We start from the raw sequence: 72,089 nt of genomic DNA on the forward strand, positions 1-72,089 counted from the left end.
TTCAATTTAATATTTTAAAAATAAGAAAATTATTTAAAAGAAAAATTAGAAATCCAGATGAATCGGTTTTGACCGTTGAAACGTTGTTGAGAGTTTTTTTATTGCAAATTGGTGATCGGTTTCCGATCGAACTGATCAGTCCGATACGGTTTTGAAAACATTAATACTAATAACAACATGAAAAGCCGTTGCGAGTGTAATATAGTACATAAATATTATTTATGTATCACATGTGCAATAATTTTTTCATTTTTAGGTAATTGGTGTAGCAGCCAATGAATTAATATTCAAATATCATATCACATGTTTTAGGGAAAATTATATTCTGATCTTATATATTTGTTTTTTGTGATTTTTGATCCTCTAAATTATATATTGAATTAAAGTCTTAGTCCATTAACTTTATTTTATCGATGATTTTAATTAAAAAATAGGTTATGGAAATCATAATTATTTATTTTTTCCGAATAAAAGTAGTGGGATTGGGTGGTTGGATTAAAAGTAAATTTGGGCAGACAGATATCCAAACAATAAAGGCTCATTGATATATACCACCAACGTGAACATGAAATTTAGGTGGAAACTGTTTTTTTCCCCATTCTTGTGATTGTGCATGTGAGTATGTGAGAAAGAGACATCACACCACAATTTCCGAAAAATATTTTTCTTATCAATTATTTTTAAATTTTCTTGCTTCATAAAATAATATTCAAACAATGTTTTATCTGTTCATCATTTACAAAAATCCAAGATGTCGAAAAATCTCATGGAAAAATCTGGAAAAATTAGAATCTAGTAATTTATTTCAGTGGCTACTTGGTTGATAAAAATTTTCTAAAGTTGCCCTTCAAAAATAATTCAAAACTTATGGACACAAGTTGTAGGTAGGGAAGGAAGAAACTACTTTACAAGCCCTATCAAAGGGGCTAATTAGAGCCACTTGAGTATAAAGTTTCATTCAAATGCAATAATGCTAAAATGACTCACACTTTTCAGGCAAATTAGCTGCTCTAGATAGTACGTACCAGTATCAGATCATGTGTCGTAACTAGTTGGATGGAAGAGATTTTGAAGGATTGTGTGTTGGACATCTTGAGGTGCTTCAAACACAATATTCTCTAAGAGCTGCAATAGCTCGTGTTCTAAGAATGTATACACTGATAAATTTTATATCCTATGTAACTGAATAACTGAAAAGTAAAAGGAATCAGTTGTGACATATATCAGTTCAGTTATGATAAAAACTGAACTGACGGATGCTCTAACTGATCAAATCAGTTTGAGAACAGTAGTCTAACAATTAAATACACAAGATATGTTTATGGATGTTCGGAAACTTCAACTGCTCCTAAGTCACCACTTCTACCACCTCGGGTAAAATCCACTAGAAGACTTTGATTTATACAACACCTTGTACAAACCCACCAGCTTAGGACTTACCCACTGCCTAACTGAAATCATAGACTAGACTGAAGGCATTACCTTCCATCCAACACTTGTTTAACGTCTGTGTGTCAAAGACTACATACACAAGTTTATTATCTTTGTGAAAGACTATATTTCAGTGGTGGTGTGTGTGTGTATGTGAGAACTGATATCTCAGTACAACATGAAAGTGTTCTCACACTCTGAGGGAATTTTGTTTTTAATCTAAACTGGTAACACGATAAAGTGTTCTCTCTGGGTTGATTGCTTCTTGTAAGCCGATATGCAATATGCGTGTCATTTTTCTCTGTATCTTCACACACTGGTTCTATATTTGTCTTCACTGATTTTCTATTTATATGCGAGAAAACTAATCGTACAATGAGAATCAATAATTATATATATTGCAGATTGAATGTGTTTTTTGAGATTCGTGTCTCGACTTTCCAACATCTATGCTAGAACATTTTGTATTTAAACTTTGCTGCAATGTCCATTATTTCGAAAACTTTAAATCGAGTCATCAAAAATCTATTTATTGCTCACTTAATGTAAGACATTTTCTGACAGGTTCATGACATTCAATGGTTTTGCACCGCTACAAGTCAACCATGTCATATATCAGTCTTGATATTGATCTGTATTTATTTCACTATCCCCAAAAAAAAAAAGATTGCTTATATCCTACAAATTCTGATGGTAAAAACAGTTGCCATAAAATAATACTCAGCAACAACTCTTCAAGGAACAAGATTCAAATCTATGCTAGCAAAGAAAACATTAAATGTTTTGCTGAAGAATATTTAATGTATTTGCAGCTGATAGTGACACATCATTCTAAGGTTACAAGTTAACGTTACTCATCTCTTTCCGACTGTTGGAATGAAAGCTTACATAAGAAGAGCTGGAAGTATGCGAGAAACACACAATCGTCAAGCTTTCAACGGTGCGATTACTACAAGCATGCATACTTAAAGAATCTGAGCACAATCAAAGATCATATAGCTAATCGCTCATCAAGCACGCACTTAACAGAAAGATATTTGATCATTCAACTATCATATTCTTGCTACTAAAACAGATTGTTTTACTTACATCAGTAACTGTTGGTTATTTGATAAATAGTGGTGTCTGGTGAATCGAGAGTTCTTAAAATATAGAAGTGTAAAATGATCACTAAGAGTTCCAAAACAGGAAGTGTGATAAGTCCTGATTGGAGTGGGTTGTTGCAAAGAGTTTTGTAAAGCCAAAGTATTTTAGTGAAATCCTTCCTGCAAATGAAGAAAGGGTGACGTAAGAGTCTTATCTCCGAACATCTATAAAAATCTTGTGTCTTTACTTTTCGCAAGCTTTTACATTTCAAACCATGTCTTGTTGATTAGGTTGCCAACCGGTCTAAACTATCATTAAAAATATTGAACTGAACTGTTTTCCGTACTTTTCAAGTGGCTCATATTTCTAAATATTTGAGAAAAACTTTCAGCCGCCTAAAAACGGTTGAAAACAAATTCTAAAAGCAAATATTTTCAAAGAGTTTATTACCTCTCCATCTAAACTCTTTTTTGATCCTAACATATAGTATTTAGGGAAATTCCTGAATTACATATACCATATCAGACCATTTATAATTAATTATAAGATGTTGTTTATTAGCAGCTGTTATAAATTGAGTAGTTTTTTAAATAATATTTAGATAGGACCAATTCTTTCACTAATACAATTTACATCAGCTCATATATCAAGGAGTCCTTCTATAGTAATTGTAAATTTTTTATTAATTATAAGTGTTACTTGGAGTATCACTTTTGATAAATAATTTGATCAATTTTATTAATCAATATCATTTAATTTATTCAAAGAAGTATAGAATTTGGATCAAAATTTCCTGACATAATAACTGATAAAACTCAGTTGCAAAGATTTTTAGGGAGTTTAAATTATATTTCTCCTTATATTCAAAATCTTACTAAAGATTCTGCTATTTTATATGATAGACTTAAGAAAAATCCTTTACCTTGGACAGATAAGCATACTAAAGCTGTTCAGATTATTAAAGATAAAGTTAAGAATCTTCCTTGTCTTATGCTGGCAAATCCCTTATGGGATAAAATTGTAGAAACAGATGCCTCAGATATAGGTTTTGGTGGAATTTTGAAACAAAAAGATCCTCAAACTAAACAAAAATATCTTATAAGATTTTATTCTGGGAAATGGAATAATGCCCAGAAAAATTACTCTACAGTGGCAAAAGAAATTTTAGCAATTGTGAGATGTATTTTAAAATTTCAAGATGACTTATATAATCAAAAGTTTATTATAAAAACTGACTGCAAATCTGCAAAATTTATGTTTAATAAAGATTTTAAACATGATGTGTCTAAGCAAATGTTTGCTAGATGGCAGACTCATTTAGCCCCTTTTGACTTTGAAATCATTTATAAAAAAGGTGAAGATAATCACTTACCAGATTTTTTAACTCGAGAATATTTATCTTAATGTTTTCATTTACAGATATGTACTCTCAAGGCAGAGGAGAGTCCTCTTATAGAGGGCGAGGTGGTAGGGGAAAACCCCCTAATATTATAGCACAACATGGCAAACAGAGGCTAATAGCCCAGAACTTATCTAGTTCATCAGCCAGTAATACTGAGCAGAATACTGAATTATATAATGAGTTTCAAGAATTCTTGAAACAAAAGCAGAAGAATAATACAGATTCTCAGTCTTCAGTATCATATGCTAATATCATCAAAGAAGATGATAATGATTCAGCTCTTTATACAGAGACAAAACATCGTGAATTAATTCTTCTTATAGAAGAAAAAGATCTTCAATGGGAGAAAACTCCATGGACTATCATGGACAGATATTTAACCAATACATCATATGTATATGGTGCTTATAAGCAAAGATGATTTTATGAAAATCTTCTCATATCTACAAAAATTGTTGATATAACTCACTTTTTTAGTAATACTCAGCAGAAAGGAAGTTATAACTTCTCAAAATTCATTATCAAAAAGATTATATCTATTGAGGAATGGGGTATATCTCCATTAGTTGAAAAAGAATTTTATTCTGAACCTCATAAAATGAGCTTCAAATTCAATTTTTGGGATTATGTTGAAAGTTTTAATAAAACTTTATTTTATGAGAATGAAAAGAAGAAACACACTTGGTTTCTGAAGATATGTTAAAATATTTTTCATCATACTATTCCAAATTGGTTTTATATATGGTGGAAAATATTTGGTCCATCTGCAAAGATTTTGCCAGAGGTTTTTATAAAACCTATGAATACATGGTTAAATGTGGCCCCATGCATAAAGAAATCATTTTCTGAATATTGGATTGACGGCAAGACTTTATGTCTATTCTTCATGGAATTTGGAATTCCATGGATCTGGAGATGGCAACCAGAATGTGATTATACTGAGGAAGGAATCCCTTGTTTAAAAAGAGTCAGTTATACTAAATTCTGGGATAAAATGTTACGAGAAGATCCAGTAACTGGAAAACTTCATGGTCATGAAACTCTTCTAAATATGGAAGAAAAGATTTCTTTATATCAGAAAGAATTCCAGAATCAACAGGAAAAAGAGAAAGACTCCATCAGTCCTTTTAAGATTCTGACTCAGAAATACTCTGAGATTTATTCTAAAGAGATAATGATTGAAATTTATATTGAGGAAATGAAAAAAGATCTTTTCCAGAATATTGGATGCTCAGATTCAAAATCAGATAAATCAATGGCTTCAGAATCAAGTGATAATCAATTCATACATCTAATGAAGATGCATGATGCACAGGATCCAGATGAGGATATTCCTCAATTATCTCAAATTGATGATATATTTGAAAATTTGAAGAAATCTCTAAAAGATAATATCAAAGATGACTAGAGTCGTTGATAGTGGAATCTCACTATTCAAGAGATTGGTGGAATAACACATCATGGAATATCGTGACAAAAAGTGGGTGGCATATCACTATTTACTTTTTGAATTTTGTAACAAAAGTTACTTTTGCTTTAATAAAGCATGTACTATTTTTATTTTAAGATGGAATCCAGGGTTTGATGTCCGGCTCTTCTATCTATATATAGGTTACTTCTGTGTTCTTAGAAGGACACGGTCGAGTTTGCTCCCCTCTCTCTACTCTCTCTTGTATACAACCCTTCTGAAGTAAATCAATAAAAGTTTGAAGTTCTGCTTACAACTTTGTAAGTTTACTGTTTTTTTTTTATTTACTGTTTTAATTTTATATTTCAGAGATTAGCCTGAATGACAGGCTAAAGCATTCGTGCTAAATTATTTTCCTTACTATGACATGATCTATATTTATTTGTAACTTGGAATCAGATTGATAATTTAGCACTTTATATTCAAATGAATATTTTCAATTTAAAAGAAACTGTTCATAACAGTTTAAAAGAAGAATATGATTTACCTGAAAATTTAGATTTATTGAATAAATGGACTATTCCTAAGATAGAATCTAAAATGATCTATAAGTTAGGAACTTTTGAAAGAATTGATTTTAAACAAGTAGTTAAAACTACAGAATCATCTGTACATCTTCATAATGAAGAAATGATTATTAGATTATTAAATAATAAAGATAGTATGCCTTATATGAAAAATTATAAATTCATTCATATAGGTTTAATTCAAATTGCTTTTAGACCTTTAACTTTAGAAGGTTTACCAGAAAGCTTCATAGCAGCTTTAAGAGATGGTAGAAATTTGAATTGGAAACAATCCCTTATGAGAATAATTCAATCTAGTCTGGCACATGGTCCAGTATATTTTGATGTTTATCCAAATTTATCTTTATCTTTGTCTGATATTAATATATTAGATTCTTTAACATTAAATGTTAAAACCCATGGTTATAATTATACTCCTGGAACAGAAGTAATATGTATCTGTTATCGTATTTATTATAAACCATTATTCACACTGAATCCTCTGTGTAAAAGAATAGATAAAAAATTAAATGATACTATTCTAATAGAAACTAATTATAATAGATCTAATATCACAACCCGTAGATCTATAAAATGGGAAGAAATTGAATTTCCAGAAAACTGGATAATTGAACAAGCTGTTCCCAGAAATCCTATAATAAATAGAGATTTACAACAAGTTATTCAAAATAATGAAGGATCTGTTCAACTACAGTTTAATAATGAACAAAGAAGATTATTACCATATTCTATCTATGCTAGATCAAGATCTAGTCATTCTTTTATTTCTCCTCTAGATTATATAGTAGATATACCACAAACTTCTAGAACATCTACTTCTCAAGTTAGAGAAGATTTAGAATCTATTAATACAGTAGATGATTTAATTATAAATCAAAATAATATTGTTCATAAAAGTAACTTTCAAAAAGTTAGAGAAACTGATACAGTTTCAGAAATGAATTTTAGTATTTAATGGATAATAAACCTAAAATTGATTTTACTAAAGGATCTTCTGCTAGAGCAAAGATTAATGCAGAATTTTATTTACCCAAATGGGAATCTTTCAGAGATTGGTACTTTAAAAGTTTTTCTGAAGAAGAGTTTGAATATATTGTTTCAACATTTTATAAATATTGTGAAAACCAGAATAAATTAATACATTTTGTTCCTTGGTTTTTTAAAACATTTATTATAGATTATATTTCTATTCTTGAAAGAAATTATAAACTTTCTTCAGGACAGATTCAAAAATCTGTTTATCCTCCTCAACAATCTTTTATAATAGAAAAGAATAATAAAATTTTAAATTTTACTGCTTTTTCAAAATTATTTGAAAATGATATGTTACAAATTACTGTTAAACATATAAATCAGATAATTGAAAAACAGAATTATACAAATTTATATCTTACGATTATAGGAGAAGAGATTAATTCTCTTAAATATCGTATTGATAAAATTATTTTAGCTATCAATAAAATAAATCAGATGTTCATATAGAAGAACCAAAAAATAATATTGTTTCTGTTGCTACTTCATCTATACAATCCCCTCCTGATATTAAGGATTTTAAATTTAAATCTTCTATTTGTGATATAGAAAAATTATTAGAAGAAAAATTTAGAAATGTTAATTTAAATACTCTTAATGAAGAGTTTGAGGAATTAGAAAAAATAAATAATTCTGATGAAGAAATTAATAAAATTAAATGGGCTGATAGACCTACTACATCTAAATATTATTATAATAAACCTACTCCCATGGATGTTCTTATTGAAGAAAATGAATATATTTTCGCTAATAGCTATAATGGGAAAAACATTTATGAATGGAATATTGATGGTTATAGTGATAGACAAATTTATAATACTGCTCACAGAATGCTTATGTATAGTACTGTGTGTAAATCATCAGGTAATACTGATAAAAATATTGCTAAAATGATAACAGCAGGATTCACTGGCCAACTTAAAGGTTTGTGGGATAATTATTTACATTATTCTCAAAAAGATGAAATCTTTAATTCTATAAAAATGGAAAATAATATTCAATCAGAAAATGTAGTTTATACATTAATATTGACTATGATTGAACATTTTACTGGAAAATTCACTGATAATAGTGAACAAATTAGAACTTTATTAAGTAATCTAAAATGTAAAACACTTACTGATTTTATATGGTATAAAGATACTTTCTTATCTCGAATTTATGAGATTCCAGACTGTAATAATAGTCTGTGAAAAGCTAAATTCATAGATGGCTTACCTTTCTTATTTGCTGAAAGGGTTAGAAAAGTATTAAGAAAAGAAGATATAAATATCTCTTATGATAATTACACTTATGGTAATTTAATTAATACTTGTATTCAAGAGGGTTTAGCTCTCTGTAATGAATTAAAATTAAATAATCAAATTAAAAGACAGAATTTACTAGAGGAAAAACAACTAGGTAAATTTTGTGATCAATTTGGTATGGACTTACCTAATAAAGGTAAGAAGAAAATTAAAGATAATAATGAAAAAATTTATAAGAAAAGACATTTGTCTGATAGACAAAAAGATAGAAAAAGAAAAAGAAAAGAAATTCGGGAATCAGGAAAAGCTGATAGGAAAAAAGAAAAATACAAAAACAAACTAATAATTTGTAGAAAATGTAAAAAGCCAAGACATTATGCTAATCAATGTTGGGCTAAAAACAAAATTAATAATTTAGATATAGATGATAATCTAAAAGAGACATTATTTAAAATAATAATGGATTCTAATAATAATTCTGACAGTGAAACTGAAAATTTTTCAGAATCTTATAATTCAGAAGAAATTGTTGATAATGAATCAGATATTTCTGATTTAGAAGAATGCAATAATTGTATTCTAGGAAAATCTTGTATTAATCCTATAGAGGATAATAATAAAAATGATGAGTTTTATAAACTTATGTCTCAATTTCAAAATTTAAATATTAATGTTTTGACTAACAATAATATTTTAGAATTCCTTAAAATGATTAAGGATCCAATATTAAAATCTACTATTATTGATCAAATGGAAAATACTGCTTCAACCAGTAACAATGATAATAACATTCTTGTTAAACAATAACAAGCTTATTCTATGAAAGAAGTAAAAAATCTTTTACAGAAAAAATATAGTCAACAAAATCCAGTTACTATACATGATTTAGTTAAAGAGATTGATAATCTTAAAGAACAAGTAAAAATTTTATATAATAACAATAATATTTTAAATTATCGTATTTCATTCATTGAAAATAATAATAATTTAATTTCTGAAAGTTTTGAGAATATTCAAGATATTTCATTTCTTGATAATAATCAGAAACATTTATCTGTTTTGAGTATGATAATATCTCAAAAATGGTATACTAATATTACTTTTTTAATTGATAATTCTTATAAAAAGAATTTCATTGCTATGATAGATAGTTGTGCAGATTTAAATGTTATACAAGAAGGATTAATTCCTACAAAATATTTTCATAAAACTACTCATTCTCTTTCTCATGCAGGAGGAGAACCTTTAGAAATAAATTATAAATTACCTAAAGCTTATATTTGCAAAGATAAAAACTGTATTCAAACCAGTTTTTTACTAGCGAAAGATATTTCTAGCCAACTTATACTTGGTCTTCCTTTTATATATCAAATTTATCCTTTAACTCATGTTGATGAAACAGGTATAATAGGAACTTATCAAGGTAATCCTATTTTTTTTCAGTTTATAACTAAACCTGTTCATAGAATTTTAAATGAATTACAAGAACAAATTGAAAAAAAAAACCTTTCAAATAAATTCATTAAAAGAAGAAATAAAATTTCTTACAATTGATGAAAAATTACAGAATCCTAAATTACAGGAAAAAATAAAAATTACTTATAATAAATTTTCATTAGAAATATGCAATGATTTACCAAATGCTTTTTGGAATTAAGAAGCATATTATCTCTCTTCCATATGAAGAGAATTTTGATGATCTATATTTATTTGTAACTTGGAATCAGATTGATATAATAAAAGATTTATTTAAATTTCTGGAATTTAATGTAATATAAGAGTCTTTGGTTAGAACATAAGGTAAGAAGATGAACCAGGAAATGGTGAACACAAGGTTCGAGTTTATCTGGGAAAAATAAATTCATGTTGTAGCCCTTCAGCCTGCTTAGCCGAGAAATGGCGTTTAAGGCGTTTATGGGTGATTTTTATGAATTTATGATTCTTTGGGCCCTCGATAAATCCTCTGTTGTTTAATTTCTCTGGTATATCTTTCGTAAATCCTTTTATGTTTTGTAAAATTCCAAGCAAGAATCTTATATTCATTACTATTCTGGAGTTTAAATTTCTCTTTTTCTTAGCTCAGTTTGAGTTGAAGATGGTATATAGGCTGGAAACCAATAACCTCCATGTGTGCGAAAGCCACTAAGGAAATGTTTGGTAAAACAATGCCACGTATCAGATTCCTCTTAATTTTTTTTCTTCTTCATCAGATATAGAATCATTTTCCCAAATATTTTTATTATTGATGCTAAGAGTATTTTGTCAATTTTAAAATATTTTATTTCAAAATTTTCTAATATATTTTTCCTTTTAATTCAAAAATAGCAGGTATTGTTTCTTTTTGTTTTGATTTTTTTTAATATTTTATTATATGAATATAATTTGTGTTTTTGTACTATATTTTGTACAAGTCTAGTAGGCTTTTGATTTGTCATATTTAAATAATGCTATATAGCTTTTCTTTATTCTATAGGATCTTTTATTTAATTTATAAGATTTAAAATGAAATTTTCTTCATTTGATATAACATTTATTCTAATCACATAAAATTTATGAGCCATGTGTCACAATCGCAATATGGATCACAAATTTTAGTTTCTGATATTTCAAAATCATTATTAGAAACTTTAGATACTTCATCATCAATAATATTGATGTAAAATTTATTTGTTTTAAATTTTCTTTTTTATTAAGAATAATATTATTAACGATTCTTTTAAATCATTGTCAATATTAAGATTATTGATCTGTTTTTTGACATAACATTTATTTGTCTTATGCCATATTTTACTGTATTTTCAACATACTAGAACTTTATTTTGATTATTATTTCTTACAATTGGTTTAGACCTTTTTTGAAATATTTTTTGGGTTTATTTTTATCTTTAGAATAATATTTTTTTTTCTTTTTAAAAGGAAAATTTCTTATTCTTTGTTGGAACTTTTCAAGTTCGCAATCTTGATTTTGATGCTAACAACACTTGTTATCATATTACTAATAATCTACCTTAGTGCACTGACAGCTAAAACTGAACTAATCAATTTACGAACCCACAAATGAAGCTATCGAAGATGCCAACTGATTGCCAAGACTAAGTCAGTCTAACTGGATCTTCAAACAAGCAGAGTTCAATTGATTGTCCAAACTGATAAGTGATTCAGCAGGAAAACCTCAAAAGCCTGGCCAGCCGATGATGAGTCCAACTGACGAATAACCCAGCTAACCAGTTCCACTAAAGGTGTGAAATCAGTTCAACTGATCAATCGACTAATTTCACTAGCCCAACTGAAGATCAATTCAGCTGACCAGTTCAAAACATCAGTCGGAACCTTTCAGTTGCAGATCATGACAAACTTACAGTAAATGGATTCTAGATGTGCGAGAAGGTACAAAGTCAGTGTCCAGTCAAAGGAAAATAATGGACGTTGCATCAGAGCATTAAAGACAAAGCGCTTCGGAAGGGTAGTTAAAAAGACGAGACACAAAGTCCAAGAAGCCGATTCAAATGCAACGGATAGAATAAATGAATCTCACTGTACGATCAGCTTTTCCCGCCTATATAAAGAGAAGATCGGTGAAGACTCAACAAGTGTAGTGAAAAAGATATACGAGAGTTGAGAAGAAAAACAAAAAGGGCACGCTCAGTTGCATATCAACTTTAAGAGCACTTAAGCGCAGATGTAACTTTTCATCGTTGTATCAGCTTAGACTAGAAGCCACTTTCCCTCTGTGTGTGAGAACATCCTTGTTCAGTTCTCACATACACACTCACTCTCAAAACCACTCAAATACAGTCTTGCACAAAGACGTTAAACTTGTGTATGGTCTTTGACACATAGACGTTAAAGAAGTGTTGGCTGAAGGTGTTGTCTTCAGTCGTAGCTAGGAGTTCGGTTTAGGCAGTGTGTAATTCCTAGCTGAGTGGGTTTGTACAAAGTGTTTGTATAAATCAAAGTCTTCTAGTAGAACCTACTCGAGGAGGTAGAAGGGGTGACGTATGAGCAGCTGAAGTCTCCGAACATCCATAAACATATCTTGTGTATTTAACTGATTAACTATTGCTTTCAAACTGTTTTGATCAGTTAGAGTATTCGTCAGTTCAGTTGTCACCATAACTGAACTGAAGAATGCAAAAACTAATCTATCTTCTTCCGGTTAGTCAGTTTACATAAGTTAAAATGTTTTCTATTATATCAGTATTCTTCACGAAGGATTACTTCGAGTTTCTTCTGCTTGGTTTAAGCCAAACTCGATTTAATTCATCGGTGTTAATATTCTTATAACACGAGCTATTGCAGCTCATTGGAGAATGTAGTGTTCGAAATGCCTTCGAAGGCACTAACACACTTGATCCTTCATTTTCTTTTCCCTTTTAGGATATTATATTGGTTGAAAACCGATTTTTCGCAAAACTCACCTATAATATTTCGATTTTTTTCTTTTTGCATATCAAGTTATCTTTTTAACTTGATGCCATTACATTCCTTCTGCAGTTATTTCTGCAGATAAATCAACATAAATAAGTGAATTCCAATCTATAGATTTTGTTGGAGTTTTAGTTTTTAATCTATTTTTAATTCTTCCTACAAAAGAATAGGAACTCTTGAAATAAATTTTTCTTTCCAAAAATTTGCACTGCAATCATTTCCAGTTAAAACTTTTGTCATAAAAACATCTTTATACCATCTGAATTCAGATAATATTGGACATCTTAAATTCATTAATTACTCTTGAGATCTATCTAATTGAAGTTCATTAGCCCCAATAAAATTAGATAGTATAAATAAGTGTATTAACTGCGTCTGATTCTTCTTTTCCAGTAGGAACAATCGTGATAGATTAAGAATTTTATTATTCGTTTCTTATGAAAGATAAAAATCCCACCAACATTGAAATTGACCAGTAAAACCAGTATAATAGCTTGAGCAATTTTCATATCATTATTACCTTTATTTTAGCGGCAAAAAATATATTAACATTTTTTAATAACATTTTTTTTTCCAGATATTCAGATTTTCCATCTATATTCCATTCAGTAATGTTTTTCCAGTAAATTGAACATATTTTTTTTTCTTCAATTTGAAGATCAATTGGTGTTGCTTTTTTATAAAAATGTTTTACAATAAATACTTTATACATTTTATTAATTTTTATGTATTCATCAGAAGAGCTTGAAAACTTTTCGAGTTGTTCATTTTTAATTATTACTTAAACATAACTATTTTCTTTTATATTATTTGTTTGTAATCTATCTATAGACCTTACATAAAATCTTCATCTTTGTTATAGTTTAAAAGAAATCTTTATTTTTTTTAGATTAGATGGTGGTTTTATCATTAATGTTTTTGAACATTCTCCACCAAAAGGTTCTTGTTTATATTTTGATAGAATTTCTTAATCTTAGTAGTTTGATTTCTTAAAAAAAATGTAAAGTAAGATTTTTGAAATTATTTTGTTTTATAATATGGTCAAAATTCTCATTTCTTAGCTCTGATTTTATAGGAGCGTCATAAATTTCTTTATTTCCTTTCTTAATTTGTAAAGTTGTAAAATGAAGATGAACTTCAAAAGATTGTTTTCATGTTTATTTTAAAATGATTGATTAATTTTGTATGGTTCTTACAATGACCAAATTACCCTCACTTTCTTTTTCTTAAACAAAAACTGCCGTGCTTTCCTATTTCTCCCAACTATTCAAATTTAATTTTTATTTAATTTTGTTGCTTACTTTTAATCTCTCACCACAAAATAACATCCATAGCCAAAATCCGAGAAGATAAAGAACAGAAAACAAAATCGGCCGCAACTCCGTCGCCTCTTTCTTTGGTTCATGGTTTTATCAAAAAATTTATGATTTCCCCGTATGTTGTTGATGGTGAATGTAGGAGGAAATAAGATTGTTGAGGTTGTGGTCAAAGGGAGAATTGGAGTTTTTATCATTAGTGCACCTTCGTAGTGAAGGAATTTTGAAGTGTCAAAAACAATTTCGTAGTTAAGAAATTGTGTGACGAAAATTTGTTATACAGATTCACCTTCAAGAAATAGACGAGACAACACAAATTCAGATCTTGGACCATGTTTCTTCCACTGCCCGTTGTCTTTTTTTTCATGCTTTTTCCGGAAGTCTGGAGAAAGTTGCAATCAATAGGATTTCACTAATCCTCCCTTCTCGAAAGGAAGAGCGTGAAATTCTTTTTCCTTTCTACAGGGACCAGGAGATTGGATCTAGACGTAAGAAGAATGCTTGGTATAAATAACTCACTTCTTGGTCTTCGACCCCTCTCAGAACTCAACACTCATCTACCGTGTACCAAATATAAAGATTTTGTTGGAAGGGTAATGGCTAATTGATAATTTCTGCATGGTATTCACAATACCTGCGCTCAAGAGGACTGAATATTCACCCTTCTGAGTGATTTTTCACAGGCCCTAGGTTATCATTTTTTCAACAAAAAAACATGTCAAACTTAGGTTAAATTCATTATCCTCTTCTAATCAACCCTACCAAGAAGTTTATTAAATTTTTTAAAACTGAAAGCGAAGTATAATAATAAATTGTAGTACCAAACGTTTGTCACTTTGTCGATAACTATAATTCAAAATAGTAATGTAACTCAATTTTTTTAAATTGTACAATAAAACCAAACATAATTTTTCGATGGCTCTATCAATAATGAGCAATCTCCCAACATGATTGATTCGTGAAAAAGGTTAAGGAAAAATGTAAAGCTTTTATAAGGTTTTAGAATTAATTGAAATTCTTAAGAATCAATAAAAAAAAATTAAAAATATTTTTTAAATGTCTTACTCTAGGTATAAAAAATTGTTAAAAAAACTCTACTCTACCCCGTCAATGTCATGTTTTGACATATCCAATTAATTTTTACCGTTCATCGGAACAAAAATTTGGGGTGTTCCAGTTTATATCAAAGCTACGTCCATCACTCCACGATGTCCAACCTTGCATGAATCAGTTTTTCGAAACATCCTTACACAATTAACTCTGGCTATACAACTCAAATATTTTAAATTCAATTGTCCATACCTTACATTATGATTATTGAGCCACAAAGGCAACCATATATCTCCCAACAATTACAACTTCGTCAATCCATAGGATTCATTTACGTTGTACCACCATTCAAATGTCAACATTCAATTGAAGTTTAATCGAGCATTACGTGATAAATTTTAGGAGTTTCGAAAAGCTTTGTTGTCTCGATCATGTAAGATTGAAGGTGATTGAAGATGAAAAATCAAGTGTGTTCAAGTGAATAACGAGGTTCAAAGAAGCATTGCATGAAATCGTGTCGATCAACCAAGCATTCGAATACAAAATGACCCTAGAATACAACCAGAGTGCTCACTCACGCACCCAGCGCGCCGCGATGTAGATTTCAAAACAGAACCCTAACTTGTGAGTTTTACATGAATCTTTACGTTTTTACATATTAAAAAAAAAAACTTGTATAAATATTAGGATTAATAATTTTGAACATTATCCAAGTTTTATCATATTTTTTAGAATATTTTTCTCTCCAAAAAGCTTTGGCTTTGTTTACACATTTGTGTGTTCCTAAAATCAAATTTATCAAAGTTTCATACTTTGTGACGTTTGTCGATTGTTTTTCACGAGTTCTTTGAAAGTTCCCTTGAGATCATTTATTCTTATTTGTATTATTTGTTACTAAACCACGTTGTTTAGGAGTGAATATCACGTTGCTTGTTTTAAAGATAAAGATTGAGGGTTGCGAGAATCTTGTTGTTCATTAATTTAAAGGAAAATTGGGTCTAGTTTGTGTTTGCATTTCAGGTATAACCAGATTCGCATCAGAAGTATTATCAAAACAATCGCACATGATAGCACAGGTTATTAGTATCTAGAAACTGCCATAACACTCGATCGAACTTTGAATCGACTTTTCGGACCTTGTGCTATCATTTATGAAGACTTCCTTCAAGTATCTCATGTTCTTAGCTGAAACTAGCAAGGTAAAAAAATTACCTTTATTTCCATACCCAATACTCCATGCACATGTGCTCTTGAATATAAAATCACTGCAGAAAACTGAGATTATTTCCATCTCAGCCAACTCACTAGTTTGTAAAGATAACTTCCAGTCAGATTACAACTCATGCCTCAATTATTTATCAATATTGAGTTCAGTTTGTGCGCTCCAGCCAGCTTCAAAAGCCATGATCTTTTAGCCTTTCCACCCAAAGTAGAAGTCTGGTGCGAAATGTCATTTTGTTTTCGACAGGAAAAAAATGGATTGCATTGAAGACTGGGATAATTTGTCATTTTCTTACCAAGAAACTACGAAAATGGAAGGGCGTTTTTTGATGTAGGCATGCATGCAATATCGAGATTTCCTCAGAAAACACAAGGTTTCAAAGCATAAGAAAACCTTTTTTAAAGGACGAGTTTTCTTTTTAATTTTTTTTTAAAAATTATAAATATTATTTGTATAATAATATGATATTGTTATCTAAATTTAATTATTAGATATGTTTAAAAAAAATTAAAAAGAAGAAGAGTGGCAAGAGCTCGACCCACTCACCTCGACCCACCTGGGTCGAGCAGTGCTGAAGAGTGGGTCGAGCTCGACGCAAACAAAGAGCTTGACCTACCTCGAGTACTCGGCCCAATTTTTTAAGAGCGCAGCGTTGTCTGAAACCATAGATTTATTTTTTTATCTGATACAACTTGCTTTCCTCTATTTAAAAAAGTCAAATCTTTTTTATTTAATTAAATTTTAAATTGATCATATATATTTTTTTCTTTTTAAATTTTCGTTCTGTGCCGTTTCGTCAATCCGTGTTGTTCTAAACTCATCTACCAGTCTATTTTCCAATCTTGCACAAAGAATTGCTCCTCCGGCTCATTATACTATTGGAACAAAGAATATGACACAAGATATTATTTAGCTGATAGTATTTATCCGAAATGGTCAACTATTGTGCAAACTATCCATGATCTGCGTGGTCCAAAGAAGCATTATTTTGTGATGAAACAAGAGTCATGCAGGAAAGATGTAGAGCATGCATTTGGCGTTCTTCAATCACGAGTGACGGTTGTGTATATACCGTCGCTTAATATAGCGACGGTATATATATTTCTGTCGCTTCATTTAGCGACGGTTAACATACGCACCGTCGCAAAATGGCGACGTCATACATAAACAAAACCGTCGCTAAAAATGGCGGGTGTTGAGAAACCGTCGCTTCAAGAAGACGACGCTAGTTCCAGTTACGGACCGTGAAACCGTCTTTAAAACCGTCGCTAAATTTATTTTTTTTTGTAGTGATCGAAGAAGAACGTGATCTTAGTGCACCAATTCAAGATGTTAGGGAAGCACAGACTCCAATGGTAGAAATGGTTGTCAATGCGCATATCAGATTTCGTGAATTTCTCGCTCGATATAAAAAAAAATAAAAGACAAAGACGCTCACTGTACATTACGAAATGCTTTAATTGATAATTTATGTGATGAATATATTCATTCAAATATTTGAAGTTGTATTTGTACTATGATTTTTAATTTAATGTCGGGTATTAATTTTATTTCACCAATTTTAATTATTATATTTCAATTCGTATAATATAGATTTCAATAATATATTTAAAATAATTATATTAATCATTTTAATAATTTTACCGCAAATTATTAATAATATAATATTAATTATATCAAATATAAAATATAATTATAATTATATCACTAAATTTAAGAAATTAAATATTTAATAAATAATAAGAAAAAAATTAAATAAATGAAATAAAAAAAATATTCCGAGAATATTCTTTTTTATAGTAAAATTTGAAGTAGATGGGTTAGAGATGAATATTGTATTTGATGCAGATACTGTACTATTTGAAAATAGAGTTTTGGGTTAGAGATGGTCTAACAACTGGATATCAACCGTTATTTATCCTAGAGCATCACTCAAACCAATCCATGTATACATTTCTTTCTTTATTATTTCCTGAATCTAGAACCAACATACCTAATGATGCATCTACCAAGTTTGTTGATCAAAGAAACTTTATTAATTATTATAAATTAATAATACAGTTGCAAAGCATCAAGATTCTGTAAATTTTGAGATTTCTCAAGGCTCCCGGTTAAACAACTAAAATGTATTTGGATCCAAAGTTTTCTTGGACAACTACAAACATCAAACTGACCAGAAGCTACTAGCAACTCAACGATCAACCATGGATAGATTCATAATTGTGAAAAATGTGCGCCTCATTGCACCTCCATGCGCCTGGCTGCACCACCCCCACCCCCCCCCCCCCCCCCCCCCCCCAGTGACACCCTTGCACAAGGAGCACTTAAGCTGGAGCTTTTCCTGGGGGGCCTAAGTGGCCTTAGGCACGTCAAAAGAATCAAAATGGGCCAATTTGTCGATTCAATTATAAAAGCCCAAGACCAACTGGGCCCAGTAACCTAAGCCAATAATGCTGTTTCAGCATTAAATTTTAAAGGTTAATTACTGCAGAGCTCTCTTTCTTTTATTTATTTAATTTTTTTGTTTTTTATTTGTCTTCTTTCTTTTATTTTCACTGAACCAAAATATATTAACAACACATTCTCTTCTTTATTTTACAGCAATTTAATTTCAAGATCTACAGTAAAAGAAAAGTATTTTTATTAAATAATTATTTTTAATTATTTAATATATGGTGTAAATATGTATGATTTTTGAAAATGGACCTTGTTAAGATATTTTTACTCCAAGCCATATTTTATATCGATACGCAAAATTTAAGAAAATCGGAGGACTTTTTGAGGATTCAAACAAGATTTTCAAAAAACGTACCTAAACGAAATATTTTACGAGAGTGTTTTGGACTTAATGAAATTATTTTCTTGTGTAATAGGCGCAAAATTCTACTTAACCTCATTAATTGTAATTAAGGACCCATTATACTACTTATATTATACTTAACCTAATCCCAAAAACCCTAATCTCCTACACTCACCTTCGGCCGCCCCCTCTCCCAACTCCAGAAGCCATCTTCAAAATTTCAGCAGCTTTCTATTTAGGTTTTTCTCAAGTTTCTTTTAAGGACTCCTTCCCCGTCTTTCCGGTGCAAGTTTTACACGAATATCTCTAAGATTTCGGGCGTATATACGCAAAGGCACTCCCAAAACCTCGTTTTTCACATCATTCACATCATTATATTTTGATTTGTGTGTTTATGCATGAGAAATTCTTAGACCTATTATGTTGCATCCGTTTTGCCATGTTTTGTCACGAAATATGCATACTATTCTACATGTACCTCACGTTTTCTATTGTTTTGTGCAATGGGCTGCTAGGTCTAGGTTCCAAGAGGCTAAACGTGTCGAGATCTATGGTGAATAAGGTGGAGAGGGCGTCGGTTCAGGTTTAAGGGAAAGGGGCCGATCGCTTGAATCCTACGTAGCGGCTAGATCGAGTTAAGTGGGAGGAGTAGCAGTGCATGGCTCGTTCCAGAGGCTGGTTTGGAACATGAATGGTCCGTGACAAGGCCTTGGAGTGGTCCATGATCGGCCGGCAGGGTGGTAATGCATGGAGCGAAGCGAGGAGGCGGATTAGGACAAAATAGCGGCTAGATCGGTTGTTTCATGGTGAACCGAGGGGTGTGCGTGCTTGCGTCTGAGGGCAGTGGTTAGGTCGGTCCAGGAGGGTCCAGAGGCAGGCTAGGAGTGGTTGGTTCGAGGCTGGTCCGGTCTAGTTTGGACTAAGATCAAGTTCTTGAGGGCTAGGCGCATTAGGGTTTGTAAGATACAAGTGCAGAAATTTTCCAGCAAATGGCAGCCGGTTTTAGGAGGTTCAAAAAGGCTGGAATTGTATTGTTTAGGGGCTGGTAGGGTGTGATTAAGTTGTGGTTAAAATTTGAGAAAGTTTGGTTAAGTTTCAAATTGATTGGGGTTAAAACCGAGACCCAGTCCAAGTTTTAAAAAAATTAGTAAAAGTTTATGGAACAGGCTCGAGGTTACATCTAAGAAATAAAGATAAATATTTTTTGAGGTGTTTTAAGAGTTTTGTTGGTATCGTGTCGAAATTTTGAGGTCATGGGATAAAATGGTCAATTAGGGTTTCTAGGGACAAAATTATCATTTTGCACTCGGGTTGAGTTAGCAGTCCTGACAGCGTCCTGATCACAAATTGACATATTTTAAATATACATGTAATCACGAACATGACTTTTTATGGAAACACAAAAATACGTTGCATGTTTGATTTGAAGGAAATTTACGTATATACATTCTTTTTATAAGTGATAAATATGATGAAATGTTTTGAAAGATTCGAGTTTGTTGTGACTAATACGAACACGAATATGTAAGGCCAAGACTCAGTGGATGCGTAGTACTATCGCTGATATCCTCGCCGCTGGATACCGCGGTTATACATAGACGGAACCATCGAATTAGATCTGATACGAAAGTCACAACTAATTATCTGAATTCAAATAGAGAAAATCAACATGTATATGTTCACGACCCTGACGAAAGCCTTTACACGAGATTTCTTGGCCTGCTTCTTGGCGGAGTCCTTGCGGATGACCTTGCTAGGGTATTTCGCGATTCCAGCAACTAGGCAGTGGCCATAAGGGTGAGAAAGATTTCGGTTAAACCGAATTAACCGAGCGACCAACCCAATTCGGAAATTCGGGTCGGTTATTTCAAAAATTTGGTTTTCAAATTTAAAAATTCGGTTATATCAATTAATTCGGTTCGATTATGGTTTTCAAAATTTTGAAATCGGTTAACCGAATTAACATATATAATAAATACTATTATTCAATAAATTTTAATTATTTATCAATTTTTATATATATTTTATTTTTTTACTTTTAAAATCGATATAACATGTATTATTTGTGTTCAAACAAAACTTATACATTTGTGACATGTGATTTTATGTTTTTATACATTTGTGTAGATTTTAGCATTCAAGAAAAGTTAGATATATAATTAAAATTAAATCACAATTTTGTTTAAAAAACCTAATCGATTAATTAATTAAAAAAGTGTATGAAATGATGTTCATCGTTTCATACATTGATTTATATATCACAAGTGAGTTTAGTATTGGATCCCAGTTCCATTTTTCAACGCATAATATACTCCTTGTAAATATAGTCATGATATCAAGTACGATAACACTAACTTCACTACCTGATTATGTAGAAAACCTAACAATCAACAGAACTAAGTTTGTAACATCAAAATCCCAAGGTAACTAGCAATTTAGCTGAAATGAAAGGGCAGAAATCCGCAAGAAAAACTGAAACTCGCACAATTACTTTAACCTCAAAACCTGAGCTTGGAGAAAAACCAACGATTCTTGCCGGTCTTGAACCTTTCCTCGAACCGAGCCTTGATCTCCTTACAAGCCGTCACCTTCTTGTCACGTGAAGCAAGGGAATCCGCGGAAACCACGTCCTTGAGATCCACGTCAAGCGTGTAACGCGTAGGCATGATGTGATTATAGTTCACGACCCTGACGAAAGCCTTTACACGAGATTTCTTGGCCTGCTTCTTGGCGGAGTCCTTGCGGATGACCTTGCTAGGGTATTTCGCGATTCCAGCAACTAGGCAGTGGCCATAGGGGCGATCGCGGGTGCCGTCATCGAAGTTTTTCACGATAGTGGCTTTATGGCCCGCGAATCTGCCCTGAAGGAGGATCACCGCCTTGTTCGGCTTCAGGAATTTCACCATGTTGCGCTGCAGCGTGTGGTGGCGCTAACCGAAATAGCAGGCAGGATATAATTACACTGTAGGGTTTTTTGGTGGGGGGGGGGAGGCAAACAAATGGGCCTATCTAAACTGTCCTATATAAATGGGCCCTCGATAGCCCAAACTTGGGTTTTAATTGACCCTCGAATCCATAACAGATGGATGAATCGTTTTTAAAACCAGCCAAATTTTATATTTTATTATATAATGATAATCGACATATATAGGGTAAGTAAAATTCAACAAATGTGTATATACTAGCGTTGATGAGTTTTGGATCACGGCAGAATCATCTACTCCTCCTCAAAAACTCCCGAGTGCTCTACGCAAATCTGCAGATTTCTTAGGCCACATTTCTAGTTTATTTCTTTGCGTTTTTGGGAATACTTTTAGGAATAATCTATTCTGTTTTCGTTTCTAGATGTTATAAAACATTGTAGTCATGCATTTGTTGTGTAAAATCATGTTTCGATTTCACATATTCGGTCTTGTTCCACACTAAAGAAATTATTTTTAATAATCACAATCGTGTGATATTTTTAAGAAAGAAGATTATCGAGCCGAAAATTCTCTCTTCCCCTTGGCGGAGTTGATGGGTATCAAGGGGGCTAATAATCTAGGATGGTCTAAATGGAACATTGATATGCATATACTCTAATCCAAGCAATACACCAAAATGCTCCTTTCTCTCCCATTGTCCAATATCGGAGCAGATTCGCAACCTCAGTTCCAGTGTGGGTGCAGCTTACAATCCAGTTTTTCCCTCAAATCGTAAACCATGTGGCTTACGAATTGGCTGGATAAAACTTACAAACTCGGAGATTTTGGTTTTTTTTTTTACTGTGAATCCTTTGTTTCTTTATTGAATGATTAATGAAAATGGATTCATGTTAAAATAAAAAAGAAAAAAATTATGTAAGGGTATCAATGTTGAAAATTATTTAGTTTATTCAAGTTGCTTTATTTGTTATGATTTTGACCAATTCATTTGCATTAGTTGAATTGTTGAGTCGTGACTTTATACTATAGAAAGTTAAAAGATTTGTTGCAATGTTTTAGTAGTAAAGCTGGTGGGTAGAGTTCCCGTCACTTAAATTTAATGTTTTATATAGAGGTGACTATTCGTCATATTAACACAAAGATTTTGATTCATTTCTCACAACACTTGTCCTTCTGCTTTTACTCTTGTATGCACTTGCTTTCTATTAATCTATGAAATGTGGTACCAGAGACATGTAAAAAAATACAGGCAAAGAAAAGAAAAGAAAGCGTGAGAAAAATAGTAAAACAAGAAAGACTTGTCTCAGGAAAATGTGTCCAATAAATTAGTCTTTTTATTAGATCCAAGTTTTAGTTAAGGTTTTGGGCTCCAAAGGGTACCGAAAGTTTTTAGAAGAGAGAAGACGTAGATAGGCTTGGTCTCAGTGAAACAGACGCGCGCGGCCGAGCCGACTCGGGACGGTGCGGTGTGATCTCTTGACCATATTAATCTTTTTGGACAAAGTTTATTTGGAAAATAATTTTATTTTCGAAATTGCGTCTCGTGTGACTTTTGACGTTTTGGTGCATAAATGTGTCCCTTCGCACGGAACCGTGCGTCCCCTGCCTTGAAGGGTGTGTCCCATGACTTATCGCAAAAGGATGCGTCTCATGACTTATCGCAGAAAGGTGTGTCCTCTGGATGCCTCTCCTGACTTGTGTGATTCACTCTTAGTCCCTCTGCATGCATTCATCAGACAGTTTTTCATTCATTTGTGTTGCATTTTTTTCCGCCAAAACTTGAAAGCTCAGCCATATCTTTGTTTGCTGACATCCGGAATTTGAAGTACTGCATTTTCTGGATTAGATCTGTTGTATCTTGAGGACGATTGTCATTCCGTATAACACGTAAATACAAGCAATTTCGTCTAACGGAAAAAGAATTTTCCTTGCCTCGACTCATATTGCTGGTTGTTTCGAAGATCAACGGAAACATAAACAACATGAATTAAATAAAACATGAATAAAATCAATCTGGGAATAGAATTATAGTTATATTCCATTCCAATGATTGGTATCAAAAAAAACGAAAAAAAAAAAATTGAAATAAAATTATTTTAAATAATCAAATATTTTTAATTAAAAATTCAAAAATAATAGCTTGCTCAATAAATATTATTATTAGTAAAATAACAAAAATATTAATTATTGATTCTCTATTATTTTAAAATTAATATTTTCATATAACTATATTGTTATTTCAACTAATAATATTAATATCATTATTAAATTATCATCATTTTTTATTTTTTTATTATTAATATTAATAATAAAAAAAAATACCTAAAATATATCATGAAAATATATATTTAAAATAGTTAAACTAAATAAGGTAATTTTTCGTAAAATAAATAAAAATTAGAGTAAGAACGATCGATCATTCCCATAAATATGGAAATAACCATTGTCATGGAATGATGTCTTACCAAACATAAGTTTAAGGAATGAGATGAGATGTTCAGTCTTTTATCATCTCATTTCCTCCTACCAAGCATATCTTTATTTAACTTCATTTTTTTTCTTTTCAGCAGGATTCATGGCTTTAGACGACTTTGTGGAACCAACAATCCGTCAATTCGATGGTCACTATGACCAATGGAGCATGCTCACGGAAAATTTCTTGCGCTCAAAAGAGTATTGGCAAGTGGCCAGTACAAGAATTGTTGCACCAGCAGCAAGTGCAATATTTACACATATACAAAAAACGGAATTTGAAGGGTTGAAGCTAAAGGGTTTGAAGGCAAGAAATTGTCTTTTCCAGGCAATTGCCCGATCTATCTTGGAAAAAATTCTTCACAAAGAAACTTCCAAGGATATTTGGGATTTAATGAAGAATAAATATCAAGGCTCATCAAAAATCCAGCTTGTACAACTTCAAGCCTTGAGGAAGAGTTTTGAAACTCTGCAGATGAAAGATGATGAGTCGGTCACTAGCTACTGTGCAAGGACCATGGCGACAGCAAACAAAATGTGATTTCATGGTGAGAATGTCGGAAATGAGGTAGGTGGCAGACAACATTTATGGAAGTTGGTGGCAAAACGCGTTGAGCACATCTTAAGAAGTTAGAAGAAGATGGACGAAACAAGTTGAGCTAGAGCTCCCTCCCCTCCCCTCATTCCAGATCTTCCCTTGATGGAGTTCTTTCTCTCATCTTATGACATTTGAATGTTTAGTTCTATAATATTTGCGAGGTTTTTGTTATCTTGTATTAAGAGAGTGTGTTCTTTTTGGAAATACAGTGAATGGTTGTACACCATAAAATATTATAATGAAATTCTTTTCATCTTGCTCGTGATTTTTACCTTAATAATTTTAGGGGATTTTCACGTAAATCTCGGTATCCAGTTTTATATTTTATTTTCATATTATTATCTCAAGTTGTCGTACATGGGACCAACAACGAGTATCAGAGCCTTCGTTTAAAATTTCTTTAAAATTCTGTGTATGCTCTCTGTTTGTAGTCTAGACTAATCTTCCACATCAAAAAATATTTTTTTGAGATTTTTTATTAAGACAGGATTATTTTTTCTTTTCTATTAAATTGTTGTAGACTCCAATGAAGATGTGGACTGGGAAGCCGACTAATTATATTCATTTGCATACATTTGGAAGTCATGTGTATATTATGTACGATGACCAAAAAAGATCGAAGTTGGATTCGAAATTTAGAAATGTATCTTCTTGGGTTATGTTGAAGGAGTAAAGGGGTTTCACTTGTGGGATCCTACAGTCCACGAGCTTGTCATCAGCAAATATGTTATCTTCTAGGAAGATAAAGTAAATGAGCAAAGGCACGCTAAATTCAAAAGCTACTATATTTCAGGTGGAAAATAAGACGGACAAAGGTCAAATTTCTTGTGAAGAAGTACCAGAGCATGAAGAACAAGAACATATTGAATCTGAAGTTTCAAATGTGAAGCAGTCAATTCGAGAAAGAAAACCACCAGGTTGGCTCTTAGATTATGTCACTGAAATCAATGTTGAAAGTTTTCTAGTATCATAAGATGGTGAGACATCGAGTTTCCACGAGGCTGCTCAAACCTCGGATGTATCCTTGTGGATGATAGCAATACAAGAAGACTTGGAGGCATTAGACAAGAATAAAATTTGGGATCTTGTTACACTACGACGAGGGAGGAAAACCATTGGTAACAGATGAGTCTATAAGATCAAGCGTGAGGAAAACCATTGGTAACAGATGAGTCTATAAGATCAAGCGTGATGGCAATAACCAAGTGAAGCGATATTGTGCTAGATTGGTGGTAAAATGTATGCTCATAAAGAAAACATTGACTTCAATGAAATATTTTCTCCTATGGTTCGGCTTACAACAGTCAAAGCAGTTTTGGCATTGTGTGTAGTGTTTGACCTACATCTAGACTACATCTAGAACAGGTAGATGTGAAAATGACATTTCTTCATGAAGATCTTGAAGAAGAAATCTATATATTCCAACCAGAAATTTTTGCGAAAAAAGGCAAAGAGAACTCGATTTGCAGGTTGAACAAATCTTTGTACGATCTCAAACAAGTACCGAAGTATTGATACAAGAGATTTTATTCATATATCATGAGCCTTGGATACAATAGACTGCGTGCAGATCCTTGTACATATTTCAAGAGCTCTGTTTATAATTATATCATTTGACTGTTGTATGTGGACGACATGTTGGCAGCAGGCCCCAACGAAGATCAGGTCTAAGGATTGAAGGCACAGTTGGCTAGGGAATTTGATATTAAGGACTTGAGATCAACAAACAAGATTCCAAGGATGCAAGTTCACCAAGACATAAGTTACAAAAAATTTGGATTTCCCAAAAAAAAAAAATTGGATAAAGTCTTGCAATGCTTCAGCATGCAAGATATTAAGCCAATCTCGACCTCTCTTCCTGTTAATTTCAAGTTATCCTCTGAAAATGTGTCATAGCAGTTAAGCAGAGAGGACAGAGATGTCTCGAGTACCATATGCATCAGTAATAGAAATTTGATGTTTGCCATGATATATACAAAATCGGACATTACTCAAGTAGTGGGAGCAGTTAGTAGGTATATGGCGAATCTTGGACGAGAGCAGTGGAGTACTCTTGAGAGGATCCTTAGATACATTAAAGGTACCTCAAATGCTACATTATGTTATGGAGGATTAGACTTTACACTCAAGGGCTATGATTTAGATTATGCTGATTATCCTCATAAAAGAAAATCTACTACTGATTATGTGTTTACACTTGCAGAGGGAGCAGTAAACTGGGTTTCAAAACTACAAATAGTTGTTGCATTATCTACAAAGGAGGCAAAATACATGGTAGCTACCCAAGATTACGAGAAGACAATATGGATTAAAAGGTTATTGGAGAAATCAGGCAGAAATAAGATAAAGTTCCTTTGTTTTATGACAGTCAGAGTGTGTTGCTCATTGCTGCCTTTCATTCCAGGACTAATCACATTGGAGTTCAATTTCACTGTGTTCGAGAAGTAGTAGAAGAAAGAAGTGTGGATGTGCCGAAGATCCATAAAAAGGATAACATAGTTGATTTTTTTACCAAGCCAGTGAATATTAACAAGTTTGAGTGGTATAAATCCTCAAGTGAGCTAGAAGAAACGTAAACAGCAGTAAATAGCAAGACTGAAAGGATGTGTAGAGATGTGTTTGATTATCAATCAGTTTTCTCCAAGTGGAAGAAATGTCGACATTATGCTAGGTAGGTGGCAGACAACATTTATGAAGGTTGGTCGAAAAACGCGTTGAGCTCATATTAGGAGGATGGAAGAAGATGGACAAAACGCGTTGAGGTATAGAGCTCTCTTCCCCTCATTCCAGATCATCTTTTCATTGAATTCTTACCTCATCTTATAGCATTTGAGTGTTGTAGCATTTGAGTACTTAGTTCTATAATATTTTTGAGGTTCTTGTTCTCCTGTATTAAGAGTGTGTGTGTTCTCTTTAGAACACAGTTAGTGGTTGTACACCATAAAATATTATAGTGAAATTTTTTTCATCTTGCCCGTGGTTTTACTCTAATAATTTTAGGGTTTTTCAATAAAATTCTTAGTGTTCAGTTTTATACTTTATTTTCATATTATCATCTCAAATTATCGTGCGTGGGACCAATAGAGAAGATGAAATATGTTGCCATTGTTGAGAAGATATTGTGTTCATTAGCTCCAAAGTATAATTATGTTGCATGTTCAATTGTAGAATCCAAAGAGATAGACAACTTTTCACTTGATGAATTACGAAGTTCATTAATGGTCCACAACCAGAAGATGAATCACAACACAACCATAGATGAGCAACACTTAAAGGCTTATATTCATTATGGATTTTCTAATTCGAGCGGAAGAGGTTGAGGTAGTGATAATGGAGGCAGAGGTCGAGGCAACAAGGATGGAGGAGGACGAGGTAATGGAAGGCGTAAATTTGAAAATTTCAAGACTGATAATGATCCGTCACATTCTCAATATGAAATTATCACCAGTTTGACAAATCCAAAATAGAGTGTCATAGATGTCATTTAAATGGACTTAAAAATCCAAAATAGAGTGCCATAGATGTCACCATCTTGGTCACTATCATATTGAATGTTACACTAAGTTACATCAAGATAAAAGAGAAAGGTCAAGTATTGCGTAAAACAAATAAGTAGAGACTCTATTGATGGCTTGTCATGTCAAAGAAGATTGTGAACTGGACATTTGGTATGTGGACACAGGCTGCAACAACATGTATGATAATAAGTCCATTTTTTCTCATTTAAATGAAGATTTTCATTCTTCTATTAGTTTTGGTGATCATTCTACTATGGAGGTTATGAGAAAAGGAGACATAAAAATAAGAACTAAAAACGGTTTCGAAGAAACAATTTCTAATGTCTTTCATGTTCCTGATTTGATGTGTAATTTGTCAAGTGCTAGTCAATTACAAGATAATGATATGTTCAGAAGGGAGCTTGTGAAATATATGATCCTTCAAAATGAGCAGTGATGACTATATAGATGAGCTCAAACAAGTTGTTCCATATGCAGATAAATAATGCTCAAAGTTGCTTAACAGCTACGACGAACGATGCATCACGACTTTGGCATTATCGATATGGTCACTTAAATTTTGGTGGATTGACAACTCTTCAACGAAAGAATATGGTGATTGGTCTTCCCCAAATTGTAACCCCACCTCGAGTTTGCAAAGAGTGTGTCGTTAGCAAACAACATCGCACTTCATTCCCCAAAGGAAAGTCATAGAGAGCGAAGAATGTCTTGGAACTAGTTAACTCTGATATTTCAGTCCGATTAATCCAATTTCTAATGGGAATAAAAAGTATCCAATTACTTTAATTGATGATTGTAGTCGAAAAACTTGGGTTTCCTTTTACATGAGAAGCTTCAAGGCACTTGTTGGAAAAGAAATCCATCAAAACTCTTTGTATCGATCGAAGTGGAGAATATTGTTCAAAAGAATTTGAAGAATTTTGTGACCAGCAAGGCTTTCAGAGGGAACTCGCAGCTGCCTACTCACCTCAGCAAAATGGTTTCTCGGAGAGAAAAAATTAGAACTATTCTCAACATGGTAAGAAGCTTGCTAGCAATGAAGAACATTCCGAAAAACTTTTGTCCTTAGGCAATTAATTGGAGCATTCATGGGCTGAATAGAAGTCCCACTTTTTCTGTTCAAAACATGAAACACAAGGGAGCTTGGAATGGGAGAAACTAGCAGTGGATCATTTTATAATTTTCGGCTGCATTGATTATGCACATTAAAAATGAGAAAAGAAAGAAGAGTGATGAAAATGTGGTTTCTTGGCATACGTGAAAATTATAAAGCATATAAATTATTAAATCCACTAAATAAGAAAATTGTGATAAGCAGAGATGTCATTTTTTTATGAATATGGTCAATGGGATTGGGCTAAAAATGGTCCAAAGCAGCATCAAGTTCCAACTAGTTTGGACGAAGATGAAAATGATGACAAAAGTGAATCACAAGTGCAATCCTCTAATGAGTATCAATTCATTAATTCTCAAAGACAAGATGGAAATGAAAATGAGCCGTGTTTGAGGAAGCGACCAGCTTGGTGGAGAGATTATGTAAGTGGAGATGACTTGTCTAATGATGATCAAATTTCTCATTTTGATTTATTTGCAGATTGTGATCCTATCACATTCCAAGAAGCTGATGAAGACTCGAAATGGAAAAAAGCAATGAAGGAGAAGATTAGATCCATTGAAAATAATAACACATGGGATTTGACGGATCTTACAAAAGGACAACAATCCATAGGTGTGAAGTGGTTACAAAAAAAAGCTAAATCGAAATGGTGAAATTGACAAGTATAAAGTCTGACTAGTCTCAAAAAGATACAAGCAAAAAATTGGTATTGACTACATGGAAGTGTTTGCTCCAGTGACCAGCTAGACACTATTGATCAGTTAGTACTCTCCATGGCTAATCAAAATTCTTGGAAGATATAATAGTTAGATGTGAAATCGGCTTTTTTGCATGGTGAGTTGCAAGAAGAAAAATAAATTGTGAGGATCGAAAGAGCAAATCCAAGATTTGTATTTATGATGAGCTCTCTGGATTTGCTCTGGTCATCAAAAAAGTGGCAAATTGTTACTTTGTCAACTACAGATGTTAGAGTAGGTGCCCGGCAAGCCAACTTATGGCTTGGGCTTTACTGACTCTAATGTAAAACAATCTTTATTTTAATATTATTTTACGATTTTATTCGATTATGGCATTATACTTTATCTGTATACCCATGCAAGCTGCATAGATAAAGTCCTTGAATATACAATAGGTACCATGAGGTCTGCGACTCAACGTAAGATCATGAAACTCATTAGGAAGTATACCGTATATTCTAAACAGGTTCCTAGTCGATTCAGCCGCCTAAAACAAGGATAAAGGTCGCTCGAGCTCGAGATTAGCATATGTGGAGTAAACACCATGTTTCATTGGTAAGGGCATGGAGATGTCCATTCACACAGATGGGTGATCATATGATGATGCACTGAACAATCCTCCCTCGGACTGTCCAAGTGGTTCTCACTTATCGAGTGGAATAGTCCGAAGTTATGGTTGTACACCATTAGTCCTTTGACCCGAGACAATGTAGAGGCTATACGTACTAGCATGCACTTTGATCCGTTTACCGACTCCATCGAGGGTCATCAGGTGGCGAGGTTGGGTGTAGTTTCGAAATACGTAGGAGCAAATGCATTGTAGTCGGGGATTCACCGTTCGCCTACGGGGGAAGATATCCTATGTGATCTGATGAGTTAATAGTGCAAGGAGTCTCTGGCCAGAGCAAGAAATGTGCTTTAGGGAAAGGTGTTTTCCTAGTTGCACATACCATGCCACTATTAATACTCAAAGATAAATCGCATCGTTATCGAATTCATATGCAACTCTCGATGTACCAATGGTTGCAGATTCGATCGGGATATATGTGTTGAAGGGACCGTACTGTACGCTAACCATGACTAAAGGTTCTTGCAGGCACTATCAGTGATACCTAGGGGATCATGGGGCGATGCTACTAGACGCTCTTACCATGATCCGATGGGTGCAATCAGAAATGAGTTCTGACATTCTTGATCAAGGTGTTGATGAAAAGAATGGGGTTAACTAGGGTAAACCCGAATAAGAATAAAAGTTATTCTGAATCACATGGAGATGTGAACTCACGGCTAGCTGTATCCCTGAACCATTGAGGGTCACACAAGTATCGGATTCTGTGTTCCCGTTGAGATAGTCAAATTTCAAGGAGTTGGAATTTGGCGACTATAGTTTGATGGAGATCAAACAGGAAGCTTATAAAGGAGTTTATGAGCCGATTCTATAGGATGGAAGAAGTGGAAGTTAGCATGATTGCTAAATAAGGAAGGAGAGTGGAACTGCCTATTTTGTGAAGGAGTTCACTAAAACTGGCAGCTGCCAAATATGGTAACTACCATATATGGTAAGTTTTCTAAATTTGGTAAATGAAAATTTTGATCTTCGAAATTTTCAATTTTCATTATATGAACAAGATTTGTATCTTTGGTACATCGGCGCTCTCGGATCGTCGATCGGGGTTATAATGAGTTCGGAATCATTTTTTTAGTGAATTTGGAATTTACTAATTAAATGATTGTGCTAGTAGTGGTGACTACTAACATGCACAAAAATTCTCATAAATATTCTAGAGGAGTCTAGAATTAAATTAACCAATGAGTTAATTTATTAATTAAATTATGGTTATTTAATTTAATTAATATACATGTATATATTTATATGGTGATATAAAATATGTGTATATAATATTATTATATCATGTATTATTAAAGGTTAATAAATACATTATATATTAATTATATGAGAGTTTAAATATAATGAAATTAATAGAGAGTCTTTGTGAGAGAGGGACTCCTAATTAGATTAGGAGTCTCACTCTATAAATACACAATTAGGGCTCATTGTTGAGGGATGAATTTTTGAAAACTAAACAAAAGAAATTCTCTCCATTCTTTCTTTGCAAGTCACGGCCACAAAAGGTTGGAAGAAAATTTTGCAAGGATGATCAAATTAGATTTGCATATATATGGATTAAGAATCCATAATTAAAGATTAAGAATCAATTAAGATTCTAACTTGAAAATTTCTCTCCACCATCCTTGCAATTCTCGGCCAACATAAGGTTTTGGGGAAAACTAATTTGGGCCACCCTTTCTTGCTTCCACGCCGCACCTCCGCGCCGAACCGTCTCCAGATTTTGGAAATTCGGAGTACTCAGTCTCAACGCACAAATCGTTTGTGATTTCTAGTGCAATCCTAGCGAGGAACAAAGTTTCTGATCGTGGACCTAATTAGGCGATAATATTTGAAGAGCCGTTCGTAGGGATTTACAAGAAGGGCTATCTCCGCTTAAACACCGGAATAGTTTGGAGTCCAAGCGTTAAGAACGCAAAGGTATAATTCTAAACGCCCTATGCATGTTTTAAACACACGACGCCCAAACAAAAATATTTTTAAACTTCCGCTGCGTCTTGGGTGCGAGAATACGATGTCCCAATAGTGGTATCAGAGCCAGGTTATTCTCAATCGTGTGTTTTAATTAAATTGTGTTGAGTTTATTATTTCTAACCGCGTAAGAATTTTTATAAGAATTTTTATGAAAAACGCCCCTAAAATTATTTTTGAAAAATCTGTTTTTTTAAAAAAAAAAATTCAAAATATTACTGTTCACGGTGAACAGTGCCCGCGGGCAGCGTGAACAGTGCCAGAAAATTACTGTTCACGGGCAGCGGTACTGTTCACGGGCAGCGTGAACAGTACCACGGGAAGCCCAGTTTCGGGTCCGGGGCGATTTTCTGATTTTGTAAAATTTTGGGTTAATTTGATATTTTATGAAAATACGTACGATTTTACCCCGACAATAATTTTTATAAAATCGATTTCTTACGAAATAAATAATTGAAATATGATTTTAATTATTTATGGTAAAAGGAGTTTTACAAGAAATTTAATTATTTGAAATTAAATAAAAGTGTTTATTTAATTAGATAATTATGGCGGTTAGTGATAATTTACGAGATACACGATTTATTGATAATATGTGATATTATCTTATTTATATAATATATGATATTATATTTTAAAAGGATGATCGAGAGACATGACCAATTTGCTAGGTGTATGTTAGGTTTTTACATGTTGTAAATTTTAATTATTTGATAATTAAAAGTGGACCTGGTTTATGGTCCGTTCCCACCCCCTAAATTTGTATCCCAATGTGCCATGGATATTTAATGTAAATATTAGATTTAGTGGGAGATCAAGATTTGAAGACGGTGGGCCCGAGATCCTCGAAAGGAGTTTTGAAGATCGAAGACATGTAAATTTTGGAGGCTTATGTAATAGTTGCATTTGCATCCTTGCATTTCCCTAGGCTATGGACTTGGATCCGTATGTGGCTCGTACGAATCAATTAGCTCTCGGTTATCGATCATCCTTTATTATTATTTGTGATGTATGTGATATATTATAAATAATCAGTATGTGCGTTATTATTAATATAATGACAAGAGTTGCATGAATCCGGCAATCATACAAACAATCATGGCACGAGTTTTTAAAATTAATGATGAGACAAATTTTTAAAATTAAAATCCCTCATTTTGGATGAGATCCAAAATTTAAATCAAGCCCATTAAAAGGATAATTAAAAGAAAGTTTAATAATTCCTTGCCTTCCATCAACGGTGGTTGCATGATGAACGCTACCCGCGGTCAGTGTCTGGCTCATATTATTGGGGAGGTCTGGACGCCGGAAAGCTGTGACTTCCACTGACATATTTGATGTGAACTACGTGGAACTCCCATGACTTCGGCTCATATTATTGAGGGATCTCATGGCGATCGTCCATTAAGGTTCAACATTGATGGGCCGGGCTCGACACGTGAAGAGAAAAGGGATCATATTATTGGACCCTCCTCAAACGTGAGGCAAAATTACGTAAGGGTTGCAAGGAGTTGCAATTGGGCTCTACCTTTTGGAAGTTATGATTGGCTGATATTATTCGGGATCATAATTTCGCAATTGGGCCTTGCGTACTCACTAAGGAAATTGGATTTCCCGTTTGTCATCAGAGGGTGGTGAAAATGTCAAAATAGTGGGAGGCGATTCGTAAAAACAAAAGTCCATATTTTACGTATTACAAAATATTTTAAAATAGTCGGTAACGTTTATTTTGTTTCCATATCAGTATATTTACGATTTCGTCATGTAATCCATTTCTATCATTAAAACAAGCTAACCGAACACTAATTTTCAAGATTGGCTGAGAAAATTGTTCTAAATTCGGAGAGAATATCATACACACTAATGTCAGTCTTGCTGAACTGACATAGCATGCAAGATGGTAGGACCATAGTATGCAAGTAAAGTGTTATATGCTCGCGCCTATGTCAAATGAACTGTAGAGACAGTTTGAGGAAATATTGAATGCTGCTGACATTCGAATAACACATGCAAGAGTTGCATGGTGCATGAAACTCGCATAATGATGCACACTACTTTCAAAGAGCTCATGACCACACGTATGCAAGATGGAGCTCTTGCCCATGAGCATGGTGTAAGTATGATTGAGCCTATTGAGAAGGTGGTGGGCCTGGAATTTGACATGGTCTAATAATTTAGAACATTTATATTTCACTGCTTGAAGCAAAGACATAAGAAATTATCTAGGCCAGAAATGTTTTGGCAATGATAAGTGAATGTCCAAGTAAACACGATTTCAACAACAACCAAAAGAAAACAAGATAGTCTAAACCAAGCACATTTGTGACACGTTAGGCTAGGACATATTTCCCAAAGAAGGATCCACAAGCTAGTGGGAGAGGACATGTTTGACTCGTCAGACATAAACTCTCTAAGAGACATGTGAGTCCTGTCTGAAAGGAAAAAAATGACCAAGGCCCATTTCCTAGGGAAAGTGGAACGTGCACATGATCTATTGGATTTGATCCATACAGATGTGTGTGGCCCGCTAAGTGTTAGCACAAGATTTGGCTATTCCTACTTCGTTACCTTTACTGATGACCATTCGAGGTTTGGGTATGTGTATTTGATGAAATACAAGTCTGAAGCCTTTGAAAAGTTCAAAGAATACAGATCAGAAGTAGAGAAACAATTAGGAAAGAGTATTAAAACACTACGATTAGATCGAGGTGGAGAATACTTGAGTACTGAGTTTCAAGACTACCTTAACGAGAATAGGATTCTCTCACAATGAACTCCGCCTGCCACACCCCAGTTGAGTGGTGTGTCAAAACATCGTAATCGGACATTGATGGACATGGTCCGATCTATGATGGGATTCACTGAGTTGCCGCCATCCCTTAAGGGATATGCGCTTGTAACAGCGGCAAGGTTGTTGAATCAAGTCCATAAAAAGGCAGTGAATAAAACTCCATATGAGATATGGATGGGAAATATTCTTTCCTAATAATATGGGGATGCTCTGCTTACGTGAAGCAGGCAGTGGGAGACAAATTGGATAGTAGAGCCAATTTGTACTACTTTGTGGAATATCCAAAGAACTCTGTTGGATATTACTTCTATTTATCCTAGTGAAACAAAGTGGTTTGTTTCAAGGAATGCCACCTTCTTAGAGAAGGAGTTTCTATTAGATAGAAAAGGCATGATGATAGAACTCGATCAGATTCGAGAATCACCCGTGACACAAGTAGCAGAACCCACACCCCAACAGCCAATAAAAGAAACATAAGCTCTTAGAAGATCCGAAAGGATCTCAAGGCCGCCTAAAAGGTTTAGCCTGCTTCTTGAAGAGGGCAAAGGTGAGCTCATTCTTGGATGTGATCCAAGAAATTTCAAGGAAGCATTGTCTGATGCCGATTCATCTAGATGGCTTGAAGCCATGCAGTCCGAGATGGACTCCATGTAATCAAACCAAGTATGATCCTTAGTAGATCCACCTGAGGGAATTGTTCCCATAGGATGCAAATGGATTTACAACAGGAAACTTGGAACGGATGAGAAGGTGGTGACCTTCAAAGCTAGATTGGTAGCAAAAAGATATACTCAAAGACAATGTGTTGACTATGAGGAAACCTTTTCTCCAATCGCGATGTTCAAGTCCATTAGGATACTGTTAGCCATAACAGCATAGTATGACTATGAAATATGACAGATGGATGTGAAAACAGCGTTCCTTAATGGGGATATTAAGGAAGAGATTTACATGTCTCAACCTGAAGGATTCACATCAAGAAGGAAGTGAGCATAATGTATGCAAACTTCAGAGATCCATTTATGGACTCAAACAGGCATCGAAGAGCTGGGACCCTCTGATTTGACAACACTATCAAAGAGTTTGATTTTGTCGAAAATCCCGAGGAACCTTGTGTATACAAGAAAGTTAGTGGGAGTGTAGTGACATTCCTAGTGCTTTATGTTGATGACATACTACTCAATGATAACGATGTAGGGATGTTGCAGTCAACTAAAGTATGGTTAGTTGGTAAGTTCTCCATGAAGGATATGGGTGAAGCATCATATGTATTAGGAATACAGATTTATAGGGATAGATCAAAGAGAATGCTAGGGCTCACCCAATCCACATATATCGATACCATACTGAGGAGATTCTCTATGGAGGAGTCCATGAGAGGATATCTCCCAATGACTCATGGTGTGAATCTATCAAAGTCTATGTGCCCTAAGACTAATGAAGAGATAGAAACCATGAGCCGCATTCCATATGCGTCTGCCATAGGCAGTATTATGTATGGTATGATATCTACTCGACCTGATGTGGCATATGCACTGAGTATTGCAAGCCGATATAAGTCAAATCTCGGTCTATTCTTAAGTAATTGAGAAGAACTAAGAATTTGTTCTTTGCATACGGGAGTGGAGAACTAAAATTGGAAGGCTACACTGATTCTAGCTTCCAATCAGATTTGGATGATTCGAAATTGACCTCTGGATTTATGTTCAAGCTCAATGGTGGTGCTGTCTCTCGGAAGAGTTCCAAGCGAGACACCACAGCGGATTCAACCACTGAGGCCGAATACATAGCTACATCGGATGTGGCAAAGGAGGGTGTTTGGATGAGGAATTGGGTGTCATTCCTCAAACAGTTGATCCAGTCCCGGTCTACTGTGACAACACCAGTTCCGTAGCGCAAGCGAAGGAACCGAGGTCTCATCAGTGATCCAAACATATACTGAGAAAGTTCCACATAATCCGGGAGATTGTGGGAAGAGGAGACATATCGGTAGAGAGAGTATCCTCCGCAGATAACGTTTCTGATCCACTAACGAAGCCCCTGCCAGGACCATTGTTTGAGTAGCATCGCGAAGCAATGAGTCTAAGATCTATGGGTAGTTGGCTATAGGGCAAGTGGGAGATTGTTAGAGTAGGTGCCCGGCAAGCCAACTTATGGCTTGGGCTTTATTGACTCTAATGTAAAACAATCTTTATTTTAATATTATTTTACGATTTTATTCGATTATGGAATTATACTTTATTTGTATACCCATGCAAGCTGCATAGATAAAGTCCTTGAATATACAATAGGTACCATGAGGTCTGCGACTCAACGTAAGATCATGAAACTCATTAGGAAGTGTACCGTATATTCTAAACAGGTTCCTAGTCGATTCAGCCGCCTAAAACAAGGATAAAGGTCGCTCGAGCTCGAGATTAGCATCTGTGGAGTAAACACCATGTTTCATTGGTAAGGGCATGGAGATGTCCATTCACACAGATGGGTGATCATATGATGATGCACTGAACAACCCTCCCTCGGACTGTCCAAGTGGTTCTCACTTATCGAATGGAATAGTCCGAAGTTATGGTTGTACACTAGTAGTCCTTTGACCCGAGACAATGTAGTGGCTATACGTACTAGCATGCACTTTGATCCGTTTACCGACTCCATCGAGGGTCATCAGGTGGCGAGGTTGGGTGTAGTTTCGAAATACGTAGGAGCAAATGCATTGTAGTCGGGGATTCACTGTTCGCCTACGGGGGAAGATATCCTATGTGATCTGATGAGTTAATAGTGCAAGGAGTCTCTGGCCAGAGCAAGAAATGTGCTTTAGGGAAAGGTGTTTTCCTAGTTGCACATACCATGCCACTATTAATACTCAAAGATAAATCGCATCGTTATCGAATTCATATGCAACTCTCGATGTACCAATGGTTGCAGATTCGATCGGGATATATGTGTTGAAGGGACCGTACTGTACGCTAACCATGACTAAAGGTTCTTGCAGGCACTATCAGTGATACCTAGGGGATCATGGGGCGATGCTACTAGACGCTCTTACCATGATCCGATGGGTGCAATCAGAAATGAGTTCTGACATTCTTGATCAAGGTGTTGATGAAAAGAATGGGGTTAACTAGGGTAAACCCGAATAAGAATAAAAGTTATTCTGAATCACATGGAGATGTGAACTCACGGCTAGCTGTATCCCTGAACCATTGAGGGTCACACAAGTATCGGATTCTGTGTTCCCGTTGAGATAGTCAAATTTCAAGGAGTTGGAATTTGGCGACTATAGTTTGATGGAGATCAAACAGGAAGCTTATAAAGGAGTTTATGAGCCGATTCCATAGGTTGGAAGAAGTGGAAGTTAGCATGATTGCTAAATAAGGAAGGAGAGTGGAACTGCCTATTTTGTGAAGGAGTTCACTAAAACTGGCAGCTTCCAAATATGGTAACTGCCATATATGGTAAGTTTTCTAAATTTGGTAAATGAAAATTTTGATCTTCGAAATTTTCAATTTTCATTATATGAACAGATTTGTATCTTTGGTACATCGGCGCTCTCGGATCGTCGATCGGGGTTATAATGAGTTCGGAATCATTTTTTTAGTGAATTTGGAATTTACTAATTAAATGATTGTGCTAGTAGTGGTGACTACTAACATGCACAAAAATTCTCATAAATATTCTAGAGGAGTCTAGAATTAAATTAACCAATGAGTTAATTTATTAATTAAATAATGGTTATTTAATTTAATTAATATACATGTATATATTTTATATGGTGATATAAAATATGTGTATATAATATTATTATATCATGTATTATTAAAGGTTAATAAATATATTATATATTAATTATATGAGAGTTTAAATATAATGAAATTAATAGAGTCCTTGTGGGAAAGGGATTCCTAATTAGATTAGGAGTCTCACTCTATAAATACACAATTAGGGCTCATTGTTGAGGGATGAATTTTTGAAAACTAAACAAAAGAAATTCTCTCCATTCTTTCTTTGCAAGTCACGGCCACAAAAGGTTGGAAGAAAATTTTGCAAGGATGATCAAATTAGATTTGCATATATATGGATTAAGAATCCATAATTAAAGATTAAGAATCAATTAAGATTCTAACTTGAAAATTTCTCTCCACCATCCTTGCAATTCTCGGCCAACATAAGGTTTTGGGGAAAACTAATTTGGGCCACCCTTTCTTGCTTCCACGCCGCACCTCCGCGCCGAATCGTCTCCAGATTTTGGAAATTCGGAGTACTCAGTCTCAACGCACAAATCGTTTGTGATTTCTAGTGCAATCCTAGCGAGGAACAAAGTTTCTGATCGTGGACCTAATTAGGCGATAATATTTGAAGAGCCGTTCGTAGGGATTTACAAGAAGGGCTATCTCCGCTTAAACACCGGAATAGTTTGGAGTCCAAGTGTTAAGAACGCAAAGGTATAATTCTAAACGCCCTATGCATGTTTTAAACACACGACGCCCAAACAAAAATATTTTTAAACTTCCGCTGCGTCTTGGGTGCGAGAATACGATGTCCCAACAACAGAGTCGGAATTTGCGGCAGCAACATGTTCAAGTCCAGCAATTTGATTAAGAAGATAACTTGAAATGCTTCAATACCAGTAGAAAGGAGCAACAACAATATATTGTGATAATGTTTCGGCAATTAAAATTTTAAAAAAAAATCCAGTTCTTCGTGGGATGACCAAACATATTAATGTTAAATATAATTTCTTTTTCTACTGCTTTCACTCTTGTACGCACTTGTTTTCTATTAATTTATGAACAATCAAGGCTTTAAACTCCTTCGTTTTAAAAAAAAAATGGAGTTTTGTGATAATTAATGATATTGATAATAATAGTTTCTTTTAATATTTCACAACAAAATTAATAGAAAATAACTCAACCGGTTTTTTGTAATTGAATTGGTTTAAACAAAATCCACAGGTTTTTTTCGATATTTTATGGATCAATGACTATCCGATTAATTAAATGACTTGGACCAGAATCACATCTAGTTCACCGGTTCTCCATATAACCAACGGTCCGGTCCGGTTTCAACTTTCAACTAGAATATATAATATATGATGAAGAAAAAAAACGAACCGGCGACGAACCATAGAAATAATTGTATGGTGTTTTGATTTCCTCAATCAAACTGATTCCATACCATTTGGGATGACACAAGAACTCTTAGTCTTGATTCATCCTCGAGTTCAGAAAATTTAATGAAGATATACAATAATTTGAAGTTTCTCAAAAGGGAATAAACGATAGCAGACAACTATCCATTTTAGATTCAATTTCGTTGAAGGAAAAATGGCCCAAGCCCTCGTTATTTTAAGTTATAATTAGGTTTTAAGAACTACCGCAACATTCAATATGAGTGTGTGAAAAAAATTGTTAAATTTTATCAGTATCATACGATCAACATCTGGCACATGAAAGGCAGCTCTTGAGCCGCCGTGAATCGAATAAATAAAAACCAGAAGGGCATCTGGCAAGCTTCTATTAAATGAGAAGAGTACATGAAGAGTTACATAAAGAAAGAAACTAAAGGATTTTCTTAGACCAGAGTTATGATAGGATCTCAATCTCAAAGAGTAAAACATCAACTGCCCAGAAATCACACTCCGATTCGTTGCTCACATTCCCTCTTCAGGATTTTAAGGCTTACGAGGAAGTGGTGGAGAACCGCTGGTGCTGCTGCTACTGCCACTTCTTCCTCTTATTGCACTGAAATAATGAAATAACACCAAACTGAGTCTGACAAATGTCGAAACACGCATCAAATGTTTTATAGATGCAACTGAATAAAGATCATCAAGGTCGAGTAAAATTATGACGGTTGATAAAGCGAAAACTTTACTTTTTAGGGCTGCGGCTCCTTGAAACCCTTCGTGGCACCTAACACAAATAAACAAAATGGAGCTTCAATAGAGACCAAACAGAAAAATAATGGGAAATAAAAAGGAAAAGTTACAAACCCTGCGTGGGCTAGGCGATGAAGAATATGACGTCGATCGACGGCGTCTGGCTGGTGGTCCACGACCTCTGTTCATATGCAATAGCGATCACCACACAGTGACGTGTAATACAAATCATATCATACAGATGAAAGAAGTGAATGACGAAATAATTAACCACTAATGCCATTAGTTGCTCCTAGTCTTAGAAAGTGATCCTGCAGATCATTGTCTCCTAAAATAATTGCCCTTCGCTCTTTAACAATCAGAAATATTTAACCAGTAATGCCAATTTAGTTGCTCCTAGTCTTAGAAAGTGATCCTGCAGATTATTGTTTTCTAAAATAATTGCCCTTTGCTCTTTAACAATCAGAATGAATTTTCTTCAAGCACAGCAAACAATACAAAAAAAAATAAAGACAAACACCATAACTCTAAGTAACATATATGCTGTGAAATTACGGAATGAGAAAAAAATTGTCTATAACCTTCTAGGAGACGTGGATCTTGATCGTGACCGAGCTGGCTTCCTTACAGGTGAACGACTACGTCGGCGGCCAACTGGAGACCTTCTAGGAGGACTTCGAGCATGCCTTGGAGACCTACAAACATAAAATCAATAGTGAAGAACAATCAATACAATGTTGTGCAGCATGAAGGGATTCCCACGATTAGGTAAAATGGCAATGATTCCTTTTTTCTGTCTTTGCAAGACCCCATGAAAAATTCTTGAAATTGAGTCATTTAATTGAAGTAATATTAACAAAAAACATGAATAGACAGCACATAGCATATATAATGGATCTTTGACAAATTACACAAGTTTGCATAATTTAGCATTAAAGGTCAAATCCTTCATCTCAAGGTTAAACTGGCATAAATAGTAGAGGTGACTGCGAAAATGGGAAATAAATTTCAAGGAATAATCAACGGAAGTGCACGATAAAGCAAATTTTGAAGAATTATCTATAAGTCGAGCCGCAAGGTAAGTATTGTCCACTTGTGCTCTAATTGGAATTATTTTAGTAATTCACAAGCTTTATGAATTGAATAGAAGGAAGATATTTGAAGTCCACGTACATCCTCTTCCATAATCTGACAGAGCAAGTTTAAAAGAAATTACAGAGCTTTTATTTTTTATTTTATCCGATGCAAACCAACAACATGATGCAGTTGAAGTAATTCTGGATGTCCTGGAACTAAATGAGTGCCTAAACTCATCTTCAATTGTTTAGGACACGTCCACAAGCTCTCCCAACTGGAGTAAATTTGGCTATCCATGAAAGAGACACCCAGAGTTAAGTTTATTTGTTTTGTTTAGCCAATACAGCTTCGAAAAATTAACCGAAACCAAATCAAGCTATCTGAATAAACAGATTTTTTTACCTCGATTACCTATTTATGAAAATAACCAAACCAATTTAATGAACTAGTAAACAAAATTACTGAACTTTTGCTCACCCCCAAGTATGCTTCTTTGGGTAGCTAAAAAGTCAGTAATAACTGTACTACTGTAGTATTGTTCAACAAAATTTCTGAATACATGATACCATCCAAAAAATGTGGTGTGTGTATTGACAAATATGCAAAGGATGGCGCTAAGACCATCAGTCAACATACCGACGCCTAGGAGGAAGTGGAGAACGACGTCGAACAGGACTACCACGCGGCCGTCGCGGAGAACCTCTATAAAGAGTAATACAATTCAGCAACTGCCATTGAGAAAAATATTCCAGGCAACAAAAAGATAAAATTTTGAAAACAGTACCTAGGAGGAGATCTAAGACGCCTCGGTGGTGAATTGGGTGAACGGCCTCTAACAGGGGATGTAGGCCTTCTCCTCGGAGGCGGTGAGTCACCTCTTCTATAAGGAGAATCAGCTCGACGACGAACTGGAGATTCAGGCCGTCGACGGGGAGGAGGAAGGGGAGGAGAATTTGGCTCCCTTCTGGGAGAACCTCTTCGTGCCACAGGAGATCTTCTTCGAGGGGGAGAAAGTAATTTTCGGCGGGGAGATGCTGAAAAAAACCAGTAAGATTTTGCTAAAACAAACATGCATAAATATCAAAAACAGGTATGGCAGGCTAACAAGCACAATAAAAGAAGAGTATACATTCTCTCTGCCTCTTTGGTCCATCTTTGTCAGCATCTGCAGCAGTATCAGGTTTTGGAGCATCTCTCCTCGGTGTGATAGCAGCAGCCTTAGGGGGTGAGGATGGCTTCTTTCGTTCAGGTAATGTAAATTTGGCTCGAACAACTTTTCCATCAATTTGGGCCTAAAAAATACAAGTGTAGCATATCATATAACAAGTTCCAAGCAATGACAATAATCATCCAATCGATTAAAAAACCTAAACAGAATCATACACCATCCATGTGTAGTTGAGCTTTTTCGGCGTCTGCCCGAATCTTGAACTCAACGTATGCAAATCCTTTTGGAAGGTTAACCTGGAATTTAAAACATTAAAAAACAACAAGCATTAAAGGTTTCTGGGGGATCATTTGAAAGAGAATAGGAGCCTTGGAAGGGAGGGGGTTCAACAACTTACAACATGATCGATTGCCAGTCGCACATTCACAACTTCGCCAAAGTTACCTAGAAAATATACCAAGACATACTAAAAAAACTCCAGCCTCAAAACATTTGAAACAAACTACGAGCATAAATAGATTGGTTTTGATTGTCACTAGCTGGAAAATTTGCCATTCATAACAGTTCGTGTATGCCATAAGAAATGGAAGACGATCAAATATTCATCTTCTATAAGTAGAGATAGCACAATAACAATGTACCAAATATTTCTTTCAAATGGCTTTCATTCACATTCCTACTAAGTTGGTCAACATGTAGAACAAGAGATTCTGGAATTGGAGAAGCTTTCCTACAAAAGCAGGTCGTAAAGAATTTAGCATGAAAAACACTACACATATAACAAGCATAAACGTCAAAATGCTATCAGAATTTTTTTTTAGAAAAAAAAAAGAAGCAAAGAACAACTACAGAAACGTAGCAAGCAAACTTCACTAAATTCTTTAGATGCTCAAACTAATGAAGGTAAAAAAAAAAGGTATGACAAATGCAAAACAACAAACACAAAGCAACAAAGTTATCATATGAGCTAACCATGAAAATGAAAAAACAGAAGCCAAGTCCCCATAAGGTATCAAAGTTTTATGCCGAGATGAAATAATTTAGAAGTCTAAATGGAAAAGAAAATCCAACTCACTGAATGATTTTGAATTTTGATCCTTTCTCACCATACAACAAATGTCCATTCTTACACATGGAAACGTGAAAAACACTCTGCCAATTTCAAAATCTAACTGAACCTTTCAAGTCAAAACTTGAATTTTGAAACTTGAACAGAAATAAGAATTCATAATGCTGATAGTGATTTGAAATATCTAACTTTCAATGAAATTTTCAACAGTAATATTTTCGGTAAAATATCCCCAACCTTATAACCTTCAAAAGTCTTCAAATACAAAGAGCCTTTTAAAAGGAAATTTAGGTTAAAATGCACTGAGAACTTGCACAAGGATGGAAAAAAAAGCAAGTTCAATTTTTTTGTAAGATGTGACTTGGTTGTCTTGACTACATAGAAAAGGAACATGTAGGTGACGTGCAATGTTACAGCAAAACAGACAAGAAAATGACAACTTAACTTCAACTTAATTGATATGAACAAAAAATGTACCTTGGAGGTGGGGAAGCTTTCTTAGCATGCAATGGTGGTGGCGGCGGTGGTGAGCGACCTCGTTTAGCTCCTTCAGCAGGGCTAAGCAAAACCAAATTGGAAGGAAAAGAGAGTAAAATGTCATGTGTGCTGAATTGCACAATTCGACCATATATCTCAGTAGATAAACATGTGAAAATATGGAGCCAATACTCTAGCATGGTAAGCTTTCATATGTCCAATATGAGTTTGGGTGGTGACAAGGTTGTAAATGGCGGGAGGCGGTGACCGCCTACCGCCTCGGCCGCCTAGGCGGTTGGATTTTTTAAGTAATTTTTTATAGATAATCATGCAATATTATCATTTTTATGTAAAATGTGCAATTAAATAATGTTTAAGCACAAAATATTATATCATCTAGATAATGTGCAATCAATAAAGATTCATCATTATATTAATGTTATTATGCTAACGAAGAAATATATTTTTTTTTTTACCAAAAATCTAAGTTTAAATTTTCAAAGTTTCAATCAATTATCCATCATTAGAACAAGTAGTAGACTAAACATAACTAATCTTCCAAATCATCTACATATACACCGTCTACTACATCCACGATCCTCTCATCGTCGGACTCAATCAACATTTTCTTCATTCTCCTCCTCCGATGTTTCTAAATCTTCATTAAGTTCTCTAATGGGGATGTTCCTTACACTCCACCTTGGATGTAGCACCTCATCCGCTCCCGAGGCACCATTCTCCAAGTAAGACCTTTAAATAGGCCTAATATTTAAAATTAGTTGACTTTGACTTGGTTTTTAAAATTGTTGACTAAGTTTTAAAAATTGTTGACTAGGTTTTTAAAATTGTTGACTACTACCTCGCCAGGTTGCTTGCCGCCTCACCAGCCTCGACCGCCTATTCGCCGTCCCGACCCGTCTCGACACCTTCCTCATGCATAGGCGGTGCGGTCGTGCCGCCTAGGCACCGCCTAGACGGCCGCAACGACCGTCATTTAGAATTAGAACACTGGGAGGTGAAAACAATCCCTTGAACTATGCTGCTTCGAAAAAATCGAAAAACTGGACCCAAGCACATCCCCAAGATAAGCTTGTATACTCCTCGAACCCACTACTCGAATATGAAAATTCAAGCATTCCAAAATACCCATTACTTTATGGCAAGGTCTCATCATCTACCAAGCTCAATTTTTGTATATTCAGGTAAAAGACAGAAAAAAACTAGGATTTCGTACTGTAGGAGAAGAAATTCACCTCTTCCGGGGAGGAACAGGGCTACGGCTACGAGAACTGCCGCTGCGGGAACGAGAGGAAGATGACGAGAAAGATTTAGAGCGCGACCTCGAACTGGAGCGTGAGTCTGAGCCGGAGTAAGAGCGCGAGCGGGAGGAAGAGCCTGACCTTGAGCGGGACGAAGAGCGGGGGCGGCCTCGGGCGGGTTTTGCCATTGGATTTGGCAACTACACTGTAGAACACTCCGATAAACACTAACCTAAATAGTTCTTTTCGGGGAAAATAGGAAACCGGGAGTCTCATACATATTAATTCAAAAGATTTGAATGGGAGCACGTGTACTTTACTAATTTGTATATAAAGGTTAAAATTCAGTTTATTGATAACAATATAATAATGAGATAATTAAAATATAATTTAATAAAAAAAAATTAACACATAATTTTTTCAAAACAGTACAAAAATTACATGAACCAACCGGTAGGTTTCTTGGGTCGTTCTTCAGCCTTCTTGGTTTTTTTTCATTCTTGTAATCAATCACATTCCAGAAAAAAACATCATTGTGGTTGTTCTTTATTACCACGAAGCTCCATTTCCGAGTCGAATGTGAAAGACCCCCAATTTGAACTATTTACAGCTAGAGGAATGAAGAGAAAATTTTCCAAATTAAGTTCGAAGAGAAAACATTGAGAGACCATGTATTAGTACAACATCAAAATTTTCAATTTATTGATCTTATTACATTAAATTTATATTTTGAAATTCACTCATGTTCTAAAATTCGACTCCTAGATTGTCAAAAATTGAGCAAAACCTAGCATTTTGGGATTTAGGTCGTGTTTTGATGAATCTGGGTCAACCTCGACCCGGATTGTAAGGTCCAGGAATTTAAATTCACGTAACTTGAATGCATGCAATCTATGATTTTTATTTAAATTATGTGTTTAATTATTTTGTGTATTTTATGCATAATTATTGCATAATAGAAATTATCTCATGAAATTTTTAAAAGTTCATGCATTAGGGTTTCTAGATGCATTTCGCACTCGAACGAGGAGCGGAGACCGAAGAATTATCAGGAAAATTATTTTATTACATGATTAATTTTTAATAATTAATTTAAGGTGTTTTTAAGTGTATTTTTAAAAAATGAACTTTATTGGATATTTTTACCCGCATTATTTTATTTTTACCCGGTACATAAATTTTATCGAATCAGGAGACTTTTTGAAGGTTCAGATAATATTTCCAAGACTTTACCAAAACGTAATATTTTTCGAGAGTGTATCTGACTTTATGGATCTACTTTTAAGTTTATTGGGCTTAAAACTCTTTTAAACTTTTAATTAAGCAATTTATGGTTCATTAGTTATTTGTTATCTATTTAAATAATGCTAAACACTCCACTAAACCTAATTACCATTAAGAGCCGACACTTTCGCCTCCCCATCAGTTCCTCTCGTTTTCAGCATCATTTCTTCATAAAAGGTTTGGCCTTCACTTGTTCTTGCAACAAAAAATTCTTCAGCGCTTCCCCGTTGCTTATCTCTTCAATCTTCTCGCATAAAAGATCAGCAGGCACACTTGTTACTTCGTTTTGCATCATTCACGTTGATATTACTGTTGTGCATGTGTACATGAAACCTTTCGATCTAGTCAAGAACATGAGAAATCCTTCAGTTTTGCACTATAATATTGCATTTTGTGTTGTGTTGCTCACGGTTTCTTTGATATGTGCAAGGAGGCTACCGGTGGTTGATGCTAAGGGGTTGTTAAGATGGATTCATGATATTGTTAGGAGGGCTGGTGGCGATTTAGTGACAGCCGAGAGGAATGGTGGCTAGAGGAGGGCTCGGTTTTGGGGTAGATCACGTGCAAGGACCGAATCAGAAACACGAGAACTGATCTAAGCCATGGACTATACCCTTGAGGGTCTGAGTCAAGGCCTCGAGATGTTCGAGACCTGCTGGAACCAGCCACAAGCGTGATCGATCGGGTGGAGAGTAGGAGCTGCGCAAGTGCTTCCTTGCGGGGTTAGGGGTGTGGGGGTCTTGTGGGCTTGCATGGGGCCGTAATCTCGAGTCAATGGCATCCAGTAGGGTCCTAAGGTGGCTGAGATGAGGTCGAGTCATGGGTGGTCCGCTTGGTTTTGGGCTAGGGACGCAAACGTGAATGGGTGTTGTGTATAGGGATCGAGTAATGTGGTGAGGAAATTTTACAGCAGCTTTCAGGGTCTGATTGAGGTGTTTAGGGGCTTAGTATTGATTATTTTAGGCCCTTTTAAGTGTTTATAAGGTGTGGTAAAAAGTTGGGAAGAATTTGGTTAAGTTTCGAGTTTATTCGGGTTAAAACCGGGACCCCAGTTCAAGTTTTAAAACGAATCGGTTAAGTTCTAAAATGGGTTCGAGTTTACGTCTAAGAATGATTTTAAATATATTTTGGGACGTTTTAAGGAGTTTGGTAAGGTTGGGTCAATTTTGGAGGTCTAAGGGTAAAACGGTAAATTTTGGTTTTCCAGGGGCAAAATGGTTATTTTGTACCCGAGATGAGATTTTGGTCCTGCAGCTACTTGAGCACATTTTATCATGTTTTCAAATGTTTACGCATCACGTTTATGATTTTTATGAAATTATGTTAAATAAAGTGCATGCTTGGTTTTAAGGGAAAAGTTACGTATATGCATGTTTTTATTAAGTGTTGAATATGATGATATTTTTTAAGGATGAGAATTGGTTGTGTAACGCCCCGAAAATTTAGAAATCCATGTAACCACATGCATGCAATTATTAAATTCTTTGGTATTTTAATTAAATGTTTTAATTTCATGGATTAAATATGTTGTGCATATTTACATGTTTAAAATACATTTTCTTTATGGTTGCATTAAAATGTATTTTTAAAGGTTATTCGAGTTGCGTCGAGGAACGGAGACCGATGTCTGAAAAATAGAATATGTTTTTATTAAATAATTGTTTTTAATTATTTAAAATATGGGTGATGCTTTTTATTATTTTTGAAAATAAGGGTTTTGAGGTGATTTTATACGCCGGGACATAAATTTTATCGATGTTGGTTTTTCAACAAAAATACGAACTTTTTGGCAACCCGGTTATTAAATTCACAAACTTATTTTAACCAAAACTATTTTAATATTTTAATTAAATCCTAATTAAGACTAATTGGCTTAAATTGTTGGCTTAATAGGCTTAAAGCCTTGTTAGTGTTTAATGTATAAAACCCACCCTAAACCCACACTCTGTTCACGCCACTTTCTGAAAAATTTCTCTCCCAAGTCCTTCAAACACACGACACACACATCCACAATATTTGAAGGGGACAAATCGAGAAAAGCCAAGGAGAATTCAAAGCCAGGGTCTTGCTACGTTCTTCGCCGTCGTCAACAAAATAAGCGTGCATTAAAAATGCAAAGGCACGTCATATTCTCATTTACTCATCATCACACCTTACGTATTTATGTTTGAATTTGCATGAAAACAAGTTGCAACTTTGAAGATTTTCGGATATGCATATTGAGTGATTTTTAAAACATGTATTTTGATCCAAAAACCATGAATTTCATCTAACTAAGGGTCTTCCATGATTAGGATGTGTTAGGGTCATGTTTTACACAAGTTTAAGGGGTCATAAAACACCCCAAAAGGCTCCACACGTTAACGGAATCAAGCTGGAAACGAATGGATCCATTTTGGAACCAATTTACTGTCATGTGCTGTAGGGTTCGGTTTCATGGGATTAAAGGCAAGGCTTGGGTTTGGTTGGGACCAGAGCATGGCTATTGTCTGTTAGGATCAAGGGAAGAGTCCTACCCATGCTAGGACTCGTAAAACAGGGGCTGGGAGGAGTCCTTGCCAACAAGGACTCCACCCGAGAAGCACAGGGGACGCGCAGGGTGTATGGATTGCGCAGCATGGGGGCTTGGTCAGGGGGCCTTGGGCTGGGCTGGGCTAGGTCCTTAGGGTCCCAAGAGGGTGCGATAGGGTCTGGACAGGGGCTGCGGCGGCTTGTGTGGCTGCTGGCTTGAGAGGAACATGAGAACGTGAGGAGGGCCTTCTGCACGTAGGTTGTGCTTCTGATCCAGGAGGCTTGTGCGTGGGCTCCAGGGCTTGTGCTGGTCTGGGCAGGGATTGGGCGTGGTCCAGAGTTGGTTAGGTCAGGTTCGGTCAAGTGGTTAACAGCTGGTAGAGTACTAGGCAACTAGGAAACCCAATACATCAAGAACACCCTTCACGCACACACACATGCAAATGGGCCCGTTGTTCAGGAAGTTTTTGAGTGGGCCAGGGCTGGTTTTTGGGCTGGGCTTGGTCAATAAGGTCCCTAGATGGGTTGGCTAGGTTTTGGCTCAAGGTGGCTCGGGCGTGGCTCGAGTAAATTGGGAGATGGCTCGGCGTGTTCGTCGATGTGTCAAAAACGAAAATTAAAAGGCTAAAATTGAATCCATGGGTCCACGGAGGTGGCTCATGACTTGAAAGGATAGAATAAATCATAAAATTTTATGTTTAAAATTTGGGATCAAACGAGTTTTGGGTTTATTCGGGATTTAATCGCCTCACGAAACGCCAATTAACGAGTTAATTGAAACTCCTAGTTTTAAGCTTCATAAAATTATGAAAAATTATAGTTAAGCTTAAATAATTATTAAAAGGCAAATTTTTTAATTTGGGAATTTTATATTAAGTTTTGGTTTAACTCGAGATTAAAACGCAGTAATACATCTTATTTAAAGATTAATTTAAAAGTCATCGATTTATGCCAAAGAAAAATATGGGAAAATTCATATAGGCTTAAATAATTATTTGGGACATGTTAGAATCAATGGAATTAAGAAAAAGTCAAAAACGTGAAATTTTATATCTAGGGGTAAAACGGTCATTTTACACCTAGAAATTAGTAAACGCATCGCAGTACCCTAAATGTTGTTTTATATGCTTGATTATTTTCAATGATTATGGATGTTATATATTAATATGTCAATTTTAAATATTTATGGATTTTTAAGACGTTAATATGTTTAATGTTTTATGATTTAATATGCTAAAACATTATTTTAAATGTTTATGATTTAAATGTTTATTTTAAACATTTGTGATGTTAAAATGTTTATTTTAAAATGTTCATGGATGTTTATGATTTTTAATATGTTACGTTATGATTTTTAAATGTCTATGATTTTTATGATTTAAATTGGACATTTAAAAGATACGTTGCATGCTTGGTTTCAAAATAAAATGATATTATATGCATGTTTGTATTAAGTGATGGAAATACGACATGTTGAAGGATGTGAAGGATTGTGACTACTATATGTTGGAGATATCGTGAGGGTTATGGTCCCAGAGGGAGCTTGACGATCGTGTTTATTTGGATACAGATACGAATACAAATATGAATACAAATACGAATATGTTAATACGTTGGCCAAGGCCCAGTTGACTGGTGAGAGTGTAGCTGGTGTCCTCGCCACCCATTACTGTAGTTTCTGTAGATGGATCTATCGCCCAATACGTTTAAGAATACGAGTCACAATCACGATCTGAATTCAACATACACGAACATGAATACGAATATGAATATAAATATGAATATGATTATGTTGCACATGAATATGTTGATATGAATATGAATATGTTTATATGAAAATGTTTATGCATAAGATTATGAAAATGTTTTTATTTAAAAGTTTTATACATCATGAAAATATTTACGAAAATGTTTATGTTTATGCATCTTCATGAAAACGATATTTTAAGTACAAGTATTTTTCACTGTTATATGTTAACTGTATTACGTATTACTCGTTATCAAGAATATGACGTGTTGAGTCTTTAGACTCACTAGGTGTGATTGATGCAGGTGATATTGACTATGAATATGATAATGAAGGTCTTGATGGCTGACTTGACTGGACTGAAGGTTCACATAACACGAGGACCGACGCTAGTTTTCCGCACTAGTTATTATTTATGATTTTAAGTAATGTTAGAGATATTTTTACGTCTTTTATTTATGTTATGAGAGATTTTTGAGAGGTTATAGTATAGGCTATACTTTTCCAATAATGTTTTTAGGTAGGTAAAATGTTTGACGATTTTATGCTTTAAAATATTTTCCTTTGGATTTTTAAATGGTAGTTGGATGTTTATTTTTAAAATGATGTCAAAAATATTTTATGGGTCGGCCGATGCTAAGTGAGGTTTAAAAAAAATTCTAACACGTTTTAAGAAAACGAATAGCAGACGTCACAGGTTGTGACTGTCGATGTATATGTATACGATGACATGAGATATGATGAGAAGAGGGTAATGCTATCACTAATGTCCCCGCCGCCCGGTACCGTGGTTATACGTAGATGAATCCATCGATAGAGCTGATACGATAGAGCTAATACGAAAGTCACAACTAATGAACTGAATTCAATTAAATGACAATGTATACGTATATGATAACATGAGATGACATGATATGATTTTACACGACACGTTTATGTTATGCTTTTAAGTTCATGAAATATATGTTGAGTATGGTATTTTTCACTACTGTGTGCCATGAATATGTACTTGTTATTCCTGGTACAGGTGTGTTGAGTCTTTAGACTCACCAGGCGTGTGTGCTGCTGGTGAGCCTGAGGATGAGGGGACTAGAAGTGCCGAACTCTGAGTAGGCAGACCTGGTGCGATGACACGACCTGAGGATCACATGTTTTCCGCATTATGATTCATGAGTTTTGAGAGGAGTTAAATATTTTCATGCGTTGATGATTTTACGATTTTTACTCGTTTATGTTTACGTTTAATCTTGGATTATTTTGGTTATTTTAAACTGCGCTATTTTTATTGTCAAATAATTACGATTATTTTAAATGTTATTTTGAAAATGAGAGCTTTAAAAAAAAATTCCACACTTATAAAATGAGTAGATGTTACACGGACATATAAATTCAACCCAACTATAGTAAAAACTAGGTCATCTAGGTCGTGCTCGACCTAGAACGAACACACGACCCAATTTTTAATATCAATTTTATTTGGGTCAAATTAATGTGTCTGGGTTGAGCTCAACCCAGACGAACTAGTTTTTAATATCAGTTTTAGTTGAGTCGAGTTTATGTGTCTTGGTCGAGCCTACATTGAAAAACTCAACCCAAAATTTTCAATTTTTTCCATGCGAAATAATAATTTCTTGTTGTTTTGTGTATATTTATTTCCCCACCAAACTTGAAAGAAATCAGTTTTATGAGTGCAAGCTGACATTGGGGACTCATTGCACTGATGTTTCTGATAAAATACGTTCATTTTTGAATGAATGAGTTGGAGTAGTTGGCCCAACAAACCAAATTCGGTAATTTAATTAGATTTGCGAAAGATTATATAAATTCGGATCAGATTTTGTGGTTTTTGATGAGTAGACAGACCTATGATAGTGAGAGTGATGAATTTTGCATGGTTTATCATAAGAGGTCTCTATGTTTTTCATTGTTAGAGTATTGTTTGATCCTGGGCCTCAATTGCTCTAAAGTTTATCCCTCGATATATGAGGAAGATGTATTTATGCTTGTGCATTTTATTGGGAGATCGAGCCTATGTTTGGGTGATGTGAATGCTAAGATTGATGAATTCGAAAATGGTGGAGAGAAGAAGTGAATTTTGAGAAAATGAAATTTAAGGTCTAAAATGCGATAACATAATCTAACTATATGCAAATCTAGAAAAATGACAAATGACAAATTAAATTATTTTAATTGAATGAATTCAAGATGGTAGGCATGTTTACATGTTCAAAATATGGTTTTCTATTAGAATGCATAAAACTGTGTTTTTAAGGGTTACTCGAGACATGAACGAGGAACGAAGAGCATGGACCGTAAAGGGAAAATATTTTTATTAAATGATTAATTTTAGTTATTTAATATATGGTATATTTTAAATGAGAATTTCGAAAATGATATTTTTTTATGTGTTTTTACATGACGAGTCGTATTTTAAACCGGTAATCGCTTTTTAACGAAAATAAGAACTTTCTGGGTATTCGGCTAATATTTTCGGAAACTTTTCGAAACGAAATATTTTACCTGTGTTATAATGGGTATATTATAATAAGGTTATTAGGTCTAACCTCCTACTCAATTATTTATATCAACTTGATGCTTCCTAGTCCCTAATTTCACTCAAACTCACGTCCTAGAAACACTAGGACTCTCCCCTAGCAGCTAAACACCACACACACACTCACGTTTTGAAGCTTTGCACGTCGGTTTTGAAGATTTAAAACACAGCAAGGTCTCCTCCCTTGTCTCTCCGCTAACGTCCCTCGCATCAAAGATTGTTTTCTGTGCGTGAAACACGCAAAGTCACACCTTGATCTTCCTTCACTCGTCTTTCATACCATATTACGTGTGTTAATAAATGAAAAAAATGTTACCCTCTTAGTTATTTTCGTTTTTATGGCTTGTACATGATAAAACTTGAGTTTTCATACTTTTAAATTCATGTTAATGATACACAAAAAGGGCTGCCATAAACATCAAAAGGTACGGATTTCAATGTGTTTAAGAGTCCTTAGGGTCCACGGTTCATGGCTGGTTGAAGCAAGGCTAGGGGGCTACACAATTTTGGGTTGAGGGGAAATAAGGTTACGGTTTTTTGGTCCTTGAAGGGTGCGGCTGCTAGATGCTGTTGAGTCACGTCAAGGGTCCTAAGGGGGGCCGAGTCATGGCCCTAGATGGGTTGAGGGAAGGCTGGTGCAAGGAGGAAGGCCGTATGTTGAATCTTTGGTCGCACGGGCTTGTGGTTGACGAGTTGAGGGCTGTAGGGCTGGTCCAGTAGGGCCTAAGGCGTTTGGTTAGGGTCCCAGTAGGGTCATCTAGGGTCTGATTGGGTCGGTTAAAGGCTAGGAACGAAGGAAAGCTTGAATTGTTAAGGTTAGGCATTGGTTGATTAAGGGCAGAAAATTCAGAAGCTTTCTAAGTGGTTTCTATGGGTTTTAATTGGCTTGATTTGGGTTGAAAAAGTGTTAGCTAGGTGATAATAAGCTATGGTTCAGGTTTGGTTAAGTTTTGAGTCGATTCGGGTGAAAACGAGACGTAGGTTTAAGTTTTAAAACGAATTGGGAAATTAGTCGAATAGCTTAACAGGGTGTATTTTAAGGTGTTATGTTAAGTTTGGATGGATTCGGGTCTTCGTTTTAAGGTCTAAGGGTAAATTGAGAAAGTTATGGTTTTAGGGGAAAACGATCATTTTACACCAGAAAAATGTTAGACGTCCTGGCAGTTCCCTAAATGCTGTAATGAATGTTAAAATGTTTATTTTGAAAGATTTTGGAATTTTATAATGAAAAATGATAATGCTAAAAGACGTGTCGCATGCTTAGTTTAAAAGAAAAATGATATCTATGCATCAAGTTTTATAAGTGATGAAATAATCAAAGGTTTGAAGGAGGTGGCTTGTTTGTGACTAATAAGAATATAAAAGGATATGATGATATGTAAGGTCAAGGCTCAGTTGACGGGTGAGAGTGTCGATGATGTCCTCGTCGCCTAGTACCATGGTTATATGTAAGATTGATCAATCGCCCAAAAGCTGAAACAAAAGTCACAATTAGTAATCTGAATTCAATAAAAAGGGAAACATATATGTATATGATGAAAAGAAAAGTATATGATGAAAGGAAAATGTTATAAATTATGCATGTTCATGATAAAGCTATTTTATTAAAATTATTTTCACTGTTGCATGTGAATGTATATGTATTACTTGTTATTACGGTTAAGGTTTGCTGAGTCAATAGGCTCACTAGGTGTGAATGATGCAGGTGAGGATGTTTATGATGATATAGGAGGACTTGATAGTTGAACTGGCTGGACTGATTGTGCACATAATTCGAGGACCATTTCTAGTTTTTCGCATTATTATGATTTAAGATTACTTTAAAGATTTTTTGACTTTTATGTTTTTGAGTTGTTTTGAGAGGATTTAAGAATTTATGTTATTTTTGAAAAAAAAAATGCTAATTTTAGGTTTGGTTTTACGATTTTATGTTTTGTACTACGTTTTTGGATTTCCAAATAATTAATTGGTGTGTTTATTTTAAATAGTGCAAAGTATATTTATATATGTATAGTGTTCGGCCGAAAGTTTAAAAGGAAGAAAACAAAAATTCTAGTATATTTAAAAAAAAAACGAGTTAGAGACGTTTCATGAAACTAGCTAGCCATTATTTTGTGGCAGCTGTACTGGGTCCTCAACGTAAAAAAAAACATGAATCGGTATTCCCAGAGTGGATTATGTTAGTTGATGACTTTGAAAGTTTTAACAACTATCCATGGGGTAGCTTAGCTTCCGAAGAAGCAGTTTATGGGCTGCAAAAAGACCTCGAAAGTAAGTTTATAAATTATAAAAAAATTGGTCGAACAATGTAAGAATGATCCGGACTTTAGTGGGTTCAGTAGCTTCCATATTACAGGCATTATTCATCCTTGCTGGTAAATAAATATTGTATGTTTTTTTTAAAAAAATTATTTTGTAACCTGTAATCATACTATTATACTTGTTTTACGTATTGTCGCTAGATTTTGGCATATGGATGTTTTCCATCTGTTGGTGAAACATTTTTTACCTGTAGAGAGGGTGCCAAATATCTTGATACCTCTGATGTGTCATTGGGTGACAAAAAAAATTAATAAGAATCATTTCCCTTCGATGTATGATGTCAAGAAGTCATTCAGTAGTGTTTTGGACAAGGTGAGGACAAAGAATCCAAATTTACTTTTGCATTAGTTAATATATTCTTTGTTAGCTAATTTTTAAAAATAATTTTGTCAGTGCACTATTTGTCTAGTAATTTTGTTGATTCTACTCCTGATGTTCTGACCATTTGCACCACGAAGTTGATGAGTCGGGGTGTGATAAGATCGGCTAAAACAGTTAGAGTGTTTAGAAAGTGGGTTAAATAAACACTCAAGCTTTTTGAAATCTTTTGAGTGTGAATCAATATTTTATTTGACTGATTCCGAAATCTTGTTTGTCGATATAAATCAGTCAACTAATAAAAGTGTGGAAATAGAGTGAATATAGATTGAATACTGAGTGTATGGTACTGTAAAAACTGAATAGATAATAAAATAGAACACACGAATTTTATGGATGTTCGCAGTCTTTAAATACTAATACATCACCCCTTCTATCTCAAAGATAGTGATGTGATTCTTCAATCACGAAAGCAAATGCGCTAAAAAACAAAGTCACGTCCTCGATTCGATGAAATAAAAAATGTTGGGTTGTCCCGATCTTTTGAATCAAGCAATGATTTGTGATATTCTACTCTCAATGATGAAAACTTAGCAACAAATATTCATGATATGAAACAATCGAATTTCAGACAAACCTTCAAAGAACTCGTCTTTGGCAATCCGCGCAAAAAAAATTGACAAAGGCCACAGAGATGAAATCTCTGATAAGTTTGATTTTGATGAACAAAGCCAAAGCCTTGAAAAAGTTTGAGAGAAAACTCAAAATATTTTTATAAAACTCCAGATTAATGTCTTCTACAATGATAGAATTTACCCATATATGTTTACAAAATCAAATATCAAGTTTCCTACTTAAATTAAACTCTAAACTAGGAGATAATATCTTTTCCGCAAGGTAGGCGTGCGGGTTCTCGCGTAGGTGCGCACGAAGTTTTGCTTTTTGGAGAGTACCTCGCACGCGGGTGTGCCGGTTCATGCACGGGTGCGCGATGTTCTGCCAAATGCGCACGTGGGTGCGCGTCTTCTTGCACAGGTGTGTGCTAGCTGCTGTCTTCTCGATCATTTAGCACTTGAATGACGTTCCAAGGACTTCCAACATTGTTGCCATGTTCCCCAAGCTCATCTAGTTTGTGTATCAAGTTTGTAGATCCTTCTTTGTAGCTCTCAATGAGTCCTTGGAGCGCTTCCTTAAACTTCTTTCTACGTCCCCTCGTTATAGGTCCTTCAGGGAACTCCAGTGACTCCCATGCCTTATTTGGAGCTCGATCAACCACGTTCGCATCATCCTCCCCTTCTTGAAAAGGATTTGTCCTCAAATATTGATCATCTCGTACGTCAAACAACGAAAGATCACTAACATTAAAAGTAGAACAAACGTTGTACTCACCTGGTATGTCTAGTTTGTAGGCATTGTCATTGATCATTTCAAGCACTTGAAATGGTCCATCACCCCTAGGTAGGAGCTTCGGACGTTTCTTCTTTGGAAATCTTTCCATCCTTAAGTGTAACAACACCCAATCTCTCTTTTCAAACATCACCTTCTTCTTCCCCTTGTTGGCTTGCTTCGTGTATTTTACGTTATTTTTCTCGATGTTAGCCTTCACCTTCTCATGCAAACTCCAAACAAATTCAACTTTATTCTTGTCATCCAAATTTAGCCTTTCACTCACAGGCAAAGACATCAAATCCAAAGGATTTAAAGGGTTACAACAATAAACCATCTCAAATGGCGAATAATTTGTAGTAGAATGCACACTACGATTATAAGCAAACTCAACAAATGACAAGTCTTCTTCCCAATTTTTCAAGTTCTTTTTAAGTAAAGCACGCAAAACTGTTCCTAAAGTTCTATTTACAATTCCAGTTTGTCCATCCATTTGAGGATGACACGTAGTAGAAAACAACAATTTGGTGCCAAGTTTAACCCACAACGTTTTCCAAAAATAACTCAAAAATTTAACATCACCGTCAGACACAATAGTCCTAGGCATACCATGAAACCTAACGACTTTTCTAAATAACAAATCTGCAATGTTAGATACATCATCAGTTTTATGACAAGAAATAAAATGTGTCATCTTAGAAAATCTATCAACAACAAATATTGAATTCCTCCCTTTCTTAGTCCTAGGCAAACACAAAACAAAGTTCATAGAAATATCAACCGAAGGTTCACTAGGGATGGTAAGTGGTGTATACAATCCATATGGTTGTGTTCTAGACTTAGCTTGTCTACATGTTAAGCACTTTTCACAAACACGCTCAACATCACGTTTCATATGTGGCGAATAGAAATGTTCATGCAAAAGACTCAAAGTTTTAGCCACACCAAAGTGTCTCATCAAACCACCCTCATTTGCTTCCCTAACAAGTAATTCACAAGTTGATGATTTAGGAATGCACAATCTATCTTCTCTAAATAGTAAACAATTATGCAAATAAAATTTGTCATGTGGACCATGCATACATGTTTCAAATACCTCCTTAAATCCTCATCCATCTCATACAACTCTTTCACATGCTAAAACCCCAAAATTTTAGACTCCAAGGTAGATATTAAAACGTACCTCCGTGATAGTCCGGCCACTACATTTTCCTTACCTTGTTTGTACTTGATTTATGTAGGGAAATGTTTTTATGACCACTTGGCATGCCGCTTGTTCATCTTCTGTTGCCCCTTAAGGTGCTTTAGAGATTCATGATCCTTATGAATCACAAACTCTTTAGGCCTCAAGTAATGCTGCCACGTTGATAAGTGCAAGATTTGCACTTAAATTATATTAGAATCCATTTTGAATTATGCTTGTTTCGAACAGAATTATGCGTTTTTTGGTTTGTTTCTGTTGTCATTACAGGAATGGAGAAAATAGCGAAGACGAAGCCAAGTGGACCAAGAAGCGCACGACCACGAGCACATCATCGGACAGATGTGTGCGCGCGGCCGCGCCACTTCACGCGCAGGCACGCACACACCCATATAGGTGCAAGACCAGCAACTCGCGCGCCATCGCACCATATCACGCGCAGCCGCGCGCGCTTTGACATCCTCCCGAGCAGAACATCGCGCGACATCTCGTGCTAGCGCGCGCTCAGATACAACTTGAAGAACCGAGAGGCGCGCGCCACCGCGTGAGATCCCGCGCAGCCGCGCGCGCACATGCACGGCCAGACACAGCAAATCCCGCGCCACCGTGCCATTTCATGCGCCACCGCACGCGCCGCGTCCAGAAAAAGTATAAAACGCGATCGCTAGGTCAGAAAACGAGTGAGCCGCCGTGAGGAGAAATCACACGAAAATACACCATCTTGGGAAGAAAAAGAAGCGAGAGACGGAGCGCATACACAGAGACGAAGCTTCGGATTTGTTATCTTTCCCTTTGTCTCTTTATTTTATTGTGTGGCGATGTCAAGAATCTCAAACATGTCTTGTTTTCTCTTTGATTTCGTGATGAACTAAATTCACATTCTAGAGGTTGACGTAGCTTTGTCTATACGATGATTTGACGTGGATATTTTTATGATTGGCTTCCGTTTTATTTAATTGTGTTCTCTACTCTTATTTCATTGCAATTTACAGGCCATAAATTGTATGTCGAGATTAATTCTGCAACTCGGGAGAGGAACTAGGATTATAGATCACTAGAGGCACATCGTGGGATGTTTATAACATTCGGAAGGCGTATAACTTCTGCGAGGCTTAGGTAAGAACATTGATTGCATCTATCAATTAAACTTAGATTTGTATTAGGAATAATTGAATCGAAGTTTGAATGATACAGTTATTCGTCACTTGGGAAAGGGGGAATAAAATACGTAAGTGTTCTTGGCCATTAAATAATAGGAATTCAAGAATTGAAATGCTACCAGAACGAATAATCGTAGAAACTTAGTGAAATCATTCCTCTAGATATTTTCTATCACTGATATTTCTCCATTCGGTAATTCGATTTATTATTCATTCGCAATTTAATTGTTTTTAACAAACCAATTATCGTACTAATTTTCTAGATAAAGTTTGGACTATTTTAATTATAAGAATTGATATACAATTTTAAATACACTCCTTGTGGGATCGATATCTGTACTCTAACCAGTACTAAAACTTGACACCGTACACTTGCGGTAGTGAAAAAACGCAACAAGTTTTTGGCGCCGTTGCCGGGGACGTGTCAAATTTGAATTTATATCAGTATTATTACCAATTAGTCTAGATTTTAATTTAGAGCTTTTATTTTTATTTTATTTTATATTGATTGAGTTTTTCATTTTTTTTTTCTGCTTGACAGTGTATGCTAAGATCGCAAAGCACTGACTTGTTTATTTTTGATCCGGAGATCGAAAGAACTGCAAGAAGATTAAGAAAAGCAAGAAGAGAAGAGATCCAAGCAATGGCTGAGAACAGAGAGAATGACAGACACGCCCAACCAGAGGCGATTCCTATAAGAGATCACTTCCGACCAGTGATCAACAATCATTACTCTGGTATTGCAAGAGGGACAATCAACGCCAATAATTTTGAATTGAAGTCTGCTCTAATCAATATGGTTCAGCAAAACCAGTTTGCTGGGACCGCCACCTCTGATCCTCACGTCCATCTGAGAACCTTCTTGGAGATAACGGATACAGTAAAGATTAATAATGTTCCTGATGATATTATTAGACTGCGTTTGTTTCCGTTTTCTCTTAGGGATCAAGCTCGAGGATGGCTCCAATCGCTTCCCTTGGGAAGTATCACGACATGGCAGGAGCTGGCGACAAAATTTCTGGCAAAATACTTTCCCCCTGCAAAGTCTGCACAGTTGAAGATTGAGATTAGCACGTTCAGGCAGACTGATTTTGAACAATTGTATGAGGCATGGGAAAGATACAAGGAGCTGTTGAGAAAGTGCCCAAACCATGGCTTCGAAGACTGGGTGCAGATTGAATTATTCTACAACGGTCTAAATGGGCAAACAAGAGGAACAATGGATGCTGCAGCTGGTGGCACGATCTTTGCCAAATCTCCTGCGCAAGCTTATGACTTGCTCGAACAGATGACAATAAATAGCTACCAGTGGCCGTCAGAAAGGGCAGGAGTAAAAAAGACAGCTGGAGTTTATGCTGTGGATCCTATTACGTCACTCACTGCGCAAGTATCTGCATTGACCTCTCAAATAGCAGCGATGAACAAAGTGAGCACATCAGAAACTGAGAGTCCATCAACTGTGGCTGAAGAACAATCTATTCCTGAAGACGCTCAGTACGTCAACACAGAAACTTTGGAGGATTTGGAGGATATCGAGGTAACCCTTCCCCTAATATTTATCATCCAGGATTAAGAAATCATGAAAATTTTTCTTATGCAAATAATAAGAATGTGTTGAATCCTCCACCGGGGTTCAATACATCAAAGGGGGAAGGAAAGCCTTCATTTGAGGATTTAGTAGGAACATTTGTTGCTGCGTCCGGCAAGAGGATGGCACGGACTGAATCTCGCCTTGACAATATGGAAACTCACATGGGAAATATGGGTGCCACAATGAAATCTTTGGAAACTCAAATTGGACAGTTGGGTACTGCATTAAGAGACCAGAATAGGGGTTAATTTCCTAGTAACACCGAGGTTAACCCGAAAGAGCAGTGCAAGGCAGTCACCCTGAGAAGTGGAAAGGAATTGGAGGTACAAATTCCTAAAGATAAAGTGGAAAGTGAGAAGACAATTGAAGAAAGCAAAAATGAGGAATCCAAGACAGAAGTGGAAGTTGAACAACCTCCAGTTTATAAACCGACCCTTCCATACCCTCAGAGATTCAAAAAGAAGAAATTGGATGATCAGTTTGCAAAATTTTTGGAGATTTTTAATAAGATACACATCAACATACCATTTGCTGATGCTTTGGAGCAAATGCCGAATTATGCAAAGTTTATCAAAGATGTGATGTCTAAGAAGAGGAAGCTGCAGGAGTTTGAGACTGTGAACCTTACCGAAGAGTGTAGTGCCATACTGCAGAAGAAGCTACCACAGAAATTAAAAGATCCAGGGAGTTTTACTATTCCTTGCTTTATTGGTGGTTCTAAATGTAGTAAAGCTTTATGTGATTTAGGAGCGAGTATTAATTTGATGCCATTTTCTATTTATAGGGAATTGGAGCTTGGAGAGGTTAAACCAACCACGATCACCTTGCAGCTTGCGGACAGAAGTCTTACGTATCCACGTGGGATCGTCGAAGATGTATTGGTAAAAGTGGATAAATTCATTTTTCCTGCTGATTTTGTGATTTTAGACATGGAAGAGGATCATGATGCTCCACTAATCTTTGGGAGACCGTTTTTGGCAACTGGAAGGGCTTTGATAGACGTGCACAAGGGTGAACTCACCCGGAGAGTTGGAGGAGAAGCTGTCATTTTTAACATCTATCACGCCATGAAGGAGTCAAATGAGGTAAGCACTTGTAAATGCATTGATATTTTAGACTCATGTATGTCTCTTGACTGTGCAGAAACTAGGGATCCCTTGGAGAGCTGTTTGATAGGTGCTGCAGGAACTGCTGATGAAGACGACTGGGAAGTGAAAGAGCAACTCGTGGCTCTTGATGGATCAAAGGGAGAAAGGAGTAAAGATGTACCGCCTGAAGAGTTGAATGAAAATGAGGAAATTGAGGTAAAAGCACCTTCTCCTGACTTAGGAACTGCCAAGCCACCTTTGTTATGCATTCTTAGGTGAAAACTCGACATATCCGGTAATCATATCTTCCTCTCTTACTTGTACTGAAAAGGATAAATTATTGAGAGTATTGAGGAAATTTAAAACTGCTTTAGGATGGTCGATTTCTGATATTAGGGGAATTAGCCCCACTATATGCATGCATAAAATTTTGATGGAGGAGTCATATACTCCTTCTGTGGATCACCAAAGGCGATTGAATCCAGCAATGAAAGAGGTTGTGAAAAATGAGGTACTGAAATTACTAAATGCTGGTGTGATTTATGCCATTTCTGATAGTAATTGGGTGTCTCCTGTACAAGTTGTACAGAAGAAGGGTGGAATAACTGTGGTTAGAAACGAAAATGATGAACTGATATCTACTCGCACTGTTACCGGTTGGAGAGTATGTATTGATTATAGAAAATTAAACAATGCCACACGTAAGGATCATTTTCCGCTGCCTTTTATTGATCAGATGCTAGATAGACTTGCTGGTTATTGTCATTATTGCTTTTTAGATGGCTATTCAGGTTATAACCAAATTGCTATAGCGCCAGAAGATCAGGAGAAGACCACTTTCACGTGTCCCTATGGCAAGTTTGCCTTTAGGAGGATGCCGTTTGGGCTATGCAATGCACCTGCCACTTTCCAGAGGTGCATGATGGCCATATTTGCAGACATGGTGGAGGAGATCATGGAAGTCTTCATGGACGACTTCTCGGTATTTGGCTCTTCATTTGATCACTGTTTACACAACTTATCCCTTGTTTTGCAGAGATTCCAAGAAAAGAACTTAGTTCTTAACTGGGAGAAATGTCATTTCATGGTCCAAGAGGGTATTCTTCCCGGACATAAAGTGTCGTCCAAGGGATTAGAGGTGGACCGAGCTAAAGTCGTGGCGATCGAAAAACTCCCCCCACCAAAGAACATCAAAGGAATACGGAGTTTTCTCGGACATGCGGGGTTCTATCGTAAATTTATTAGAGACTTTTCTAAAATTACTAAACCCTGTGTAACTTGCTTGAAAAAGAGTCGACTTTTATATTTGATGATGATTGTTTGCAGGCATTCGAGAAGATTAAAATGGCATTGGTGACCGCACCGATCATGATAGTACCGGACTGGAAGGAGCCCTTCGAGCTAATGTGTGATGCAAGTGACTATGCAGTGGGCGCTGTATTAGGCCAAAGAAGAGACAAGATGTTTAGGGCGATCTACTACGCAAGCCGCACAATGGATGCTGCTTATCAGAATTACACTACGACCGAAAAAGAGATGCTTGCAGTAGTATTTGCCTTCGAAAAATTCAAACCCTATTTGATTGGCACAAAGGTAATCGTTTTCACTGACCATGCAGCTATTCGCTACATTTTTGCTAAGAAAGATGCAAAACCACGCTTGTTAAGGTGGATTTTGCTACTACAAGAATTTGACTTTGAGGTCAAGGATAAAAAAGGTAGTGAGAATCAGGTAGCTGATCATTTTTCGAGGCTTGAGTTAGAGGAGAATTAAGAAGAGGGAGCTATACAGGAAACTTTTCCGGATGAGCAACTCTTTGAGGTAAACACTATAATTCCTTGGTTTGCTGATATTGCAAAGTTTTTGTCCTGTGGTACCCTTCCTCCAGACCTGAGCTATCATCAAAAGAAGAAGTTTGTCCATGATATCAAGTTTTATTATTGGGACGACCCATTTGTGTACAAGAGGTGTGCTGACCAAGTGATTAGGAGATGCGTGGAGGGTCTCGAAGCCCAACAAATTTTGGAGAAATGTCATTCTTCACCATATGGTGGACATTTCGGAGCATCACGAACAGCAGCTAAGGTATTACAATCTGGTTTTTACTGGCCTAGTTTGTTTAAGGATAGTTATACCTTAGTAAAATCATGTGATAGATGCCAAAGGCTAGGAAACATCTCTAGGCGTCACGAATTACCACTGACAAATGTTTTGGAGGTGGAACTTTTTGATGTTTGGGGAATAGATTTCATGGGACCCTTTCCCCCTTCTTTTGGTAATTCTTACATTCTTCTAGCTGTTGATTATGTGTCGAAATGGGTGGAAGCAATCGCCACTAACACTAATGACTCTCATGTTGTAGTGAAATTTGTGCATAAAAACATCTTCACCAGGTTTGGAACGCCGAGAGCCATCATAAGTGACGAAGGTACGCATTTTTGCAATAGAATTTTCAACTCATTTTTGGCTAAATACTATGTGAAGCACAAGGTGGCACTAGCATACCATCCTCAATCGAATGGACAAGCTGAAGTATCCAACCGGGAAATCAAGCAAATACTGGAAAAGACTGTCAACACCAACCGGAGGGATTGGGCTATGAAACTGGATGATGCGTTATGGGCTTATCGGACCGCATTCAAGACGCCTATTGGGATGTCTCCCTATAGGCTAGTATTTGGGAAAGCATGCCACTTGCCACTCGAACTGGAGCACCGAGCATTTTGGGCAGTTAAAAAGTTGAACTTCGACCTGAATGCTTCTGGCGATGTCAGAAAACTACAGTTAAGTGAGATGGATGAATTCCGAAATGACGCTTATGAAAATGCCAAAATCTACAAAGAGCAAACAAAGAAGTGGCATGACAAAATCATTGTCCGAAGGGAACTCAAGCCAGGACAACAAGTACTACTGTTCAACTCTCGTCTGAAGTTGTTTCCTGGTAAGCTGAAATCACGTTGGTCAGGGCCATTTGTAGTGGAAACAGTATATCCTCATGGGGCTATCGAGTTGAACTGCAGTGATGGACGAACTTTCAAGGTCAATGGACAGCGAGTTAAAGCGTACTATGGAACCGAAGTGAGGAATATTGACAATTTCAGTCTGAGTGAACCAAATTGAGCAAAACTGGTAGTCGGGCTGATGACGTTAAACCAAGCGCTGTGTGGGAGGCAACCCGCATTTATTTAATTTCGCATTCGTTCTACTTTATTATTTTAACTCAATTACTTAGTTAATATTTTAATTTTCTATATTTAAGTCCTAATTTGAATCGTTTTATTTTTGCAGATTAAAAAAATGGGAGAATATAGAGGCATGCGCGCCCCAGCGCCAACTCTCGCGCGATGGCGCGCACTCATATATTGGCAAAATACAGTGGCGTGCGCGCGGCAGCGCCACATCTCGCGCGGCCGCACGCTCTCAATTATTTCTAGAAGACAGAAGCCTACGCGCGATCGCGCCACTTCTCGCGCGACCGCGCGCACCGCGTGCAGCTCCCCCCTTTAAAACCCTAGCCCCGATTTTTCCACACACAATGCACATTCTCACCCACACCACAGCCGCCTCCCTCACAATTTCCTCTCCTCCATACACTCTCCTCTCAAAATCCATCTCTCCACTAATCCATCCTCTTTCCCCTACACAAATCACACCCAATCTCACCTCAACACCACAAATACTCCTCCCTCAACTCAACCAATATCTCCCACAACCAACAGCAGCCGCCGCCGCCGCCGATCAGGCTCGCCGCCGCCGCCATCACAGCCCCTCGCCGTCGCTTTCTCTTGCCGCCGAGTGTCACCTACGGTCAATCTTCTTCACTTATCCACTCTCAAGGGTACCTTTCTTCTACGTTATTATTTGGGGATAATTTTCGGATTTCAAGAATTTGTTGGTGGGTTTTGTGTGTATATTGTTGATTATTGGTGTGACAAGAATTGGATATTATGCCGCCAAGAAAAAGGTCAAAGGATGGGGCTTCCTCGTCTCGTTCCTACGATGCTAACAAATTTTGGAACGAGGAAGCCTTTCGGGTATATGAGAGCACCATGTCTCGATCTATCATTCCTGAAAGAGGGCTAGATATGAGCCACCTTGATTGTAATATAATTGAGGAAGTTGTGTGACGAAGATGGGTAGATATAGCACAATCTCTGCCAGACGCCGTCATATCCGTAGTCCGTGAATTGTATGCGAATTTGAGAATGAAGCATGAGGAATACGGAGTTTTGGTGAGAGGGCAACTCGTCTATTTTGATTCGGCCACCATTAATGCAATCTACAATCTGCCGGAGTTTGAAAATGACGGGTACACAGAGTTGATCACTGGGGATGTAAACTACGATCAGATTATCAGGACCTTGTGCATCGAGGGTGCAGAGTGGCGATTGAATCAGGGCTCCCAGGTTACACTGAAGAAATCTGATCTACGTCATGACCCACGCCGCTGGGCATCTTTTATTCTCTCACGGATCATGCCCTCCTCCCATCAGACTGAAATTACAAAAGACAAAGTGGCGTTGATTTACGCCATCATGACTGGGCGAACCGTCGATCTTGGGAAGCTCATTCACAGTTATATCATGCGTGCTGGCACGGGACTCATGACCGTCAGCCTCCCTTGTGCACATACTATCACCGCATTATGTCTTCATGCCGGTGTGCAATGGGCGCCGATGAACAGGTCTTGAAAGCCAAGGGCCCAATCACAGTATTTGAGGTAGAGCGTTCGCGCTTTAGCGACGAGATAGAACGACAAGAGGCCAGGGCAGCTTATAATAGGAGGGCCAGAGCACGCCAGCCACCACCACCACCTTCGATCCCTCGATCAAGTTTGGGAGATCGCATGTTCCGACTAGAACAGGATATGCGGGTCGAACGCCAAGAGCAAGCTGAACACCGACACACTACTAGTACCTTCATGTCTTTTATGATGGACTTCACATCAGTGCTCGCCCAGCGTTTCCCACCGACTGGACCCGACGATGTTCCTTATCCACCACATCCAGTTTGGCCACCACAGTAACCACCACCAGTTCTATCACCACCGCAGCCCATGGATGATGATGATGAAGAGGCTTCGAACGATGACTCGAGCCCCGAGTTCTGACACTTGGGAGCGAGGTATGTGTTGTCATGTTCTTCATTTCTATACATTGAGGACAATGCATACTTTAAGTTTGGGGGGTTGGTGCAATTGCTTTGTTAGTTTTTTTTTTTTTTTTTTTTTATTGCGTAGTATTAGTTAATTTGAAATTTTTTTTTATTGTATGTTAGAACTTGTTAGGTAGCGTCATGGATAAGCAAAATGTGTGACCAATGATGAAAACTGAAGTGCGATCCTGAAATATATATGTGCATGATAACCTCGGAATCACAATTATTTTGCACGGTCGTGTTGTTGATACTATCGTTGCTTAGAGACAAGTTGCATGCCTATGATGCTAAATAGATGAGGGAAATCCGATTCTTGGTAAAACTTGCATGACATTGATTGACACTTTTGCAGACTTAGAAATGATCTAGGCAGTCTTTCACAACATCCTTGGGCCTGTGTTCTTGTTTACTGTCAATTGTAGCGTGTTGAGCTTCAAAGTTAATTGAGATGCGTACTTTTTCTTCGTGCACCTATTTCATATATCATTTTGATTGTAAATTGCATGTGACTGGTTTTTATGAGATGATTAATGGATTGACGGTAATCTAGAACTTGTTTGAACACTTTTCGAGGCGAAATACGGATAATATGCGACATAGGAATGATTTAGGCGATCTTTGGAGCCGTTTTGAGCCTTCGAGCCTACCAACTGAACATGAATTATCCCTAGTGTCCCATTTTGAGCCTATTAAAAAATCAAGTGGCGTATGTCAATGACATACAATTAGCCCCCACTTGTATCTATTTTATATCCCACAGCAACTACCAAATGAAGCTTATACACTTAATTTTCTACCTGATTTTGAGAGAAATAAATTCAGTGGTGTTGTAATGATTCAAATGCTCCTTGAAAAGAAAAAGAAAAAATTTAAAGCATGCAAAAAGGAGTTGGCAAAGAAAAGAAGAAGAAAAATAATGAAAAGAATGAATCAAAAGTGGTTAGCAAGAAAGAAAATACGGGAAATGGAGGATATGAATGAAAAGAAAACAGTAAAGTGGGTGGTGGTTCAAAATAAAATAAAAATGAGTGAAGTTGATGAAGTTCAAATATTTCTCTCAAATTTTGATTTCCATACCTTTATTGTAGCCGTGAGCCGTGGCCTAACGTTACAAGCCTACAAGACCTATTAACCTTGTCACATTTATCCAATATACTAGTGGAGAAAATTTGTTCAAGTCAAGCCTATGGATACCTGAAAAACATTGTCATCAAGTATAAACTTTAATCACTTGCTTGCAAGCATCTCGTTGTGTGATTTCATCTTTGGTATAATTTCGTTAAATATTCATTGAGCCAATTAATCACCAATAAAGTTCTATGTGATCTATGTGATAAGTGCAATTTATTGTACTTTTATTACTTGTTTTTAACTTGGAATTTTGTGATTCTTGAGCAGGTTTTATGTGATTTGTTGTTATTTTTGTTATTGAAGTTTGGAAGCTTAGAATGAGAATTTGGAGTAATAAATTGATGAATTAGAAAGTGCAAAGGACAATTTTTGCCGAAGCAAGACCGTACCCGCGGTCTTGTCAGCACCGCACCCGCGGTCTTAGTTTTGTGAAAAATGATTTTTGTTGCGAAGCACGACCGCAGCCGCGGTCCTACTTACACCGCACCCGCGGTCATGCACAGACAGAGTCCGGAAATTCTGAAACTTTGGTGTGCTGCGCATGGGAGTTGCTGACTTTGATGTTTTGCGTATAAGACTTGTCTAGGACTATAAAAGGCCTCTATTATTCATCATTTAGGTGATTGAGGAGCCAAGGGAAGGATTGGATGCTACAAAGAAAGATTGAAGATCAAGTTCATCAAGTTCTTGAGAATTCTCTTGCACACTTTTGAAAAGGAATTTCATTGCACTCCAAGCTTTGTTATAAGTTCTTCTTTCTTTATTTTTAATTTTATTTGATATGTCTTGTTTAAGATTCATGTGTTGTTGTGTTATTTTTATTATGAACTAATTTTTATTTCTAGAGGAATGATGGAACAAAACTAGAAACCATGTGTTGGGATTTATGATTTATGCTATATAAGTTTTCCTTATTGTTCATTTGTATTTTTCCAATCTTAATGCTTTCATTTTATTGGTCATATCTTGAATGATTCTTATGTTTATAATTTATCACTTGGAAAAGGAAATTTATAAACAAGAAAGGGAAAAATACATCGATATTATTTATATAGTTCGGGAGGACATATATTGCTATTGAAGCCATTAAAAGAATTTAGTGCTTATTGTATTATTTAATTATAGATTGTTGATGGGGACGTTACAATCTGTTGTTAGATAATTAGTATCTACTTAGCACTCGGGAGAGGGAGTAGATAATTTAGAATTCTTGGCTAATATATAATAAGGACATTTATAATATAGCTACACAAAATAACACATGGTGGAAAGTTGCGTGAAATCGGACCTCTAGATCTTTTATTCCATAGTTATTTGTTATAAAAAGTTTGGTGTTATAATATAATTAAATTTATTTTCAATTTAGTTATTGGTGAAAACAAATCTGTTAATTGATTTTTCTAAATAAAATTGAGACTATTTTAATTGCAAGCATTAATATACATTTAAATACATACTCCTCGTGGGATCGACACTTGTACTCAAAAATACATTTTATTACAAACTTGACGTTTTCCACTTGCAAGCAATTAAGAAAACACGCAACAAGTTTTTGGCGCCGTTGCCGGGGAGTGTATTTTTTAAATTTATATTAGTATTGTTACCAATTAGTCTTTATTTTAATTTAGAGCTGTTTTTATTGTAATACATTAAACATTGATTTGTGTCTTATCTTTGTTTGACAGTGCATGCGAAGATCGCAAAATCTTGACTTGCTTATCTTTGATCCTGAAATCGAAAGAACCGCAAGAAGATTAAGAAAGGCAAGAAGAGAAGAGATTCGAGCAATGGCTGAAAATAGAGATAATGAAAATCCACCCCCTGCAATACCCATCAGAGATCATTTTAGGCCGGTACTGAATGCTCATTACTCGGGCATAGCACGAGGGACTATTAATGCAAACAACTTTGAGCTTAAGCCAGCATTGATAAACATGGTTCAACAG

General features: G+C 35.6%; 3 protein-coding genes across 3 annotated transcripts; 1 reads left to right on the forward strand and 2 right to left on the reverse strand.

Moving 5' to 3' along the window:
• Positions 1 to 21,351: 21,351 nt before the first annotated feature.
• LOC140837796 (large ribosomal subunit protein eL27-like) lies at positions 21,352 to 21,975 on the reverse strand. The gene has a single exon (XM_073203905.1). The coding sequence runs from the start codon at positions 21,913 to 21,915 to the stop codon at positions 21,508 to 21,510; it is 408 nt and encodes a 135-aa protein (XP_073060006.1). The 5' UTR covers positions 21,916 to 21,975; the 3' UTR covers positions 21,352 to 21,507.
• A 19,261-nt stretch (positions 21,976 to 41,236) lies between these two features.
• LOC140838877 (uncharacterized) lies at positions 41,237 to 46,963 on the reverse strand. The gene is made up of 12 exons (XM_073205488.1): positions 46,688 to 46,963; positions 45,435 to 45,515; positions 44,530 to 44,618; positions 44,286 to 44,332; positions 44,104 to 44,184; positions 43,850 to 44,012; positions 43,505 to 43,754; positions 43,357 to 43,422; positions 42,225 to 42,338; positions 41,758 to 41,824; positions 41,640 to 41,677; positions 41,237 to 41,506 (listed from the first exon to the last, which is right to left on the reverse strand). The coding sequence occupies exons 1-12, from the start codon at positions 46,879 to 46,881 to the stop codon at positions 41,437 to 41,439; spliced, it is 1,260 nt and encodes a 419-aa protein (XP_073061589.1). The 5' UTR covers positions 46,882 to 46,963; the 3' UTR covers positions 41,237 to 41,436.
• A 17,325-nt stretch (positions 46,964 to 64,288) lies between these two features.
• LOC140839009 (uncharacterized) lies at positions 64,289 to 66,975 on the forward strand. The gene is made up of 5 exons (XM_073205635.1): positions 64,289 to 64,519; positions 64,892 to 65,128; positions 65,182 to 65,586; positions 65,716 to 65,940; positions 66,340 to 66,975. Exons 1-5 carry the CDS (start codon positions 64,289 to 64,291, stop codon positions 66,973 to 66,975), a joined length of 1,734 nt encoding a protein of 577 aa, XP_073061736.1.
• Positions 66,976 to 72,089: the final 5,114 nt, after the last annotated feature.

The sequence above is a fragment of the Primulina eburnea genome, chromosome 8 (assembly GCF_022965805.1).
Source record: "Primulina eburnea isolate SZY01 chromosome 8, ASM2296580v1, whole genome shotgun sequence".
In the NCBI taxonomy this organism is placed as follows: domain Eukaryota; kingdom Viridiplantae; phylum Streptophyta; class Magnoliopsida; order Lamiales; family Gesneriaceae; genus Primulina; species Primulina eburnea.

Bases quoted from the DNA above. Each gene is read 5' to 3' on its own strand.
- LOC140837796 (XM_073203905.1), bottom strand. From the start codon at position 21,915: ATGGTGAAATTCCTGAAGCCGAACAAGGCGGTGATCCTCCTTCAGGGC.
- LOC140838877 (XM_073205488.1), bottom strand. From the start codon at position 46,881: ATGGCAAAACCCGCCCGAGGCCGCCCCCGCTCTTCGTCCCGCTCAAGG. The intron at 44,333-44,529 runs GTACATTGTTAT...TATATTTTCTAG, and splicing joins CCATTTGAAAGAAATATTTG to GTAACTTTGGCGAAGTTGTG. The intron at 41,678-41,757 runs GTTTGTAACTTT...TATTTGTGTTAG, and splicing joins CATCGCCTAGCCCACGCAGG to GTGCCACGAAGGGTTTCAAG.
- LOC140839009 (XM_073205635.1), top strand. From the start codon at position 64,289: ATGGAGGAGTCATATACTCCTTCTGTGGATCACCAAAGGCGATTGAAT. The intron at 64,520-64,891 runs GTATGTATTGAT...CTTGTTTTGCAG, and splicing joins GCACTGTTACCGGTTGGAGA to AGATTCCAAGAAAAGAACTT. The intron at 65,129-65,181 runs GTAACTTGCTTG...GATTGTTTGCAG, and splicing joins CTAAAATTACTAAACCCTGT to GCATTCGAGAAGATTAAAAT.